The sequence below is a fragment of the Protopterus annectens genome, chromosome 3.part1 (genome assembly GCF_019279795.1).
Source record: "Protopterus annectens isolate FY-2018-M chromosome 3.part1, PAN1.0, whole genome shotgun sequence".
NCBI lineage: Eukaryota > Metazoa > Chordata > Ceratodontiformes > Protopteridae > Protopterus > Protopterus annectens.
The window spans coordinates 1,506,874,843-1,506,946,931 of record NC_056732.1 but is presented as its reverse complement, the minus strand read 5'-3'; positions in this window follow the sequence as shown (position 1 = coordinate 1,506,946,931).

The following is a 72,089-nucleotide window of genomic DNA, read 5'->3' as shown; positions in this document are numbered from 1 at the left end:
TATATATATATATATACACATATGCATACACAAATATACATATATATATATATATATATATATATATATATATGGAATTACTTAGGTTAAGTTTAAGGAGAGACTAATTTTTCAAGCACTGTTGTCAAAGGTGAAATAATACCTGTGTCCAGTAAAGACAGAATACATGGGGGTTACTTTTTTAGATATTATTGTGAATGAGACAAATTGAAAAGATGAAGACAAAGGGTCAGCAAAGTGGCAATAACCTTAAGACATTTAATGAAAATGTCATTAGTAGTTCTAGAACAATAAGAAACACTGTGTGGGGTTTGAGAACAACCGAGAAAGGGACAAGCCCAACGTGAAAGTAAGCTGCTAATAGTGTTACATACCATACACCTCACTGGTTAACAGTTCAAAACAAATGAAAACAAGTTGTGAAAAACCACATTTATTCTTAACCAGCTTTGTAAATAGAGTGACAACACAAATGTTTGTCACTTATAATCCATGCAAGCTTCCAATGAATTTGCTATGCAACTGAGTGAGGTATCCACAGTTACTCATTATCACAGTAACACAACTAGTAGGACAGCGCAGAAGGTTAAACTTATAGGCTGCTAATGACATTTACCTTGTACATCTGTGATGGAGTCCCTAAGCCTTGTTACTCATTATTAATTCACAATGGTACTGTGAGCAAAATCGTTTAACGAGACTAAACCGCCAAGTTGACTTTTAAAAAAGGCACTTACGCCTAAAGGGTCTTTAGCCTATTAAACAAACAGCAACAACAGTACTGCTCAGAGAACTAGGGTGACTACACATGTTGGATTATGTTTTGTATCCAAGAGTGAACCTCTGAGTCCCAAATCAGTATGGCTGTTTGCCCAGGCAACAAGAAGGGACGTTTTTTGCCCAAAAATTTGTTAAACTCAAACATTACACACTTCTCGGTGAAACAGATCATCCTGGTTATTCTCACATACATTCATTACATCTGCATTTCTCTCGAAAGTCACAGCAGATGTTTGAACTTCTTGTCCTGACAGATCTTTATTTTATTTATTTAAATATTTATTAATGGGATCATTTCACTAGGTGTTGTAGATCATTTTAAGAAGTGACCCAAGCACAAGTGCTGATTATCTTAAGCAGTACGTATATTCAGCAGGAAACAAGAGGACCTAGAAGAAATCCACATGGGTACTGAGAACATTCACATATTCCAGAAACATTACCATTGGTGAGTATTGAAATTCAGTTCCTGGAGCTATGAGGCAATAATGCTAACCACTGCACCACCATGTCACCTCATATGGGAATAAAATCAGATGATGGACGTTTCCAAAAGAATTAAAATATCTACAAATACGGCTTTAACATGCTGCTATAAAGCAAAATCAATCACAACTGAAAAGTAATACAGACTATACAGGCTATACGAGGAATAGCTGACTCAAACAGGAGATCAGTCAGTGACCAAGGAGTTTTGTGCACGACAATGAAAATATGATATGGTACAGAAAGAGAAAGTAGAAATAAGATTACTGATAGTAGAAGAAAAAGTTAATTACACTGTTAAGTATGTTGAGGAACCACTTAGAGGGAAAATAAATTATCCCATATATAAAATAATTATAATTTATTTTTGTTGATTGCGATACTACCACTAGGTTTACAAGTTAATTTCAGTGGAAACCTGAGGTGGTACTTATACAGATGGGAAAATTTAACCAAGACACTGTAGTACCTCCTTTCTCTCTATTCCATTTCTTTGTGTCTGTGCCCAGTTAGCAAAACAATTCTTGTAAAATCATTCTTTATATGTTTTCTAGTGTCCATCAGCAAAGACTACAAAAAGTAAGTATGGATGTAATTTGGGTTATTTAGCAGTCAGGCAATGTTTATGGATATCAGGAATATTTTCTAAGCTCTGTGTTTCCAAAGTAAGGCCAAATAATCTACTTATGCTGTACTGGTGAGCTCAGAAAAAGGGTGAAGCATGGCTGGTCTGCATGTAGTGGGGCTTGGCTTTATTGGTCTGAATGCACCAGTAAAGGCAGTAAAAAAGTCACAGGCATTCAGAAGCTATATAGCTGGTATGGCCTTAAAGAGTCATCTGCAAATATCCCATGAGCGCTTCCTAAAGGACGTTTGAGACATTACACAGTGAAGAATTGTTCATTACACAATGAAGCTTGGCTGAGTCTTTCTTGCAATGTGCAGAACAAGTTATCCTATGATATTACAAACAGCAGAGGAACTCTGTCCTGTAATTTAAAAAAAGACAGAAAGAAAACTAAAAGGCAAAGGTTTTATTCCCATTATATTATCAAACATGTACACTCAACAATGGCAATCCTCTCAGAAAAACATACTTTACTTGATAGAACTATTATGCAAAAACTGTTGAAAAAGTGCAAGATGAGCAACTTTACCTATTCTGCCATATAACACATATATGCACGTTTGTTTACTAAAGATTACACGTTTCTGTTGCTATATAACCATAATTTAAGCTTGTGTACTAAGCGATGCAACTTTGTAACACTGCAAGGGGAAACTGGGTTGATGCCTACCCTTTTTTTCTTTACAACTTCCGTGCTACTCAACTGCTGAGAAGCATGGGTAATACAAACTCAGACAGCTAGGCAAGATTTTGACTGGTTCGCAGTCTCTCTTGTATTGTTCACTTCTTTAAACTTTTGTTTATATAAAAATAAAGCATATCTCCTTACCTTAGTCTGTGCTCAACAGGGAAAGCAGATGGCAATCCAGTCCTGAACTTTCTCTTAAATGTTCCACAGCTTTTGCTGTGAGAACAATGTTGAAGAGCTTAACCTATCTACATCAGGCAGCAGGGTTATACTTTGGGTAAAAGAGGTAGTCATAAGTGGAATGCTACGACCCAAGACAAAAACGGCACACAAGTTTTGCATCCTGTATTGGGACACCTACAACATGAATGCTTATTTATTTGCATTGGAAATAATAACAATAAAACTATAGTGAAAAATATTTCTTTTCTCGAGAGAAAAAACGTAGAAGAAATGCACAAGACAAATTTTTCTCTAAGTCTAGACTCTGAGTAATGGGAAATAACTGGAGGATTCATGAGGTTACCTCTCAAATGTCTAGATTTTTGCAAATGTTCTCCAAATGTCCAGACTTTTGCTCGTACTTTTGGTCTTTTCCTCATAAAATTTGCGGTTTTCCTGCAAATCACAGAGTCACTAAATAATAACATACATTCAGTTTCAGATTTCAAATCCTTCAGAAAAATCCAAGCTAACATACATGAGTCTTATTCTGTCAAGTTTATAAGTTTATAAGAGCAATATTTAAAGTATATCTCTATTTTTCGGCCTTTGACCCCCCTCCCCCATTATTTTAGGCTTTGTCCAGATTTCTTGCACTTACAGATTAAGACTGCTGTAAGGAATGCTGTTCTGCATTTTTTGTACTCTAAATACACTGTATCTACTGTTTTCAGTGGTTTTAGGCATCTATTTTTGTCGTTCCTAACACAAGGGTTCCAAACCAGTCATTTTACATCAAAAGGACCAAAGTCTGCACTTTTATGGCAGGACAGGGCTGATTTAACCAATCTGAGCTATGAATTGCTGGGTAAAAGCTTATTGTGTGCTTACTTAACTGGCCCATGGGCATACCTAGTTTACAACTTGTTTTTTTGTTTTTATGCTTCTATATAGGCATGGTGTTTACCTGAGTCTTGGCTCAGTTATTCAGAGCTGCTCATCGGCTGGTGCTGCCACCAGTGAGTTTGAGAGATTTTGCTTGCAAAACAAAATTAAGTATTATTCTTTACTTGTACTGTTTGTTCTCATTGCATTCTCAAATATTTCTGTGCTATTTATTGTTTTTTCTGTACTTACCTAAAGGTTTAAGGTGCAACTTTCCAATACTGTAAGGGCAATTGTAGTACTCTATATACATTGTATCTGTTGTTTTCAGTTCTTTCAGGCATCTGTTTTTGTGATTCCCTAACACTCAGGCTCCAAACCAGTCATTTTGCATTAACAGGGTCAAAATCTTCACTCTTGTGGTAGAAGAGTGCTTATTTCACCCATCTAAGCCGGGAATTGCTGGTGGAAAGCTTACCATTTGCTTACCTGACTGGCCTGTGGGTATACCTAGTTTAAAACTCGTTTTTTTCTGCTTCTGTATACAGCTTGCGTTTCTTTCACACAGTGGCAGTTAGTGGTGCCCTGTACATATGCAATCACTAGGAGTTGTACTTTCCCTATAAAAACTATCCCTGAAATTTTCAACAGTTCCACGCTACTCTAGAATCAACAAGTTTGTGCGCTGAGCAGCATTTCCGCATTTAGTTAGCTCTAAGAGCTATCACTGCTCAAAGAGGAACTGGTTTGCATGCTGTGCAGCATTGCTGGATAGGTTACCTGAAGGTTACATAAGCACCCGACCCATGTCCGGTTGCAAATCCCATCCCATTCTTTTCCCTTGCAAAGCACATATTAAAAACCTGCAACCGTGGATAGGCACTTTACTGCCATCTCTGCTGCTAGCTTGGTGAGCACAGGCATCCTGAAGCAATGTAACAATGGTATAAACAGGTTGTACAACAAAAGAAAGAAAATTTGGTCTAGAAATAAGAGAGAATGCACACAACAAAGCAAATATTCCCTCATTAGTCTAAACAGGCAACTCAGGGGACTGACTAGTCAAGTCTTCAAAAGCAACATTTTTGAGGAAAAAAGACCTCCCAAACTAAGGATAACCATACGGCAGTTTTCAATTATGCTTGCAATCTTACAGCAGCACTCTAACAATGTACAAAATTAGTTGTAGACAGCATCATCTAGAAGATACATCAAATCTGCTGTCTGCTAAATTCAGCTCATATTTCACCTCCCCATCAGCTCCAGTTACTCCCCAAGAAATACCCTCCACCATTGCTCTACCAGTTATCACAAAGAACAGGTCGCCACAGTGCTTTGTAAAGCTAAAAACATTGCTTTGATAGGTCCCAACAATATCCCAGGATACCTCTTACATAGCTTAAAACCGGACCTATTAGGCCCACTAGGATCTCTTCTTAACCACTACTGCCAGATTGGCTTTGTCCCCGTGGAGTGCAAGACAGCAACAGTTATCGCTCTGCATAAAGGGAAACCATCAACTGACCCAGGAAATTATAGACCCATAAGTTTGACTAGTCTTATACATAAGACCCTGGAAAGAATAATCATGGAGATTTACTACTTTATTATGTTGTTACTGTATAAACTATTAATTGTCTTTTTTGCATAACTGTTTTCAGCTAATGAATAATTTGTATAACATGTTGGAGCTTTTCTCCCAGGGCCTCCGCTGAAAAAGGGCTATTTAGCTTAGCCTTACAATCCCGGTCAACAAATGTAAAATAAATAAATAAAATGGACCTGATAAATAACAACATAGGAAACCTCCAAACACTGAACCTAGTCTAATTTGGCTTTGTCAGAGGCATTTTATGCCTGCTCAGTCTGGTTGACTTCTTTGAGAAAGTCACTAGTGCCATGGATCAGGGCACAACAGTGCATACTGCCTACCTTGACCTGGCTACGGCATTTGACACAATTCCCCACTTAGGTTGTTTTTGTTGTTTGTCTTTCAGCTTTTCCCGGTAAGGGGTCGCCACAGCGGAACTCTGGTCCGCTAATGATTGGCAGTAGATTTTTTACTAAACGCCGAGGTGGCAGCTCGACGCCCAACCTTCAACGAAGGCACGCCAATTTATGCACGCATGTCTTTCGAACGCTACCGAACAGCGGGGAGGACATGCAGACTCCACACAGAAGGCACTTCCAAGCCCAGCCAAGAATCGAACGGGAGAACCTCTTGCTGTGAGGTAACAACGCTACCGCCATACCACCATGGCATGTATTACAGATAAACTCATAAAACTGGACATAAATCCCTATGTCACCAAATGGATGACTCACAGGACAGATGTGTTAGAGTGGGTGAATCCAGATTCAACAAGAGGCCAGTTACTAGTGGTTTGTCACAGGACTCAGTGCTGGGACATCTCCTGTTTGGAATATACTTCTCTGAAGTCATGGCTAATGCAGAAGGCCTTTAGCTGACTAAGTTTGCTGACAACTGCAAGTTGGGAGCAATCACTGAATCCCCCATCAATGTAGATATCCTTCAGAAGGGTCTGACTCGTATAAATGATTGGTGCCAAAGCCATGCCATAAAATAAATGCAAAACAATGCATACTCATGCCCTCTGAGAAGTCAAATTCCACTGCAAATTACAGCATTAATAGCACACTCTTACGAGTGGACTCAGAGATCTAGGTACACAAATAAATATTAGCCTGAACTTTGACCATCATGTGTCTACAGTGATGAGGAAGTCCTTCTATGTGGCAAACCTTATTAGTAAAGGCAAGGCACCCAGATCCAAGGAATCTGGACATTATAGTCCCACTGTACTCAGACCTCTTAAGACCAATAATGGAGTACAATGCACCTTTTGGCATGTACTTGACCAAGCACTTGTAAGCACTTGTAACAGCTAGAGCAGCCTCAGAGGTTCCTTACACAAAAAAAAAAATACAGGGTGTAAAAAACACGATAGACTAAAGCCCTATCCCTTTACACTGTCTCCTACTGACTATTAAGGGGTGATCTATGCCTAACCTACAAGGCATTCACAAATCTAGTCCTGATGGAACTGTTACACATTCACAAGATAAACTGAACGAGTGTTATCAGATTTAGGGATCTAAACGTGGTCTGTGACATGAACAAAACATTCTGGGGAAACATATATGTCTCAGGGATTACCCCTTCTCTGAAACAGGATTCCTTTTCATGTAAAGCAGAGTCCTTTCCTGACCCTCTTCAAATGCAGTTTGGATCAATGGATGGGGAATTGCAAATTCATTCCTGGGGTGGAGCCCATTTCCTTATGGAAAGGGCAGTCTGTAAAATATTCAAAGATGATGGCACAAACCTGTCATCCCTTAGCCCTTAGGGATTGAAAATCTGGTAAAATCCAGGTAGTAATGGCTAGGCTCTTAAACTGTTAGCCTAGTAATGTCCTAGGAACCTAGGAACCTATGGAATATCTATGTTTTACTCATATGCAAAGAATAATGACATCAAAGGAAGTGATCCCTGATGCAAGTCTTACTGATAAATCAAAAAGCCACAAAAAGTCATAACACTTGAATATGTGTCATCTTAAAGTAAGATCCTTTCATCACAATATGACTGCAGTCTAACATGCATAAATATGGGAATACCTTGCTAGTTAATATGCCACTGTTAAGTATTTAAGACTATAAAATTTATTAAACAGGTAAAGTGAGACAAGCCATATCAGGCTACTGCATAGTTTCAATTAAACAGGTACAGATTACCTCATTTTCATACATACAAGATTAATAAAATAATTATGCCAGCCCAGCAATAAAAAAAAAGTGTGTGTGTGTGTGTGTGTGTGTGTGTGTGTGTGTGTGTGTGTGTGTGTGTGTGTGACACGCACACACACACACACTTACACACACACACACACACACACACACACACAAGTATCTGAAATGGGTGCCAAAGGCTAAACCAATTATAGAGCTAAAAAATTACATAAATAACAACTGGCTTAGACCAGACAGTCATTAAGGCATAATGCTTTTAATTACAAGAAGAGACACGGTAGAATTAAAATTGTGTTTAAGCAAGGAAGCTGCTGTTAAAGCACCCCCAGGTGTTAAGACTTGAAGGTGATAAAGGAAGCTGACAGAAGGAGCAAATGTTTAAACTTGACTCACACTACAACTGATAAGCAGTATTTTAAATTATAATCAATTGACCCACACATCTGATAATAATTTGTTAGCCAGAAACCAGGCTAAGAAAAAGGAAAACAAAACATACTAGCTAAGAAGGACCAAAGTTTGTGTCTGATGTCATAAATAATGTCAATTCTCTATGATATATGGGAAGTCTGGTTTAATTACCAAGAAAGAGCAGAATTCCACCAAACAATTCAAAATATAAACATTGTTAACCCTTCCTTACCATCTTTAGGGCAATCTTACAAGCCAAGTGTTTACTATATACACAGGTGTGTGTGTGACCTTAAGACAGCATATATGGGCCATGCTTAAAACTTTAACCAAATACAAATACAAATCTAGCCCATGTAAGTGCATTTAAGTGTAAGCATAACTAACACTTTATATATTATTTGCCATTATACCATGACCCCCCCCCCCCAAAACGTGCACGCAGATTGGCCAGCGTGCACATTGTAAATCGAGTTATACTAATGGAAAAAGGTCCGGTCACCCGGACTTTTTTCCATTAGTATAACTCTACTTTTAAAACACTGTCTCGCTATGTTAAATGGGTTTAACATAGCGAGACAGCTTTAAAATAAGCAACGGAGATCTCTGTTGCTTATTTTAAGCTGTCTCGCTATGCTAAACCCATTTAACATAGCAAAAAGCAACGGAGAAAGCAAGATTTCCGTTGCTTTTTAGTTAAATGGGTTTAACATAGCAAGACAGTTTAAAATAAGCAACGGGCATCTCCGTTGCTTATTTTAAACTGTCTCGCTATGTTAAACCCATTTAACATAGCTTAAAATAAAAAAGCAACGGAGATCTTGCTTTCTCCGTTGCTTTTGCTCACAACTCTGATATACTCGCAGTACATCAGAACTGCGGATGCCAGGCATCTGCGGAAGGGCAGTAAACAGGCATTATACTATGCCATTATTTAAGAAAAGTAATAGTTTCTTTCTTAAATAATGTCATAATAGCAATAACCACTTCTGGTGTGGGTAATGCTGGATTTACCCACGGTTGGCGTGGTTTGGTCCCGAGGGCACAACCGTGGGTAAATCCAGCATTACCCACACCCAGGCGTGGGTTATTGCTATATTGTTCAATTTTTTTCCATTTTTTCATAGTTTTATATTTAATTTTGTTTTACTGGAGCTGTAAGATTTAAAATAATTAAAATAGGCTAGGTTATAAGTTTTAATGACATAGACTTCTTAACTGAATGGGATTTTAAAAAGTGTTTACACCTTGCGATAAGGAAGGGTTAACAATGTTGGTGCTTAAATCAACATAGTAGTAATTGGGTCATTATGAGCATGTGACCTTATATTTTTTAAATAAAAAGTTGGCATTTAATCTTATGGTTTTATCTGAAGAAGTCTCACAAATCTGAGAGACAAAAAGCTCTTAATAAAACTGGTTTTGAGTGTACCTCATTGGTTCCAGTGGAGTTTTATATTTTGAAGTCTGGTTTAATTATCCAAAGATACTTGATACTTCCTACACCCAGTGTTGTCTTGGTTGTACTGTGCTGTGTCGTCATGTCTTGGTTGCACTGTGCTATGTCGTCATTCTAAAGTGTTATGACAACTAAAATTTGGTCAGTGCTTCCAGTGGTGTCAGTGTTACTGCCTCAAAAGGTCATGCATTTGCCTTTGTGCTGGCATGACAGAAGGCTGTGGGCTCTATTCCCATCTCCAGTGATTGGATTAATTTTGTGGATAAGCAAAAGCCAGTGCTCTAGTTCTTGTGCCTCTTTCTACAGACATCAACCTGACAACTTCCCCACCTTCTCTACAACCTATTGCTCGTTTTCCTTTATATACCATAACTCCCTTTTATTAACTTTGCCATATGTTCCTTATAACTCAATTCATATTTTCCCTGCATGGACGCTATTGCCTATAATACTATCTGCTACTAGTTTTTCTCCTGTCTCATGAACTCTAACCATCCTTATTTCTTCCTCCACATCTCCTCAAGAATCTCCTGACCTGCCCCCCATAATCAGAAATCTTACTATTTCAGACAGGTAAAACTAAATTTGTTCAATAGGGACAGTTATAACCATTTTTCCTCTGCTTTCCATAACATTTTTCTTCATCTTCCCCTCCTACACTTTCACCATAATGACTTGCGATATAGCACTTATTTATACTGAAATTCATTAAAACTTTGCCTGTCTGATTGATCACTTCTGAAGCGTATTTTCTTTTACTTTGCTGTGTCTTACTTCCATAATCTCTCACTGTGTTCATATCCACCCTTATCCAGGTCCAACTTTAGCCCTAACCTGGGCAGCCTCATCTATATCTGTAATGCTCGTAACTTTTACCCTTCATAGCATATGTAATAAAATAACAGATTTCCATGCTTGGATTTCCCATCCCACTCCAGATTTATTAGCTGCTACTGAAACCTATCTTAAACCCAACATAAAAAACAATGGATTTATTCCTCCCAGGTGTAATGTTATCAGAGCAGTCAGACTACAAAAGAAAGATGGGGGTATAGCCTTACTGTAGCCTAACTCCTATACTGTTACTGTAATAAATATCCTATCTAAATTTGCCAATGTGGAAATTATCAATTTCCTAAAAATAAACAAAACTAAAAATCTCTACATTGTAATTTACATACCCATAGGCAAAAATATTCCTTTACTTAAAGAAACAACTATCTTAGCTGGCTAACACTATTACTTATGAAACTATAATACCAGGTGACATAAATATAAATTGGTAAAACTTAACTTCAGACTTCCATATCCCTAGTATTAACTTATTTGGTTTCACTCAACTTATCTCAACTCCTACAAGATATAATAAATCTAAACCTCAAGGAGACATCCTGGACTGGATTCTGATATCTGACCCAAGCAAGTTCACAGAAGCTAGCACATTCCCAGATACCCTAAGTGACCACCAGCCAGCCTAAATTTATAGAACTACATCCTACGCAACTAAAGAACAAATTTATAAAATAGTCCATAATCTCTCTCACTATGACCAACAGATATTCATTAACACCTTAATGGCCAGCAACTGGTGTTTACTAAAAACCCTTCCCTTAGATGATGCAGTAGTCCACTTCAACAAAACATTCCTAAGTACCCTTAATAATCTAGTTCCACTGTGCAATAAAAAAATAAAAATTAATCATCCCCCATGGCTATCAAAACTAAGTAAACAACTCACAACTAACCATGAAAATGCATGGAGAGAATGGCAAAAGTACAAAACTAAGAATAACATACAACTATACAGACAACTTAGAAATCACGTTACAAAACAAATACTGAATGACAAAAAGAAATTCTACACATGCCTTCAATCCAATCACAAACAGCATCCTGAAAAATTCTGGTCATCTGTTAACTCACTTTTTAAGCCAGGGTCCCAAAAACACATCAGCCCCTCCCAACATCTGACCCCACACCAAGTAGCTAGCACACTCAATACCTACTTTATTGACAGTAATGCCAACTTAACTACTAACCATGCAAAAACACCTTCATATTCCCCTGACCACTCATCAGCCCCTTCTCCTAATACATCCTCTCCTGTGCTCCACAAATAACTCATATCCTTCCTCTACCCCATTATCAAGTCACTCAGTCTCAAGTAACTCTCCGCCCTTTCCCCTCCAACCAGTCCCTACCATCTTTATCAAAAAACTTCTATTCAAACTAAACACTGTTGCACCTCTGCTGATGAATGCCTTAAGCTTGCAGCCGAGGCCATAGCTGACCTCATCAGTAGTCTTATAAACAGAGCCATTCAAGAATCCTATGTTCCAATTTTATGGGAAAAGTCACGTTATCCCACTACACAAAGGAGGGATCTCTATTGACTTAAATAGCTTTTGCCCCATAGCCGTTCTGTTCCCTCTCTCTCTAACCTTCTTGAGAAATGTGTACATAAACAACTCCTTAACCTTTTTCTTCAAAATCAACTTGCTAACCTCCACACAGCACTTTTTCTGACCTGCCTATAGTACTACTACCTTATTATCCATCATGAATATAGTCAACAAAGCTAGTCTCTTCACTTTTCCTTGATCTATCCAAAGCTTTTGACACTGTTTCCCATCTCAAACTCTTGAAGCAACAATCCATCCTCGGCATCTCATCTCCCACATTTGTATGGTTCACCAGTTACCTAGCTAATAGGCAACAACTAGTTAGATGGCAATGCTCACTCTCAGCATATGTAACCAATCAAACTGACATTCCCCAAGGCTCCATTCTTGGTCCCCTTCTCTTCAATATATTCATCAATAATCTACACACCTATTCCTCTCAAAGTTCACTAAATCAATATGTAGATGATTCCACCATCAACTGCTCTTTAAACTCTCTCTCCCACCTTCAAGTTAAAACACAGGGAGTGTTCACTTCTATTGAGACTTGGCTAACTTATACATAACGCTAAGAAAACCAAGCTCTTGCTATTTATTCCCAAAACTCTTAACTCTGAGAAACACAAGTTTAAAATATATTCCCTGAACAGCACAAAAATCAAAGTGGTTCTTCATACAAAACGTCTAAGTATGACAATAGATGATAACCTCAAATTTGATCTCCACATACAGAGCAATGTCATAAAAAAAAAAAACAAGAAACTTGGAATACTCTACAGACACAAAGGATTTCTTAACTCCTCAACTAAAAACACACTGGCCACTACATACCTTTCACCATCACTCCTATATGATTCCCCAACCCTGACTAACCCCCACTCAGAAGTACACTAGAAACCTGTTACAACAAAATAACTAAATTTGCAAATAGTACTAAATACAACTCCCACCGCTGTACTGCTCTCCAGTCTCACAAAATGGCTTGAGCTTCAATATCATCTCACTTATTTACAACTTATTACTACCCATAAACTGATATACAAACCAGCAACCTGTCCTGCACTTCACTCTAACCTTCAAAACTATCTCCCCAACAGATCACTTCGCTCAGAAGACAAATAACTGCTAATGTCTTATAAACCAAACAAATCTCATGGTAAAAGCCTCAACTCATACTCAGTTGCAAAACGCCGGAATTCCTTATCTCACAATATCAGATCCATCCCTAGCCTAGCTTCCTTTAAACACAAACTAAGTGAACATTTACCAAAACTTTGTTCATGTGTTAATCCAGACTAAACCTCTCCCCAAACTCCCAACTATCGTGTTCACACCTGATATCATAATCCCTCTACTTCTTACAGATTTTACTGTTCCTCCTATCACTACTTTCCTCTACTCTTATTAATTTATTCCATCTATATCCACACTCATCATATTCTTTTCCCTTTTCCTTCAACTCTGACTCTCTTTCTCCCTCCTTGTACGTTATATCTTAAAGACTTTGTATAATGTTCATTGTAAACTGTTTTCTTGTAACCTGCTATGTAAATATTCTTATATTTTTTATTTTTTTCATTTTGTATGAACATGTACTTTGTATACTTATGCAATTTACTGTATCTGGAGCTTTTCTTATAGGTTCATAGGTGTGTACTAGGCTAACGACCACAAGGGCCTTTTTAAGCCTAGCCATGCATTCCAAATCTCTGACAAGTTCTGGTTCCCTTGGTAAGTGTAAGCAGAGGCTTGGGAGGTGAAATAGTTACAAGCAGAGGCCTGTAAGATGAACCATTTACAGGTTGTCTGTGTCCATTAGAGACATAGGTACCAAACCATTGATGAATTTCCTGTTCCCTATCCAACTTTCCAAGTTACACCTGAACTGGTTACGGAGTAACTCTGCTTCACATGGATGGGGAGCCTGTTCCAGAGAAGGGGTAATCTGCAGGCTACATACCTGTATCTCCAGCAGGTCCTGTTTATATCACAGGCAAGGTTTAAGTCTTTGGAACAGGTAATTCTGGTGCTGTCTGTTTTGCAGACATACAGGAGGTCCTTAAGAATGGGGTCTGATAACGCCTTGTATACCAGGCATAGATCTCCCCTCTACAGTCTGTAGGAGACAGAATACAGGGATAAGGTCTTAAGGTGGTCTGCATAAGACATGTAAATTACACCCCGTATTCTTTTAGTGAGGAACCTCTGTGGACCTTCCAGTTATTGGATATGCCTGATTAGGTACATACCAAATGGGGTACTGTACTCAATGATAGGTCTGATGAATGCCAAACACAGTGGAAAAATGACTTCTTTCGATGTAGATGCCACACCTTTGTTTATAAGTTGCACAACATTGAATGATTTCCTCACTACTATAGACATGTGATGGTCAAAGGCTACATTACTGTCTGTGTGTGTTCCCAAGTCTATGACAACTGGGTCATTTCCTAGGGGTGTTTTGTCAATATGATAGTTACTAGGGGTGGATGACTTCCCGAAAGATACTATCATGCATTTCTTGGAATTTAGTTTTAGTCCATGGCGCTGACACCAGTTGCCTGTCTGTGTCAGCCCATCCTCGAGAATATGTGTGTCAGTGTGCAATTCAATGACAGCCCCAATTTGCAATCATCTGCAAATTTAGTCAGCCAGAGGCCAATGACTTTGGCCTTGACTTCAGACAACTAAATGACAAAAAGGAGCGGTCCCTGGACAGATCTCTGAGGCATTCTGCTTGTGAATGGCCTCTTTGTATCGGTGGACTCCCCAACTCTAACTTTCTGGGTCCTGTATGTTCTTTCCAGGCCTCCACTGAAAATGAGTACTTTTGACCCAGTCGGACTTTCCCAGTAAACAAATGTGAATAAATAATTACTAAGACTGCTTTACAGCATAAGGTAGGTGCTGCACTCCTGAGTGTGCCATCCTTCAAAAGACATGTTAAACCAAGGCCCCATCTGCCAGAGTTGGTGGTAGCTGGTGAATGCAAATGATCCCATTGCACTTACTGTACAGTGCAGATGAACTTCCTTGATGTCCTGGCCAAATTTCCCCAAGTCAGTAAGAATACCACTTCTGGTGTTCTGAAAAGAGGCCACTGACCTAGTGGGACTAATCTAAACAACAAATCATAAATAAACAATAAATAAACAAATATAAACATCTCTAGTATAGAAAAAGGTTTTGACACAATCAGAAAAGCTAAATAAACTGGGAGTAATACACCCCTATGTCACCTGCTAGATTGACAGCTGGCTTACAGACAGGAAGCAGAAAATCAAAATAGGGGAAGTTACCTCCACAAAGAGAAGAATCACCAGTGGAGTCCCCCGGGCTCTTTAATGAGACCTCTCCTATTTGTCATTTACTTCTCTGAAATAAAAGCAAATACCAAAGGGATCCGTCTGACTTCAGGTTTGCAGATGACTGCAAGCTAGAAGCAATATTTGAATTCCCAAATGACTTAGCCATCCTGCAGTAAGGTTTGTCCCAAATAAATAACTGGTGCCAAAATCACTGGATTAAACTAAATGCCAGAAAATGCATTACTGCATCATTTTGGAAGTCATCTACTCTGGGGAACTACCACATTGAAAGTACACTCCTAGGATTTGACACATTTTTTCAGGATTTGGAAACTTATTTAACAGTGACCTAATGTTCGACCAACTCCTAAAACAACTAGACACTCTTTCATGGCCTTAAACATGTCCAGGGACATTCACCCCAACCCAGGTCCCATTCCTTCTACATAGACAAATAAACTAAAACTTATTGCTCTTAATATCAGGAACATGTGCAATAAACTGACACTCTTTCATGCCGGGTTAAATTACTCTAACCCAGATAATATCAGGAACATGTGCAATAAACAGACACTTGTTCATGCCTGGTTAACACACTCTAACCCAGATATAATATCAGGAACATGTGCATTAAACTGACACTCTTTCATGCCTGGTTAACACACTCTAACCCAGATATAATATCAGGAGCATGTGCAATAAACTGACACTCATTCATGCCTGGTTAACACACTCTAACCCAGATATAATATCAGGAGCATGTGCAATAAACTGACACTCATTCATGCCTGGTTAACACACTCTAACCCAGATATAATATCAGGAACATGTGCAATAAACAGACACTCGTTCATGCCTGGTTAACACACTCTAACCCAGATATAATATCAGGAACATGTGCAATACACAGACACTCTTTCATGCCTGGTTAACACACTCTAACCCAGATATAATATCAGGAACATGTGCAATAAACAGACACTCGTTCATGCGTGGTTAACACACTCTAACCCAGATATAATATCAGGAACATGTGCAATAAACTGACACTTGTTCATGCCTGGTTAACACACTCTAACCCAGATATAATATCAGGAACATGTGCATTAAACTGACACTCTTTCATGCCTGGTTAACACACTCTAACCCAGATATAATATCAGGAGCATGTGCAATAAACTGACACTCATTCATGCCTGGTTAACACACTCTAACCCAGATATAATATCAGGAGCATGTGCAATAAACTGACACTCATTCATGCCTGGTTAACACACTCTAACCCAGATATAATATCAGGAACATGTGCAATAAACAGACACTCGTTCATGCCTGGTTAACACACTCTAATCCAGATATAATATCAGGAACATGTGCAATACACAGACACTCTTTCATGCCTGGTTAACACACTCTAACCCAGATATAATATCAGGAACATGTGCAATAAACAGACACTCGTTCATGCGTGGTTAACACACTCTAACCCAGATATAATATCAGGAACATGTGCAATAAACTGACACTCTTTCATGCCTGGTTAACACACTCTAACCCAGATATAATATCAGGAATATGTGCAATAAACAGACACTCGTTCATGCCTGGTTAACATACTCTAACCCAGATATAGTATCAGGAAAGTACAGTTTTGTACCTACCATAAATGTAGATGTCCGAACTGGATAGCATCTGCAGTCATAACAAGTGGGTTGTCCTGTCGTCAGGCAGCCCTTCAGTCGGCCGGATTCCAAAGTCCGGGTCCGGCTTCGGCTGATGTCGCACTCCACCCGACGTCATCTCTGTTGGTCTTCGGGTATAAAGGCATCAGCCGACGCCATTTTCCTCAGTGTTTCTTGCCCCAGATGCCAGTAGCCCTCTTGCAGGCTAAAATTTGGATAGATGCCAATGTTTCCAAATAGATAGAGGTAAACACAACAATAAGCAAGTATGTACATATACACAAACAAATACACCATAAAAGACTCCCCCCCAACAGCTAGCTATTAGAAGGGTAAACAACCTAGGAGTACCACAGAGGGATGGAGGGAGGGTAATCCTGACTGCAGATGCTATCCAGTTCGGACATCTACATTTATGGTAGGTACAAAACTGTACTATGTCCTTCATGGATGCATCTGCAGTCATAACAAGTGGGTAGAATACCATAGCCAACTAGGGAGGAGGATAAAAGTAGATTATGGTGTGTTTAGGATCCCTTGCAGTACAGCAGTGGCAAACCCTGCTCGGGATCTGGAATATAGAGGCAAATTATAATGCTTGGCAAATGTATGCACGGAGGTCCAAGTAGCCGCCTCAATAATGTCTTTGGTTGCCACTCCTCGTAAGAAGGCTGTGGTAGTGGCTGTTGCCCTTGTAGAATGAGGTCTTATGTTCTGTGGAATTGGTTTTCCATGGAAGGAGTAACAGAATCGTATGCAATTTCCTATCCATTTGGAGATTGTCTGTTTGGAAATAGCTTTTCCTTCCCTTCCTGTTGCATAGGCTACAAATAGTTGGTCAGTCTTTCTGCTATTTTTGTTCTGTCCAAGTAGTAGCGTAGCTGTCTATGTACGTCCAAGGTATGCAGTATTCTTTCCCTCTGTTTTGTGGGTTGGGAAAGAAGGTAGGTAGGTGGATTGCCTGGTTTAAAGACACTCTGGATACCACCTTAGGCATAAATGTAGGATTAGTCCTCATGGACACTCTATCTTGGTGGAAGATTAGGAAGGGTTGCACTGCCATTAAGGCCTGTAGTTCTGAAACCCTCCTTGCTGAAGTAATTGCCAGTAGGAAAGCAGTTTTCCATGACAGGTGTTGTAGGTCTGCTGTTGCTGCTGGTTCAAAGGGTGCTAGTGTCAACTTTTCTAGCACAAAGTTTAAATCCCAAGCTGGTAATGGTGGTTTCCTTGGAGGTTTTACATTCTTGATTCCTCTGAGGAATTGCCTGAGCAAAGGGTGCGAAAAACAGGTGTATCAAAGCTGTATTCTGCTGAAATAGCTGATGCATGTATCTTGATGGAGGAGTAGGACAGGCCTGAATGAAGAAGTTCGCCAGATACTCCAGAATGTTAGGCATATCTATGTTTGACACATCTTTTCCTCTTTCCGTACTCCAGATGACAAACCTTTTCCATTTTCCAGCATAGTTCCTTCTTGTTGAAGGTCTGCGTGCTTCAAGAATAATGTCTTTAACTCTTTGGGAAAATTCTGGAATAGCTGCTGTTATGTGATGTTCCATGCAGTCAGTTGCAAGGTTTTTAGGTTTGGATGTATGATGCTGTAGTTGTTCTGCGTTAACATCAAAGGCATCAGGGGAATTGTCCACATATTGTTCCGAGACAAGCTCCTCAGTAGTGGGTACCAGTGTTGTCTTGGCCAGTTTGGAGCTATCAGGATTATCCTTGGACGTTCTTCCTTGATTTTCAGTAGTACCTTGTGTATCAAAGGAAGAGGCGGGAATGCATATGCTGTTAAGCCTTTCCAGTTGAAAGAGAGTGAATCCACTTTCCATGCTAATGGGTGGAATGTCCTTGTGCAGAATTTTTTGAGCTGGTGATTGAGAGGTGGTGCGAATAGGTCTATCTGTGGCATTCCCCATTTCTTTGAGATGGTCTTGAAGATGTCCGGTGAAGCTTCCATTCGTGGGCATCCAGTGGTTCTGCTTAATATGTCTGCTAGGGTATTGTCTTTCCCTGGTACAAATATTGCCTGTAACTGGATGTTGTAGCTGAGTGCCAGGGTCCACAGCTCCAAGGTCATTCTGCATAGGGGTATGAATGAGTGCCTCCCTGTTTGTTGATGTACCACATGACTGTGGTGTTGTCTGTCCTTATCATCAACTGGCCCTCTTTGAGAAATGGTTTGAACTTTTGGATTGCCAGTTTTACTGCCAGCATTTCCTTTAGGTTGATGTGCAGTTGAAGTTGATCCTGTGTCCACAATCCTTGCACGCATTTGTCCAGCATGTGGGCCCCCCATCCTAGGTCTGAAGCGTCTGTTGTGATGGTCTGGCTTGCTTGACATCTGCGAAAGGGTAGGCCTGGGTTTGACTGGCATGCCTGAGCCCACCATAGGAACTCCTGTTTTAAGCATGGAATTAGTGGGATTTCTGTTGCTAGACTGTGTCTGTGTTGGGACCACAAATTCTTTAGGTACCACTGTAGTTTTCTCATATGTAGTCTGGCAAATGGAACCAAGATTATGCATGATGCCATGAAGCCCAAGGCCTGCAGTACTTTTCTTGCTGTTAACTTGTTCAGTTTTGTTAGTGCCAAGAAGTATAGAGGGAGTTCTTTTGTTTTCTGTAGTCAGGAATGCCATTTGTTTTACTGTGTCCAATTCGCCCAAGAATGTCCTTGTTTGGGATGGTATCAGCCTTGACTTTTGTAAATTGACTGTGTATCCCAGTGCTTGTAGCAAGTAAATGACCCTTTGTAAATCTGTTGTCAGCTTGCTTTTGTTGTCCCCTTGTAGCAGGCAGTCGTCCAGGTATGGGTAAATTTGAATTCCCTGAAGTCTGCAATGGGCGATTACTGATGCCAGGCATTTTGTGAATACTCTGGGCAGTAGATAAGCCAAAAGGCAATGCTGAGAATTGATAGTGCTCTGATCCTGCAAGAAATCTGAGGTATCTTCTGCAGATTGGTCGAATGGGGACGTGCAGGTATGCCTCCTTGAGATCTAGAGTTACCAGCCAAGACTCCTTGCCCAGCATGGGAAGAAGTTGCTGTAAGGTCAGCATTTTGAATTTTGGGACAATGATGTATGTATTTAAGGTGGACAGGTCGAGAATTGGTCTCCAACTTTTTCCTTTCTTGGAACTAGGAATAGTCTGGAGTAGAACCCCTTTCCTTGCTCTGCTGTTTGCACTCTTTCCACAGCTCTCATGTTTGCTAACTCCATTATCTGGCGTAGAGCCTCTGTTTTTGATTTGGAGGTAGATTTGGCATTCCTCTTTTGACTGGTAAAGTGTGGAAGTGAAACCGGTAACCTTGATCTATGGTTTGTAAAATCCACTTGTCCTTTGTTATGTAGTGCCAGTTCTTTGAAAATAAGGTTAACTTTCCGCCTAGAGGAGCTGCTATTTGTTCCCTGGTAGGCGGATTTAGGTTAAGTCACTGTGGTTGTGTTGATGTAGTGGCAGTGGCTGTGTCTGTGCCTCTGTTGTTACCTTGCCACTGTCTTCCTCTGTAGGCACCTCCTCTGGATTGGTTTCTGCCTCTGGAACGTCTATTCCTGCCCCTTTGAAATTTTGTGGAGTCAGGAAAGGACCAACTTTTGGCAGGCCAGTTCCTGCTAAACCTTGGGGGTTGAACCTGCAAGAAATCTTTAACAGTTTGAACTGATTTTGCCTTTTCTTCCATTTTCTTCATAACCTGCTGGGCAGATGTACCAAACAAACTTGTCTTGTCCATAGGAGCATCTAGCAACTTAGCTTTAACATGATCCGGTAAAGCTTGTTCCTTTAGCCATGCATGCCTTCTTATCACTGTGCCTGTCATGGCTGATCTAAATGAAGCCTCCAGTGCATCATAGCCACATTTTAAGGAATGGTTGCTAACCTGTTGTATGTTATTTACCATCTCTAATACATATTTCTTATCAAGAGATTCATCAGTGGTTAGTTTTTAGTTAACTGATCCAGCATAAACTCTTGGTATTGTATCATGTGAAACTGACAGTTTAAAGCTCTAGCTGAGAGAGTAGCTGAAGTGTAGACCTTTTTACCCCATCTGTCTAATGACCTTGCTTCCCTTTCAGAAGGAATAGGATTTTTAGCTATGGTCGCGGCTACTGCCTTGGGGCCCTGGGATATAGTTTCTGGGTCTGCAAGTGGAGCCTTGTAAAGGTGGTGATGAGTATCTGGCACCCTGTAAAATCTGTCCGGTTTGGCAGGGGCTGGGGGTAAAGAATCTGGAGCGGAGCAAACATCATTGAAAGCATCATCCACCACAGAGAGAACAGGGGGTATAGCTAAGGGCCTGTGCTGTGGGAGATGCAGAAAAGTCCTAAGTCTTTTTCTGGAGTCTGAAAAATCCTGTTGCTGCCATTGGAACTGTTCTGGCATGGCATGCAAGGTTTCCCCAAAGGAGAATTCTTCTGGTGGGGAAGCAGCTGGGATGGATTCTTCAGCATCAGAATCTTCAAAATTGGAGAAGGGAACCTCTGGCTGGTCAGTTATGTCTGATTCATCAGCAGAATCATCAGAGGACACTGGCTCGGGGGGCTCTGCCCTAGGTCTCTTCTCTGAGCGCTGAGAGGCCCTGTCTGGGTGAGATTGAGATCCTCTAATTAAAGAAATTAAATCTTCTGCCAAAGTAAGCATTTGAGAACTAGAAGAGGGCCTGGATGTGGGTGGTTTAACAGGCACTGTTTTAGTAGTCTTGGCTGCTTTAGCCCTGGTGAAGGCCTTAATGGACATGGCTGCTGGAGGCCTAGCAGCACCACGTGCTGGGGTAGAAACATCCAAGGGGATGGTGTCTGATAAGTCAACCACCGTAGTGGGTAAAATTTCTGAGGTCGTTGCAAGAGTTGTAGCAGGGGCCTCAGTTGTAGGAATAGGTTCAGCTGTACTTTGTTCAGTTTTCTCGGTTTCGCTGAAACCGAGACACTCGCGTTTGCTTGACCATGGTTTCGGCGAAACCGCGGACCGCGGTGTCGGTCTTTATCTTTGCGTTTTTTGCTAGATTGGGTAGTCGGAGGATCCGACGGCATAATGTACGCAAAATCAGAACCGAAAAACTGTTCTGCAAACTCCGACCGACGCCTAAGCGTTCGTCGGTTGAAAGAAGCACAGGCGAACAGGCTGCTACGTCGTGGGCTGGGCCTAAACAAGGCAGACAGTAAGAGTGGAAATCTTTATGAGGTATTTGTTTCCCACAGTTTAAACAATTGTTAACTTTTTCTGACATCGGCTGAGGCAAGAAAGAGTCCCCAACGGGGTACTTAGCTTTAGAAGTCTTCGAAGTAGTATTCGGTAGAAGTAATCTCTGGATCCGACCGACCGGCACTTGCGAACAGCTTCTGCTTCGGGCGCCACGTGGCAAGAAAGACTGAGGAAAATGGCGTCGGCTGATGCCTTTATACCCGAAGACCAACAGAGATGACGTCGGGTGGAGTGCGACATCAGCCGAAGCCGGACCCGGACTTTGGAATCCGGCCGACTGAAGGGCTGCCTGACGACAGGACAACCCACTTGTTATGACTGCAGATGCATCCATGAAGGACATCATGTGCAATAAACATATACTCGTTCATGCCTGGTTAACATACTCTAACCCAGATATAATATCAGGAACATGTGCAATAAACAGACACTCGTTCATGCCTGGTTAACACACTCTAACCCAGAAATAATATCAGGAACATGTGCAATAAACTGACACTCTTTCATGCCGGGTTAACATACTCTAACCCAGATATAACATCAGGAACATGTGCAATAAACTGACACTCTTTCATGCCTGGTTAACACACTCTAACCCAGATATAATATCAGGAACATGCAATAAACAGACACTCATTCATGCCTGGTTAACACACTCTAACCCAGATATAATATCAGGAACATGTGCAATAAACAGACACTCGTTTATGCCTGGTTAACACACTCTAACCCAGATATAATATCCGGAACATGTGCAATAAACAGACACTAGTTCATGCCTGGTTAACGCTAATGATTGGGAGTAGATTTTTACATTCCTAGTTGCCAGCCCTGACGCACAACCTTCAACGAAGGTACGCCCATTCACGCATGTCTCCACACAGAAGATGCTCTAGCTGAGAATCGAACAGGACAACAATGAAAGGCAGGGAATAAAAATGACATAAATCTTCAGGTATACAGACAACTCCGCAATCAAACAAAAAGACAAATATTGCATGACAAAAAATCATATTATTCCTACATTCAAGATACCACAAAAACAGCCCTAAGAAATTCTGGTACTCTGTAATGTCACTACTCAACCCAGGAAACAAAAATAATCCCAATTCATACCCTAATATACCACCTCTTCAACCAGCCACCAAATTCAACACATAGCTTAGAGAGTCCATATCCAACATAAAAGTAAACCCAACTCGTCCACCCCAACTCACTACTTCTACTAATACCCCAATACTAAACTCTGCACACCCCACACATTACACACACACAACCAACCCCTCACTCATAACCAAAAAACAAAGTGTCCCCAGCTTACTTTTCAGCCCATCCCTTTATCTCAAATAAAAAATACTACTACAAAAACTGAAACCTTGCTCAACCTCAGCAGACAACCTCCCACCAGAATACCCAAGGCTTGCCACAGAGTCATTTCCTGTCAGCATCTTAACTAACAGATCCATAGCTGAATCACATGCCCCTAACCTATGAAAAAAAATCACAGATGGGGAGGCAACTCCAGTGACATCACAAACTTTCATCCTATTGCAATCTTGTCCCCCCTCTGTAAGATTCTAGAAAAATGTGTCCACCTACAACTTCTCCACCATCTTACACACAGCCTACTTTCCCACACTCAACATGGCTTTAGACCTGCACACGGTATGTCAAAAAGCCTTATTATCTTTCATGGATTCTGTCAACAAAGCCAGTGACACTGGCAAACTAGTATCTGCGGTATTTCTAGACTTGTCAAAAGCATTTGACATGGTATCTCACCCCATACTTCTTAAAGAACTTTTTAGTATTGCTCTATCCTATTCCTCACTTCAGTGGTTTTCAAGCTACCTAGCTGACAGGAAGCAAGCAGCAAGCAGTAAAATGGCAGAGCTTTATCTCCCCATCTCACATCACCCCCAGGTGTACCTCAAGGATCCATCCTTGGCCCAATTACTATTTAATCTCTTCATCAATAACTTATATACATCCTCCTGTGAAGGTACTCTAATCCAATATGCAGATGACTCCACTATCATCTACGTATCAGGCACTAACTCACCTACAACACATAACATAACAAGATTTCTCTTCCACAGACACGACTCTCAAATGCTGAACTCCTACTGAACCCTCCCCCCCAAAAAAAAAAATAAAGCTCATTGTCTTCACCCACAAACTCCATAGCACCAACAAAACAAACTTCAAGATCTTTTCAGCCAACAATACTGAAACTGAATTGGATCGGCATACCAAACTATGTGTCACAACTGACAACAATCTGAAGTTTGACCTACACATACTACACAGTATAAAAATCACCAAAAACTAGGCATGCTATACAGGAATAAAAACTTCCTCACAGCATCTACCAAAATTACCCTGGCCAAAATTTACCTCTTGTCCTCACTGTTATATGGGGCCCCAATTCTAACTAACTTACAGATCTCCCTAAGGAAAAAAACAGAAAGCTGCTATAACAAATTTCCAAATTTGCCATAAACGCAACCCCTCTAACTCATCACTGTAAAGCCCTGCATTCCCTAAGATGGCGTGAATTCCCCCTCCATCTCTAATACGTACAACTTACTAAATCATCTATAGCCCACTAGCTTGTCCTGCACTTAGCCCATCAACTTTTATACCCCAAATTAACATCTCAGATCTGAATACAAACATCTCCTCACAACGTATAAACTTAACAAAACCCCAGGCCTAAGCCTTTACTCTTGCTCTTGCTCTGTGGCAAAACTATGGAACTCCTTCCATTAACTATCAAAACTGCTACTAACCTGCACTCCTTCAAAACCTCTACAAAAGAATACTTCAACAAAGCTTGGATTTGCTCCTGTATGGGCCCAGGTTGAGGTACTCTTATACCTTTTTCTATCTCTACTCTCTCTATCCCCACTACTAACTTAACCTCCCCTCCATTCCTCTACACATACCCCCCTGAAGTTATACTCATACCTTTTCCACATCTATTCCTACTATCCCCTCTATCACACCCTAGCCTTCTCTACTTGTACTATCCTATACCTTATCCAGTGTAATCTGTTACCATATTTCAAGACCTCTGCAATATTAATAATCATTATAACAGTCATCTATTATGTAAATAATGATGCATCTTCCTGTTATTAGGCTTTCATATAATTTATGCTTGAAAACTATGGCTTTATTATGTTGATCAAGTTTTTATTCTGACAAACTAATGTGTAGTTTTTCAAATTTTGTGCTTGAATATTATGACTTTACTATGTCTATTAAGTTCTCATTCTGACAAACTAATGTGTTGTTTTTATATCTGTGTTTAAATGTTATGACTTTATTTTGTCTGTCTAGTTTTTTATTCTGTTAACCATATGTATCTGGAGCTTTCCTCCCCGGGCCTCCGCTGAAAATGGGTACCTCATGAGCCAGTCGGACTTTCCCAGTACACAAAAGCCAAATAAATAAATAAATAAACATGTGCCCATTGTTGCAAGAAACTCTCTCAATATCACAGAGCTTATAAACAATGGGATTGTGTCTAGATCCAGGGATGTAATTGTTCCTCTTTACTTAGTCCTCATTAAGATAATCATTGAGTATGATGCCCCCTTTGGCATGTAACTGTCTAACATATGCAACAACTAGAACGCCTACAGAGATAACATACTAAAAGGATATAAGGCCTAAACAATACGTCCTACACAGACTGCCCCAAAGCACTGTTACTATACTCAGTATCTTACAGACTGATAAAAAGGTGACCCGTGTCCAGCATCCTCCGACCCAATACTGATGGACTTTCTGCACATCAGCAAGTCAAATGTCATGAGAAATACTCTTGTCTAGGGATCTAATCTTCTTTTGCAACATCCACTGAATGGTTTAAAGGGGCAAATATATTTCACAGAGGATACTGATGTTCTGGAGCACACTCCCCATCCACATGAAACAAAGTTCATTCCTGTCCATATTCATCAACGGATGGGAAATCAAAATTTAGCCTAGAACTGCCTCCTGTACTACTAACAGACAGAGGTATCTCTTAAATGCTTTATTCCATGCATGGGTCCCCTCAAATTATCTATGGTATGATCCCAGTTATTCTCATTATGGGTAATATATAATTATCGACAATGGGATGGGTAAGACCAATCTAACACCAAATGGGCTAGGTTAACTTGAGCACTAAAAGGGAAACTGGCTAGGCTTAAAATAGCTTGCAAGAGCAGCTAGCCTAGTACTTACCTGTGAACCTATGAACAGTTACCTATCCAAAGGTAAAGAAGGAATGGAACTTCCCAACCCAGCAGTTTGCTCCATGGTGATATAAATGAACACAGCTCTACTAGCAGCTATGTCAGAACACACTGCACACTGAAAAGCCACAGATTTAGCAGGAAACCTCCTCAGTATCTTGCTCCAGAACATGTTTTGTTCATACAGACTATGTGCATGCAGTTGTCACACTTTCAAAGGCAAGCATGCCTACATCTGTTGTATGGAAATGGAACATTACCTGGAAAGGGTTAAGAAAGGATAGTTTTCCACTGTACGGGCAGCTCTTGTGAAATTTAGCTACGGTCACATTTAGACAGTACAAGACATAGGATCTAATGTTGCCAAAAAAGTGTTCTCAGAACTTTCTGCATATATAAATATAAATGAAGAGTAAATAAATAACTTAAGACAGACATTGCTGTCTCCATACACACTGAAGGAACAAAACACAATACTCATATACAATTACTGGGCAAGGCATGGTGAAGAAAATGGACAAATATAGACCTTAAGAAAGGAAATTAAATTAAATACAAAGTCTCTGAAAAATGATAAAAAGGGACACTGTCCTAAGTATGGAGTAAGAACAATGAGAAAACAATGTCTGGTACTACCGGCCATCCCAATGACTGAGAGACAGGGTATTCATTCATTCATACTGCCAATTAATATAATTAAACAAGGAATCCGAGTGCCACAAGACAACTGGAGAGGAAGAATAAGCAGCTGATGGCTACAGCTCCTTTCTCAGAAATGTTTGCGAGCAAAGCTCCACAGATATTGCCTTCTGGTTAAGACCAAGGTTGCACCTGTGGGCCTGCCCTGCATCTATGTGGTGAAGACGTCAAGTGTTTGCACAGACAAGATAATGATGTAAATGCAGTATTATCTTTGCATGACTGCCCTCATCCCAAAAGTTATGACATATTAAAACAGCAACGATGCTATGTAATGGCCCCACCTAATCCTTGACTCTTGCATTTGCATAAGTATCCAAAGCCTAGCAGCCTAAAGGCTTTCATTCTTGAAGGAAGAAAACTGCATCAGAATGCCTACTGAAACAGTAAGGCAAGGGGGAAAAATGTGTGTGTGTGTGTGTGTGTGTGTGTGTGTGTGTGTGTGTGTGTGTGTGTGTGTCGTTTGAAATGGTATTAAGACACAGCAATGCAGATCAGAATGCTACACACCACACAAATGTGGTGAAAAAGAGGTGAGGAGAATAACACCCAAGCACTTTTGCTGTACCAGTGGTCAGAACAGTGTGCAGGTATGCATTTTCCAAGCAGCATGCACTCTTTTATAAGAGGCCTGGTAGCTGAAAACATCACATAGCACACCCTGATACAGAAAGCAGTTAAACTATTTTTGGCATGACTTGAAAGTAAGTCTAGAAGTTGAAGCAGTCTTGCACAACACAAGTAAAGCATGGCTGCAAAACAGTTAAAAACATAAATGAGACTGAAAAGAAAGCAATAAATCACAATACAAACATCAACATCATCTAACATATGGTTACAGTTGCTGTTGTGCAATGAAGGAGAGATAAGACAGGGAGGAGAAGCAAACTAATGCCTGTAGACAAGCAGAAAACATAAAGGCAGGTAAGATAGAAGGCTTAGGTTAAATGTGCTCATTTAATTAAACATTTACTCTAAAGCTAACATACAGTTAGTGAAATTATGTTGTCTGTGCAGCAGTCTGTTCAGTAAAGTATGATAAGAATGAAAACTGAACACTACAAGTAAAAGAACACATTTTAGAACTTAAGTTTTGGTACCGATTTTTAAGAATAAGGGTGATGTGCAGAGCTGTAGTAACTACAGAGGGATTAAATTGATCAGTCACAGCATGAAGTTATGGTAAAGAGTAGTGGAAGCTAGGTTAAGAAGGGACGTGATGATTAGTGATCAGCAGTATGGTTTCATGCCGGGAAAGTGCACTACAGATGCAATGTTTGCTCTGAGAGTGTTGATGGAGAAGTACAGAGAATGTCAGAAGGAGTTGCATTGTGTCTTTGTGGATTTAGAGAAATGACAGGGTGCCTAGAGAGGAGTTGTGGTATTGTATGAGGAAGTCGGGAGTGTCAGACAAGTATGTAAGAGTGGTACAGGATGTGTATGAGGGTAGTGTGACAGCGGTGAGGTCTGTGGTGGGAGTGACGGATGCATTTAAGGTGGAGGTGGGATTACATCAAGGATCAGCTCTGAGCCCTTTCTTATTTGCTATGATGATGGACAGGTTGACAGACAAGATCAGACAGGAGTCCCCTTGGACTATGATGTTTGCAGATGACATTGTGATCTGTAGTGAGAGTAGGGAACAGGTGGAGGAGACCCTGGAGAGATGGAGATATGCTCTAGAGAGAAGAGAAATGAAGGTCAGCAGGACTAAGACAGAATATATGTGTGTGAATGAGAGGGATAATAGAGGAATGGTGAGGATGCAAGGGGTAGAGGTGGCGAAGGTAGATGAGTTTAAATACTTGGGGTCAATAGTTCAGAGTAACGGTGAGTGTGGAAGAGAGATGAAAAAGAAAGTACAGGCAGGATGGAGTGGGTGGAGAAGAGTGTCAGGAGTGATTTGTGACAGATGAGTACCTGTAAGAGTGAAAGGGAAGGTCTACAAGAGGGTAGTAAGACCAGCTATGTTATATGGGTTGGAGACAGTGGCATTGACAAAAAGGCAGGAGTTTGAGCTGGATGTGGCAGAGTTAAAGATGTTAAGATTTGCACTAGGTGTGACGAGGTTGAACAAGATTAGGAATAAGTATATTGGAGGGTCAGCCCAGGTTGGAAGGTTTGGAGACAAAGCCAGAGAGGCAAGATTACGTTGGTTTGGACATGTGCTGAGGAGGGATGCTGAGTATATTGGGAAAAAGATGCTAAGGATGAATCTACCAGGTAACAGGAAAAAAGGAAGGCCTAAGATAAGATTTATGGATGTGGTGAGAGAGGACATGCAGGTGGTTGGTGTGATAGAGCAAGATACAGAGGACAGGAAGAAATGGAAACAGGTGATCCACTGTGGCGACCCCTAACGGGAACAGCCGAAAGAAGATGATGATGTGTGAGGTGACTGAACATGTGACTATGAATCTGGCTTTAAATATGGCTACCATTCTTTTAACTAGTGTCTGATGAAGTTGAGTATAAGAATACTTGACGAAAGCGCTAACCATAAAATTTTAAGAATTACAGTTGCCTGCCTATTTTTTGTTGTTTTTCAGTAGTTTGTTTGCAGTTTGACTCTACACACATTCACTGCGGTGGTGATGCTGCGGTAGCGTTGTCGCCTCACAGTTAGACGTTGCCCATTCAATTCTCAGTTAGAGCATCTTCTGTGTGTCGACATGCGTGAATGGGCATTCCTTCATTGAAGGTTGTGTGTTAGGCCCGGCAAGCCAGCACGTAAAAATCTACTGCCAATCATTAGCGGACCGGAGTTCCGCTGTGGCGACCCCTAACCGGGAAAAGCCGAAAGACACAACAATTAAGTAAGGAAATGAAAATACATTATTTGAATCCCAGCATAGCAACCAGTAATGAAGTCAAGGAAACTGCATTAGCAATATTAAAACTTTATAAAACTGTGTTTCCAGAACTTGGTATATGTTTAGAAATTTGCCATAAAGCATTCCTTTTACCAGCTATATTTGAAAATAATCAAGTATTCATGCCGCGGTGGTACGGAGGTAGCGTTGTTACCTCACAGCAAAAGGTTCTCCTGTTCGATTCTCGGCTGGGCCTGGGAGTGCCTTCTGTGTGGAGTCTGCATGTCCTCCCCGCAGTTGGGTAGCGTTCGAAAGACATGCATGCGTAAATGGGAGTGCCTTTGTTGAAGGTTGGGCGTTGAGCTGGCACCTTGGAATTTCGTAAAAATCTACTGCCAATCATTAGCGGACCGGAGCTCCGCTGTGGTGACACCTTACCAGGAAAAGCCAAAAGACAAACAACAACATTTCAAAATAATCAAATACAACTTACAGCAAAAATTACAGTAAAATATATACTATACTGATGAGTGAACAGTCAGACTGTTTTTATTTTTTAGGTGTCATACCAAATAAGCGGAAAAGGAACAAAGCTAAAACCAATGCAATGTGAACAAGCATTGGCAGACGTAGCAGTGAGTATCTAGCTTGTAAATAAAAGATCAAAGGCATTATCAATGAGAAAAAAACGTTCAAAGAATATATTAAGATACTAAAGTTCAAAGCACGATTTCAGATATTCTGCACTTGACTATGAGAGAAAATTTTTAAAAAACTTAAGCACTAAAATCTAAGCTGAATGTGACATTCAGAGTGTACAAAGAAAATAACAACAGATCCATCTTCTGTAACTAAGAGGGCTGATACTGTAGGCGTAACAGGCACTTGGCAAATCAAACTTTACCTGGCTATCAGGAACCCTCCCCTTCCCATCATGCACCATGCAAGACAAACTCCCCAGATTTTCTTCAAATTGATCACTGCTGCAGTAGCCTAAGCCATATGGGTTATATCCTGCATAGGACACAGCCAGCCAGCTTCCAAAACGTAAGGGCAGCTTCATTCACCCAAACCATTAGTCAGCTCGACAAATGGGTTCTGACCCTAATTCAGCAGGGTTATAGATGGCAGTGTGAAGAAATCCTTCCTTTCCAGGGAATTATTCCACATCCACTAAACCAAACCTCACTGTTCCCTCCTGTCCCACAGCACATACTTTCTCATGGGGTTCCTCCTTCCCAGTTAGTAAACAGGAGTTTACTCAGGAAAGTTTCTTGTGCCAAAGAAAGAAAAAGCCTGGAGACCAGTTCTGAGCCTTTCTTTCCTAAGCCTGTTTGTGATAGTGCCCAGTTTCAAAATGCTTTCACTTCACAACCTGTTATCCCTTCTTCCTCATTTGAATTTTTTTGTAACCTTAGATTTGAAAGATGCTTACCATCACATTCCTATCCATCCAGACTCCAGATGTTTCTTAAAGTTTTATGTGTCTGAATCACATTATCAGATCTCTGCCTTATCCTTGGTCTAGCCACTGCTCCAAGAGTGTTCAAAAAGTGTCTAGCTCCAGTTATAGCACATTGATGGCTACAGGTTATCCCAATTTTTCCATATTTAGAAGACTTACTTGTCTTTGCTGTGTCTTTTTCAAAGTGTCAGGAATCTCTCACTTAGATGAGAGATCGCTTATACAAGCTGAAATTCCAAGGGGACATTCAAAAGTCTTTGCTGACTCCATTACACAGCACTGTGTTCCTGGGGTATCTATTAGACACCTAAGTACAAAAAGATTTTCTTCCACAGGAAAATAAAAACCTATACTTAGATCTATTCCAAGCGTTTTCCACTCAGACATCGGTCAATGTGAGGTAATGCCTCAGGATTCTAGATGTCATATCATCTAGGATTCTCATGAAACTCTGTCAGGACTCCACATGCATAGCGGGCTTTAGACACCAGAGAACCCTGCAGTCGCTGGGGCCCCCTGTTCCTGAGGAGCCCCCAACCACAGCACGTTATCTTATCTTGACATTTTGTAACATGTCTGTCAAACCAACAAAAGATGGTATAGTAATCTTATATGCTTAATGAACCAGATGGGTAATAATAACTCTTATTTATATTTCCTTTAAAATTCAAATATATTTCTGGTTATTTTAACAGTATTTTATCAGGTAACAGTCTTAAAAATTCCATTAAATATTTACCACTGACACAGTGCCCTGGCTTAGTTAAACCCTGCTGGTAGACATTCTCTCCACTAAAACTAACAACATAGCCAGCTTTAGGTCCTTACAGTACCCATGGCTGTAGGGGCCCCTTAATCATCCTTGACTGTGGGAGGGCCCCACAAAAGCTGCTGTTGCTGGTTGTGGAAAAATGAGGAGAACAAAATGTACTAATTTTCTCATTGTGCCCATTAACTTTAACAGGGCTGTGATATGACCCTGTTAGGATGAAGCTGATAATTTACATGAGCAAAGTAAGCACTAGAGAGATCAGCAGCCCAGCGTGACCGATCTCAGGGCTTACTCTGGATTTTTAAGAAAAGCTGATGCTCCTGATCTTCACGTATGATTTTCTCTTTCAGGTAGTTTTATAAATACTGGCAGGACACCAAACACTCTCAACTTCATTGCTGAAGAATTCTACTCAATGCCAAAAATAAAAGCAAAATAAAGGCTGAAAATCAGGAAGACATTTTAAATATTTCTCTAATTCACTTAAAAGTTAATAGTATAACATTTTTTGCATCAACATGCATTTTTGGACAATAAGAAGTATAAAACTGATGTCTGGATTTAATGATTGTCTGTAATCCTGAATGATTTACCAGCAAATCAAACTTTTTCTGAAATAAAGAGCAAAATTAAGAGGCAAAATCAGGAAAGGTCTCTGAAAGCAGGGACAGTGACAGGTACGCATTACTCCTCAATGAGGTAAATAATGGCAGGTATGCATTACTCCTCAATAAGGTAAACAGAAGTGACTTACCCCTGCTGCTGTTTGACGACAGCTAAATAACAGTCACTGATCTGCTGTGGCAGTACCAATATTGCAGAATGTACTGCTGCTTGCTAAAATAAGTACAAAACTAGTTTTGGTATGGATTATACGTGTGTGTGTGTGTGTGTGTGTGTGTGTGTGTGTGTGTGTGTGTGTGTGTGTGTGTGTGTATGTAAAAATATCACAGATTTTTATCCATGCATACACCCCCATAAAGCCTGGACAGACAGACTATTCTTCTGGGGAGCAGTAAAAAATGCAGGTAACAATTTATTACATTTCAAAAGTAAGGCATAAAATATATCACAGAATATTCAGACTCTTACGTCCTCTATGTGGCTGGTGGCCCCCAATGTCCAGACCATATAAATGGATACAGCAATGCCCGCCCCCTTAACCATCCTTGATTTTCTGTGGCCCCACAAAAGCTGTTGCTGGTTGTGGACAAATTAGAAGAAAAATGTATTTATTTTCTGATCACACTTTTTAACCTGAACAGGGCCGTGATACAACCCTGTTGGGACAGAGCTGAAAATGGTCACTGCTCTCAACTGTACCTATTCTAAAACCACCCCTGCTGAGATGTGTGTGTACAAAAACTTGCAGTAGGTTATGTGGTGGTGGTGGTGGTGGTGGGGGTGGGGGGGGGGGGGTTATGGAATTATTACTTTAATTTTCATAACAGCCAAACTTTAAACGTGTGCACAAGAGGTCATTACAGCTTGTTTTTGGGCTGGGAACAATGCAATCATTGTTTCTTTTACTTTTCTCACAGACCTCAAAAGTGTACAAAGAAGTTTACTACAGCTTGTTTAGGGGCAGAGTAGTGTCTACAAGCAACAAAGTAGAATACATTACTGTAATCATTATTTTTTTACTTTCCTAACCATCGTGCATCAGGTACGTATACAGGTGGCTGCCTTTGGAGTTTAGGGTGAGGAATGAGGACGCATGCTATGTATATTTATGTTAGCAGTCACTTGAAATACATGACTGTGGTAATTTGAACCTCTGCTTTCATCCCAGTCTAACACCAGAGGGATGCATAGGCAGTGACTGTCTTTTTTTGAAGGGTTAGGGAGGCTGGCAGTATTCCCAGATAGGACTTGTGTATCCTCACAACAACTCTCTTGTAAGTTTATTGTGAACTACTATTTTGGCAGCTTTGAACATTAAGCTTTGGGCACAACTTAGGTCTTCCTTGAAAGGAAAAAAAAATAAGAATAACATGCTTTTCTTAGTCATAATTTTTGTTTGTCCCACCATTGGATTAAAAGGTTGGGAAAATGCTCTAAAATGCATCCCAAAGAATCTATAACCCCTACAATTTCTGGGGGCATTGGCCTAATTGAATTATTTCCTAAATGGTTATTACTGTGCTGTTTTGGTCAGGAAAGGTGTGTTGAAAGGATGCAAGGAACACTAAAGCTGAACAGCAACACTGAATTTCTGTCCTTACTTGTAATTTCTGTTCAAGCCATCATTGGATGAAAAGGTTGTGTAAAAAGAAAGAAAAAAAAACTTTAAAATGCACATCAAAGCATATAGAAAGTTATGTCTTCTCAAAGCGAAAGGCAAAATATGAGAAAAGGAAGAAAAAAGTAATGTGCATGGTATGGGTAGCACTGGAGGATATATATATATATATATATATATATATATATATATATATACATATATATATATATATGTGTGTGTGTGTGTGTGTGTGTGGGGGGGGTGTAATGTGTATGGTATGGGTGGCACTGGAGGATATATATATATATATATATATATATATATATATATATATATATATGTGTGTGTGTGTGTGTGTGTGTGTGCGTGTGTGTGTGTGGGGGGGTGTAATGTGCATGGTATGGGTAGCACTGAAGGATATATGTGTGTGTGTGTGTGTGTGTGTGTGTGTGTGTGTGTGTGTGTGTGTGTGTGTGTGTGTGTGTGTGTGTGTGTGTGTGTGTGTGTGTGTGTGAGGGGAGTGTAATGTGCATGGTACGGGTAGCACAAGAGGATATATATGTGTGTGTGTGTGGGGGGTTCTAATGTGATGGGATGGGTAGCACTGGAGGATATATATATATATATATATATATATATATATATATATGTGGGTGATATTTAGAAAGTGCCTGGGGGCCCCAACTTGACATTTGCTGGGGGCCCCCAAAATGCTAACACCAGACCTGTCCACTTTAGAAAGATACAAGGGTATCTGAAATATCTTTGGTCCTGACACCAAAATCCATTATGTTTTCAGATTCCAGTTCTGGGATCTGTGAGAAGAGAAACCTCTTGATGTAGAAATCAAATATCCCTGAAACCAGGTCTTCCTTCTCCCTTTCTGCTCCAAAGCAGTCAGTCACGACAGACAACTTGCACTTTGCTTGGGAGCAGAGTCAAAGGGGATAAAAGTGCAAGGTATATGTGACAGGTACATAAATATAAAAGAGATGCTTTCCTTTATCGCAGCATCATCCATTACAGAATTCAGATTTAATTTTTTTCAAGGATGGATTCCGTGTTCGAAGAGTGGATGATGAATTCGTATCAGCCTTTGCCGTTTGTACACAAGACAGAATTTTATTACTTAGACAGTTATGTGGAAATGTGTCTGCTCAAGTAGCTAAACTTGTAGCTATTACTGAAGCCTGTAAGACTGACAAGAATCAATCAGTAACAATTTTTACAGATTCCCATTATGCTTATGGAGAAGTTCATGATTTTGGGACACTTTGGAAAGAGTGAGGTTATTTGATCTCAGCAGGAACTGTTATTAAAATGCAATTTTTATTAATGACTTATTATATGCCTTATTTTTGCCAAGAAAGGTAGCTGTAGTTAAGTGTGCCTCACATACAAATGGTGATTCCTTTATAACTCATGGAAACAGTTTTACAGATATGGTGGCAAGAGAGGCTGCACTGCCTTATTCTTTTCAGGCTTTATGTTTGCAGCACATGACTGAAACTAACAACAATTTTTCTGTACAGGAGTTATTATCCTTTCAGGCTCAGACAGAGGACTCAGAGAATGAGGTGAATAAATGATGGTTGTAGCTAGTCTTAACTCCTTTTGTGGTACCACCCAGATGGATGGTTAGTGGCCCCAAAAATGTTTTAGTAAAACAGATTTCCAATGACTGCTAAGTCCCACTTCTTTCAGAAGTCACTCAACATTTTATAAATAATTATGTGGTTTGCTTAGAACACAATGCGGCTACATCTGTATAAGTACCTACTGAAATACTGAAAAAGCCTTTGGGACCCTTCTGTTCCATACAGTGGGATTTCACGGAACTTTCCCAAGTGCAGAAACATAGCTGTACATTGACTATTGTTGGCATTTTTTCTTGGATGGGTAGAGACATATCCCTGTGTAAAGAATGACACAAACACAGCAGCCAAAAAGTTGCCAACAGAATTGATATCATGACCTGGAGTCCCGTGTTGCATTCAATCAGATCAGGACACTCACTATACTAGTAATACAGCAGATGTGCAAAACTTTGAATGTGAAATTGAAGTTCCACTGTCCCTACAGACCACAAGCCTTGGGGATAGTGGAAGGAGATAACCAAACCATTAAGACCCAATTAAACTTTGTGAGGAAACTGGCCAGAAAAGGGCAGAACCTTTGCCTTTAGTTTTATTCAGTATGAGAAGTGAAGTTAGTACCACTAGATGACTGTCCACTCATGAAATTTTTATGGGTAGACCTGTGAGAAAGCCTTCTACACCACTCCCCAATAATTTGGAACTGCCTGGTACACTCCTCCCCAACAATTTGGAACTGCAAGACACTGATGAATCTTGTGTTGTACATATCCTTTTTTCTGTTTTACAGAAGTATCTTCAGCTTGTTCTGTATGCAAAACAATGACTAAAAGAACAACAAAATGATGAATTACAGCCAAAAGATTTTGTCTACATTAAAGTACATCCCTGAAAACACTCAGTCAGCCCCAGATAGAAGGGATCCTACTTGCTTTTGCTCACAACTGCTAGTGCCATCCGTTGTGAAGGCCTCCCTACCTGGATCCAGGAGGGGAAGACCCCCCCCAAGACAAGTACAACCAAGGCTCCACTGACATCATTCCACATGAATCAACAGGACTTATCGCAGCAGAACCAGACCAAAAAAAAAGGCACACCGTTACATCCGAAAGTGACAGCCAATGATGTTTTCCATCTAGGCCAAATATGGCAGTGTTGCCAATTGTTTGCCATCCAGATTAAACCCAGAAGTGAATGCGGCTGAGTTACCCTTTGTACCAGACTAGGAAGTGAAATCATGTGACTCTTGTTACTTCATCCTCATCTGAAGTAAATTTTACTGACTCTTCTTCAAAACAGTGTTTTTTTTCTTGCTTTTGAGTCCAAAATCAGCGATTCATTGTGCCTTTTGGACACTGACATAAATACTGTGCCATCCAAACAGAATTCATTTGCAAGATCATCTGCAGTCAATGTTTTTGATTGGAGATTACTTGGTGATGGAGTTTGCGTGGAGTATAACTAAACAATCTAAATCCGTGTTTTGCAGTTTCTTCAAAACCCTCTCCAACACCAACACATTCGTTTTCCTTATGGACCTGTCATTGGGACAGTTACTGTGATGTTCATAGTTATTTTATTTTGTTTGCTTTTGCCACCTGGAACTGTAAGGACATCATCATCTGCAACCATTGGAAATGTAAGTACTGAACCATTTCTTAGTAGATATACATGTGTTGCTAAGAATAATACAAAGGAGTGCGATTAAAATCAAATTATGAACACCTGAACAGTATCCTAGATTTAATACCTTTTCTGCTGTCTTGTATACTTATGCACACAATCTCAACATTAGTGACTGTTGGGTTTGTACCCATATACCTACTGCACATGCTGGGGGTACTCCATTGATTCCTCCACCATTGTCTAATAAAAATCTCCATACTGCATTTCTTACCATTTTTCTCACTAAAAATCGAAAGGCTAAACAAGCTCCTACCCTATTTACAGTAATGGTGTTTCAACTAATAATGACATCTAAAGGACATGTTTGCTAACATAAAAATGGAACACTTTTTGTTGGAAATAGTGTCTGCAATTTCACTGACCCCATGTTCCCCACAAAATGATCTCATTATATAGGCCGTGTTATACCAGCTGTACAAAATACAGTAGTTTTACCTGAAGTAAAAATATGTAATGGTTGTTGCAAAATAAGAAGTTATGTACCTACCATAAAGTTCCATGTTAGTTGTCTTCTTCTTGCCTTCTTTCTTGCTGGATGGCTTCGGAGCCGATCCTCGGCTCCGACACGGCCAATACTAAAGCTCGAGAGCTAATTCCACCGGCTCGAGGCTCCCCTATATCCCACAATGCTTGGCGGTAACTACTCAGATCTCGTTTGATAGCTAGACCAAGCAATTCTAGTCTCCATAGCATGGAGAAGGGTAACCCACCTCTATACAAACCAGAGTGTAAGGAATCACAGACCTAACAAAAGGGGAAATAGAGGTTGTAGAACGTGTGGGAATGAAGCTCCTCCAGAGGAAGATCACAAAAAATGAATTCCTATCGGTCTGTCCAGGCTTGGGGGAAGGAGGGTGGGACGCAAGAAAGAAGGCGAGAAGAAGACAACTAACATGGAACGTTATGGAAGGTACATAACTTCTTAATGTTAAGTTGTCTATCTCGCCTTCATTCTTGCTGGATGGGACCGCGTCCCTAGCACCTTATCCCGGGTGGCCTATCGGAACAGACTCTTGAGAACAGTGGAACCAAAGTTGTCACGGTTTCTGGAGACCATGTCCAATTTGTAATGTGAAATGAAGGTATGAGGAGAAGCCCAAGTGGCTGCTGCACAAATGGAATCTATTGGCAGCCTGTCCTGAAAAGCTACGGATGTAGCTAATGCCCTAGTTGAATGAGCTCTAGGTCTTGAAGGTAGTTTTTGTTGTCTGATCTCATAGATGAAGGTAATAGTAGAGGTGAGCCATCTAGAAAGGGAAACTTTAGTAACTGGAAGGCCCAATTTCCCTTCCGCATATGATAGAAATAGCTGATCAGATTTCCTGAATTGTTTAGTCCTGTCTAAATAATATCTAAGTTGGCGGTGAACATCCAAAAAATGTAGCTTTTGTTCCGACCTGTTGGAATAGTTAGGGAAAAAGACGGGGAGATCAATCGTTTGGTTTAGGTTTGTTTGAGAGGAAACCTTAGGTAAAAAGGATGGATTAGTACGGAGGGATACCCTATCTTTGTGAAACACTAAGTAAGGAGGGCGAGTGCACAGTGCATGGAGTTCAGATACCCTTCTCGCTGAAGTTATGGCTACTAGAAAAAGTGTCTTCCATGAAAGCAACTTCAGAGAACATGAAGCTGCTGGTTCGAAAGGGGGAAGGATTAAGGATGCCAGAACCAAGTTCAAGTCCCATTGAGGCGGGGGATCTTTGATCGGAGGTTTGAGAAGAAAAACGCCCCTTAAAAAGGCTTTGCAGAGCTTGTGAGCCATAATGCTAGACTGCGAGACACCTACATGATAATTAGATATAGCAGCCAACTGAACTCTAATGGTAGATGAAGAAGAGCCTAAATGAAAGAGTTCTGCTAGAAAGTCTAGAATAGAATGGATAATTGCAGTGAAGGGATCTATATTTTTTGATGTTGCCCAAAAGGAGAAACGTTTCCATTTGCTATTGTAAATCTTCCGGGTAGAAGATTTATGAGAAGCTATCAAGATATCTCGGACCGAGCGAGATATTAAGGGAAGCCTGGCTAAGGTCGGAATCGGAGAAACCACGCTGTGAGGTTGAGAGAATGAAGAGATTGGTGCAGCTGGCCCGATTGGTGGGTCAACAGATCTGGCACTGGGTCCAGATGCCAAGGCTGCTCCAAAAGGTAACGATGAAGGAATGGAAACCATATCTGTCGAGGCCAGTAAGGGGCAATGAGGATCATTGTCACTCTCAAGGCGATGGCTTTCTGAATTAGTTGAGTTATCAGTGGAAAAGGGGGAAAGGCATACAGAAGTCCCCGGGGCCAATCGTGGACTAGAGCATCTCTGGTGGGATGGCCTGGTAACGGGAAGAAAGTGAAGAAGTCGTGACACTTGCTGTTTTGGGGAGTAGCAAAAAGATCGCAGCAAGGCTGGCCCCATCGTTAGAACACTTTTTCCAGTACTGATTTCTTCAGAGACCACTCGTGGGGCATGAGAATTGCCCTACTCAACTTGTCTGAAATCACAATGGACTTCCTGGGAATGTGCGTTGCTACCAGAAAATGCTGAGAAGAGATCGCCCATTGCCAAAGTCTGAGTGCCTCTCGACATAAGGGGTATGCTCTGGTTCCACCTTGTTTGTTGATGTACCACACTACGGACATGTTGTCCGTCTGAATTGCAATAGTCCCTGTGGGAAGAGAGTCGTGAAGGGCTTGCAACGCTAAAAGCACTGCTCTCATCTCTAAGACATTTATGTGCAAGTGGCACTCGAAAGGTTGCCACGTGCCCTGGACTGTCCTGCCCTGATAATGCCCCCCCCCCCACCCGATCAGGGAGGCGTCTGTTGTCAACGTGGCGACTTGGGGGGGTGAGTGAAGGGTCTTCCTTGGAGAACCTGAGGTGATGTGATCCACCAAGACAGTTGACTCTTGCATGATTGAGTTATCAATATGGTGTGGGACATCGGGAGCTGTTGGAAGGACCATTGAGTGAACAGCATCCATTGGAGGATCCTCATGTGGAAGCGAGCTAAGGGGAGAAGGGGGATAGCTGCTGCCATGAGTCCTAACACCTTCAAAACTAGTCTGGCTTTGACTTTGTTGCACTGTAAGAGAAGGTAAACTTGTTTGCGGATGTCTGACACTCTCTGCTCTGTAAGTCTGGCTGAAAGATTGAGTGTGTCTAATGTGGCGCCTATAAAAGTAATAGATTGACAAGGCGACAAGGCAGATTTTTCGAAATTTATTGAAATGCCTAGAGCTTGGCAAGTTTGGATAGTGAAGTCTCTGGATAGAAGTAGTTGATGTCTGGTGGTGGCAGTAAGGAGCCAGTCGTCTAAATATGGAAACACCTGGAATCCTTGACGTCTCAAGTGAGCCACGACCACTGCCATGCATTTGGTAAACACTCGGGGGGCTGTAGTGAGACCAAAGGGCAGGGCTCTGAACTGGTAGTGACTGGCTCCCAGCCTGAAGCGGAGAAATCTCCTGGAGCGTCTGTTCATCTTGATATGGTAGTACGCGTCCTGAAGATCTATCGAGCACATCCAATTGTCCTGACCCAAGAAGGGTAGAATGGACTGTAGCGTGACCATCCGGAATTTTGTTTTTCTGACATACTTGTTTAAGTTGCTGAGATCCATTATGGGTCTCCAGTCCCCTGTTTTTTTTGGTACCAAAAAGAATTTGGAGTAGATTCCAGATCCTTGTTGGTCTGCTGGGACTGATTGGATAGCTCTTTCTGATAGCAGCTTTGAAATTTCCAGTGCTGCTTGTTCCCTTAGACTGGGTGGAACGTCTGGAAGGGATCCTTTGGGTTGGGATGGAATGTAAATAAAGGGAATTTTGTAACCCTCGGATATGATCGACTGTACCCATTTGTCTTGTGTAAGGGAAAGCCAGGCTTTTGGGTACAGGGATAATCTTCCCCCGACTGCCTCCGAAGGTGGACAGCCGGGCAGCTCCTCAGGGATGCTGAAAGGGTTTATCAAAGAAAGTTTCTCTGTTACCCTGGTTTTGCGGTCCTCCTCTGCCTCTAGGGCAGCGTCTATTGTTATTCCCCCCTCTGCCTCTAGAGGGGAATCAACCTTGTGCGTCAGATAAGACTCCCTGGGTTTGTTTACAGAACCACATTTTTTCTCCCCTCTGATCTTTGGGATAAGACCTAGAAGGGATAGAAAAACGGACTCCCACGGCAGAGAGAGTCTTACCTTCCACCTCGCACCTAGTCAATGTATCCTTCACCTGTGGACCAAACAAGGATGATCCATCAAAGGGGGAATTGGTGAAGGACGCCTTGAAAGGGTCCGCAAAGTTGCACAGCCGCATCCAGGCGTGACGTCGTAAGGCAACGCCTGTGCCTGCGGCTCTACTCGCCCCATCCGCAGCATATGAGATAAGCCGCATGGAGGAGTTAACGATGGAGTTCAGGGTTGCCAACTGGGAGTTCATCCTGTCTTGGAACCCCTCAGCTGTTGGATCCTTTACCTCTTCACTCATATCCTTGAGTAAATCTCTCTGGAGACGAGTGAAGTGACATAAGTATTTCAGCGACTGCATTGAAAAGGTCGCTGATGAGAACATCCGCTTACCGTACCTGTTCATGGTCCTAGATTCCTTATTAGGAGGATGGACAGGTACCGAAGGATCGGCTAACTCCTTCTTAGTGGCCGCGGCCACCACCATGGCATCGTCGGGGACACCTTTAGATAAAAAATCTTTATCTCTAGGGGCAGTAATAAACTTAGACGGTCTCCTCGGGGTGGGTTCCACTGAATCAGGAGCCGTCCAGGCCTTCCTTGCCACCACTTCCATAAGGGGGTCAAAGGGAGGGGACACCCAGGAGGTAGAAGGGCGAGAGCCGAACGCCTCAAGGTACACTGACTCATCCACTGAAGGGTTAAGGGCTGGCCAGTTCCCCCTCTGTTTCAGGATCTCAAGGATGTCAGCAAAGGAGACATCCTCAGAGGGGGATCGAGGGGAACCTTCAGATTCCTCTAAGTCAGTGTCAGAGGTGATAGACTCAGGGGAGTCAATGTGCTTCCTCTTTCACTGCCTCTTCCTAGGGGGTTCTCCTACCTGGTCAGGAGAGGCATCGGAAGAGGAGAAAATTCCCAATGGGGAAACTTGAGGAGTTGGCTCTCTGCGGTCTGAAGCAAGGGGGTGGGTAGAAATCACCACAGGCACTGATGATGGAGGGGCTGACGGAGCCGACTGTGGGGCAGACACTGGTTCTAGCACGCTCTGCATGACCTCGAAGGCACCCCTATCGGGCAAGGCCGGAGGTCCCCGCTCCAAAGAGACCAGGACCCCCCCGGCACCGACAGGGACAGCTCCGAGGCCGATGTCGGAGCCGAACTCACCAGCGCCGAAGCACCGAGAGGGAGAGCGGGGTCGGACAAGGGTCCGATGCCACTCGCCCCCTCGGAGCCGATGAGGGAAGCTCGGTGCCGAGATCCCTCCAAAGAGGAGATCGGAGCAGACGACGGAGCCGAAAGGGAAGGTATCGGATCCGACACGCCGACAGTCATGGCTCCAATGAGCCCCGGCTCCGAGCTCAAAGGAGTCAGAGGAGGAATACATTGAGGGACAGAAATAGCCGCTGACTGATGAGTCGGGCTATGAAGCATTTGGGCCAGCGCCTCGGACTTGAGAAGTCTACTCACTACCCTTTGCAAATCGTGGTCAGATAGCCTGGAAGACTGTGAGGAATGCGATCTATGGCTCCGCTCCGAAAGAAGAGGGGATCCTGGTGCCGAGTGAACGGAGCCGATGGAGGGAGACCTAGATCTCTTTCTCAAAGGTTGCTCCGATAAGAGTATCGTAGCCAACTGAGTCTTATCAGCCTTGGCTCCGGCCGGAGCCGAGGTAATAGTATGAGGCTTGGAAACATCGGCTCCAGCCGGAGCCAATGTCGAAGCAGTTTTGATGCTTCCAAGAGGACGGCTCTGAACCCGGAGCCGACTGTCTGGAAGTCTTAGAAGGCTTCCCCGACACAGACTGGGTCGGGGGGCCTTCAGGCTTTAATAAGCCATGCAAAATCAATTTATTTTTGCGTTCCTGCAGGACTCTAGGGCTGAAACCATGGCACACAGCACATGAACACTGCAGGTGCAAAGGTCCCAGGCAATACACACAAGAAGTGTGACCGTCTGTCAGAGACATTTTCTGACAGCACGAGTCACACTTCTTGAAGCCTGAGACCTTGGAGTCCTTAGACATAGTAAAGGCCTAAGTAATAAAAACACTCACACACACACACACACACACACACACACACACACACACACACACACACACACACACACACACACACAGGCCTTTAAAAAAGAATATTAAATTCCAGTCACACTGAAGGACTAGGAGAAGGCCGGGAAGGGGCCTAAGGCCTAAAGTTAAAGGGGAATAAAAATATGGGCAAAAGAGGTGATCAATTCAAGGAAAAAGATAATTAAAACTAAATGTTATACTTAAGAAAGTAATAGGGGTCTAAAGATTGTAAAAATAGAATAATTTTTCACTAACCTGCCAGAGCCAGTAGAAAAGCACCTCGTCAGCTAAGCAGCAAACGAGATCTGAGTAGTTACCGCCTAACATTGTGGGATATAGGGGAGCCTCGAGCCGGTGGAATTAGCTCTCGAGCTTTAGTATTGGCCGAGTCGGAGCCGAGGATCGGCTCCGAACCCATCCAGCAAGAATGAAGGCGAGATAGACAACTTAACATGAGACATTAAAGCCATTATGAACCCAGCTGATAAAAATAGATGCCTTGCAGCTCTATCATAATACTTTTAAAAAGACTGCTTTTAAAGGACTTGCTCACATGGATCTTTGTGATAAGATCATTTCTGGAGCAGGAATTACACATACATATGGGGCGGTCAAGACCATATGACAGATGAGGAAGCTGCCTAAGTGTTTAGACATTTTAAGCAACTCCCCCTTTGAGTCCATTAATTTAATTACTCACGAAATTACTGCCATGCTCAGTGTGGGGCTACAGAACTGAATGGCGCTTCTAAAGGAAGTACTTGGGTGCTCATCAAAACCAAGTGTTGCTCATTGACTCCTGATAATTCTGGTGCCATGCATCGTCATCTAGAAATAATTCAAAATGAGGCTGAGCCTTCACATGCCAAATAAGCTAATAGTTCCCAGCAGGCATGGCTAATTAATTTTTTTCCCAAATGGGGAGGACACATTTTAAAGTTCTTTTTGCTCATAGCTACCATACTTTTATCATTAGGACTTATTTTACTCCTGATAAAAGCATGCATTTTAAAGCTATTAGAATCCAGAAAGAGTGTCTGTCTACACATGCACCAGGTTAAATCAATGCCACTGTCCCCATTACATAAAAATCATAGTATGTTAGAAGCCAAATATAAAGTACTGCAAGATTTTAGTAGCTTGTATGAGAATATATATAAAGAAAGAATATGAAAACAAATGTGAAAATGGAAAATGTACAACTAAAAATTATTTACAGTAGTTCAAGACATAGGTATGTTTTTATTGCCAACAAGACTACACAATTTAAACAACTACAATAAAAACTGTTTGTGTCAGGGAAAGAAGGAAATCGCATCTGAAGCATGTCTGATAGCAAGTGAAAAAATGTCCGCTCATCTGAGAACCTGCAATTACTGTCCAGTCGTAAAAGAAATACCATGATTTGAGTAATGCTTTACAGCATCAGATGGGGGAATATGATGGCTGAGGTGTATACATAAGAAAAAATGTTACAGTGCATATTTCATTTCTAATATGCTTTCATTACAAGATGGATTCCTGAGTATTCTTTGGTATGTATTTGATGACTTATTTCCTGACAAATATGAAAGAATGCTAACATGGCAAAAGTACAGAAAGTTATGTTCTTTATAGAAAGTTTTTTTTTATGGAATTTGAACTTCTTGCCAGATATGGCAAGTCATACAGTTAGTCAGGAGATGTTAGCAGAATTAAGACTGTTGAGTTTACTTTTAATTGGTCATTGGTTGTTGTAACACTGGTACAACAATGTTGGTTTTAATCAGGAAAGGTATAAAGAATGTATGATTCTGCTGTTCATGGAGACAGGACCTTGATTTCCTAGTCTCCCATGTGTGTGCCTTTCTTTGCAATAAAGAAGATAAGTCATTTTTCCAGCATGAAACAACTGCCCCCATACACAAAAACAAGATACAACATAAACTGTTTCCTGTAAAAAACCCTTACAGACCTTAAGAAAGGCAACAGAAAGTACAGTTTTGTACCTACCATAAATGTAGATGTCCGAACAGGATAGCATCTGCAGTCATAACAAATGGGTTGTCCTGTCGTCAGGCAGCCCTTCGGTCGGCCGGATTCCAAAGTCTGGGTCTGGCCTCGGCTGGTGTCGCACTTCACCCGACGTCATCTCTCCTGGTCTTCAGGTATAAAGGCATCAGCCGACGCCATTTTCCTCAGTGTTTCTTGCCCCAGATGCCAGTTGCCCTCTTGGAAAGCTAAATTTTGGATAAATGCCAATGTTTCAAAAAAAAATAGAAGGCAAACACAAAAAGTAAGCATGTATGTACATATATACAAACAAATACACCATAAGAGATCCCCCCCTAGCTAGCTATTAGGAGGGTAAATACCCTAGGAGTACCACAGAGGGGAAGGAGGGTGGGTAATCCTGACTGCAGATGCTATCCTGTTCGGACATCTACATTTATGGTAGGTACAAAACTGTACTATGTCCTTCAAGGATGCATCTGCAGTCATAACAAATGGGTAGAATACCATAGCCAAACTAGGGGAGGAGGAAGAAGAATTATGGTGTAGTTAGGATCCCTTGCAAGACAGCAGTGGCAAACCCTGCTCGGGATCTAGAATATAGAGGTAAGTTGTAATGCTTGGCAAATGTATGCACGGAGGTCCAAGTAGCCGCCTCAATAATGTCCTTGGTAGCCACTCCTCGTAAGAAAGCTGTGGTAGTGGCTGTAGCCCTTGTAGAGTGAGGTCTTATGTTCTGTGGAATTTGCTTTCCATGGTAGGAGTAACAGAATCTTATGCAATTTCCTATCCATTTTGAGATTGTCTGTTTGGAAATTGCTTTTCCTTCCCTTCCTGTTGCATAGGCTACTAAAAGCTGGTCAGTTTTTCTGTCACCTTTGGTTCTGTCCAGGTAGTAGCGTAACTATCTATGTACATCCAAGGTATACAGCAGTCTTTCCCCCCTCTTCTGTGGATTGGGAAGGAAGGTAGGTAGGTGGATTGCCTGGTTTAGAGACACTCTGGATACCACCTTAGGCATAAATGTAGGATTAGTTCTCATGGACACTCTATCTTGATGGAAGATTAGGAAGGGTTGTACTGCCATTAAGGCCTGTAGTTCCGAAACCCTTCTTGCTGAAGTAATCGCCAGTAGGAAAGCAGTTTTCCATGATAGGTGTTGAAGATCTGCTGTTGCTGCTGGTTCAAATGGAGGGAGTGTCAATTTTTCTAGCACAAAGTTCAAGTCCCATGCTGGTAATGGTGGTTTCCTAAGAGGTTTTACATTCTTGATTCCTCTGAGGAACTGCCTGAGTAGAGGATGTGAGAAGACAGGGGGATCGAAGCTGTATTCTGCAGAAATAGCTGATGCATGTATCTTGATGGAGGAATAGGACAGGCCTGTATGTAGAAGCTCTGCCAAGTACTCCAGGATGCTAGCAATGTCTATCTTTGACACATCTTTTCCTCTTTCAGTACTCCAAATGACAAACCTTTTCCATTTTCCTGCATAGTTCCTTCTTGTTGAAGGTCTGCGGGCTTCAAGGATAATGTCTTTCACCCTTTGGGATAAATCTGGGTTAGTTTCTGTTATGTGATGTTCCAGGCAGTCAGTTGCAGAGTTTTTAGGTTTGGATGCATGATGTTGTAGTTGTTCTGAGTTAACATCAAAGGCATCAGGGGTAGTGTCCACGTCCTCCCCCGAGACATGTTCCTCAGCAATGGATACCAGTGTTGTCTTGGCCAATTTGGAGCTATCAAAATTATCCTTGGACGTTCCTCTTTGATTTTCAGTAGTACCTTGTGCATCAAAGGAAGAGGTGGAAATGCATATGCTGTCAGGCCTTTCCAACTGAAGGATAGGGAGTCCACCTTCCATGCTAGTGGGTGGTATGTCCTTGTGCAGAATTTTTTGAGCTGGTGATTGAGTGGGGATGCGACTAGGTCTATTTGTGGCATTCCCCATTTCTTTGTGATGGCCTTGAAGATGTCCGGGTGCAGCATCCATTCGTGAGCATCCGAGGTAGTTCTGCTCAACCTGTCTGCTAGGATGTTTTCTTTTCCCGGTACAAATATTGCCTGTAACTGGATGTTGTAGCTCAGAGCCATATTCCAAAGGTCCAGAGTCATTCTGCATAGGGGGTATGAATGAGTGCCTCCCTGTTTGTTGATGTACCACATGACTGTGGTGTTGTCTGTCCTTATCATTAAATGGCCTACTTTGAGGAATGGTCTGAAATTCTGGATTGCTAGTTTTACTGCCAGCATTTCTTTTTGATTTATGTGCAGGTGCAGCTGGTCTGGACTCCATAATCCTTGTATGCATTTGTCCAGCATGTGTGCCCCCCAGCCTAGGTCGGAGGCGTCCGTTGTAATGGTTTGGCTTTCTTTAAAGTTGTGGAAGGGCAAGCCTGGGTTTGACTGGCATGCTTGAGCCCACCATAGGAACTCTTGTTTCAGGCATGGGATTAGTGGGATTTCGGTTTCTAAGCTGTGCCTGTGTTGAGACCATAAATTCTTTAGGTACCACTGTAGCTTTCTCATATGCAGTCTGGCATGGGGGACCAGGATTATGCATGATGCCATGAAGCCCAAGGCCTGCAGTACTTTTCTTGCTGTTAGTTTGTTCTGCTTTGTTAATGCCAAGAAGTAAAGAGGGAGTTGTTCTTGTTTTTCTGCAGTTAGGAATGCCATCTGTTTTACTGTGTCCAATTCCGCACCCAAGAATGTTCTTGTTTGGGATGGTATCAGTCTTGACTTTTTTAAATTGACTGTGTATCCCAGGGCTTGTAGTAAGCAAATGACTCTTTGTAAGTCTTTTGTTAGCTTGCTTTTGTTGTCCGCTTATATCAGGCAGTTGTCCAGGTATGGATAAATTTGGATTCCCTGTAGCCTGCAATGAGCGATTACTGATGCCAGGCATTTTGTGAATACTCTGGGTGCAGTAGATAAGCCAAAGGGCAATGCTGAGAATTGATAATGCTCTGATCCTGCAAGAAATCTGAGGTATCTTCTGCAATTTGGTCGTATGGGGACGTGCAGGTATGCCTCCTTGAGATCTAGAGTTACCAGCCAACAATCCTTGCCCAGCATGGGAAGAAGTTGCTGTAGGGTCAGCATTTTGAATTTTGGGACAATGATGAATGTGTTTAAGACGGACAGGTCGAGAATAGGTCTCCAACTTTTCTCTTTTCTTGGTACTAGGAAGAGTCTGGAGTAGAATCCTTTGCCCTGTTCTGTTAGTGGCACTCTTTCCACAGCTCTCATCTTTGTTAATTGAGCTATCTGCTTTTGAGCTTCTGTTTTTTGATTTGGAGGTAGGTTTGGCATTCCTCTTTGTACTGGTACGGTGTGGAAGTGAAACCTGTAGCCTTGGTCTATGGTCTGCAAAATCCACTTGTCTTTTGTGATATAGTGCCAATTTTTTGAAAATAAGGCTAACTTTCCGCCTAAAGGTGCTGCTATTTGTTCCCTGGTAGGCGGTGTCAGAGCCAAGTCACTGTGATTGTCCTGTTGCAGTGGCAGTGGTTGTGTCTGTGCCTCGCTGGTTATTGCCTTGCCACTGGCGTCCTCTGTAGGCACCTCCTCTGGATTGATTTCTGCCTCTGGCACGCCTATTCCTGCCTCTCTGAGATTTTGAGGAGTCTGGAAAGGACCAATTTTTGGAAGGCCAGTTCCTGCTAAACCTTGGGGGCTGAACCTGTAAGAAATCCTTAACTGTTTGTACAGATTTTGCCTTCTCTTCCATTTTCTTCATTACTTGCTGAGCAGGAGTACCAAATAGACTGGCCTTATCCATAGGAGCATCTAACAGCTTTGCTTTAACATGATCCGGCAAGACCTGTTCTTTCAACCATGCATGCCTTCTTATAACTGTGCCAGTCATGGCTGATCTAAATGAAGCCTCCAGTGCATCATAGCCACATTTTAAAGAATGGTTACTAACCTGCTGAATGTTATTCACCATTTCTAAGACATATTTCTTATCTAAGGAGTCATCAGAGGACAGTTTCTTAGTTAACTGATCAAGCATAAACTCTTGGTATTGGATCATATGAAACTGACAGTTCAAAGCTCTAGCTGAGAGAGTAGCAGAGGTGTAAACTTTTTTCCCCCATCTCTCTAAGGACCTGGATTCCCTTTCAGGAGGGAGAGGGTTTTTCGCTGAGGTCGAAGCTACTGCCTTAGGCCCCTGGGAGATAGTCTCAGGATCTGCAAGTGGGGCCTTGTACAGGTGGTGATGAGTGTCTGGTACCCTGTAAAACCTATCTGGTTTGGCAGGGGCTGGAGGTAAAGTATCAGGAGCAGTGCAAACATCATTAAATGCATCATCCACAACAGGCAGAACTGGAGGTATAGCTAAGGGCCTATGTTGTGGTAAGTGTAGAAAGGTCCTAAGCCTTTTTCTTGAATCTGAGAAATCTTGTCCCTGCCATTGGAATTGTTCTCTCATGGCATGTAAGGTTTCCCCAAAGGAAAATTCCTCTGGTGGAGAGGCAGATGGGATAGATTCTTCAGCATCGGAATCTTCATAAGTAGAAAAAGGAGCCTCTGGATGGTCTGTAATGTCTGAGCCATCCGAAGAATCATCTGAGGACACGGGCTCTGGGGGCTCTGCTCTAGGTCTCTTTTCTGGAGGCTGAGAGGCCCTGTCTGGGTGAGATTGGGATCCCCTAATTAAAGAGATGAGATCCTCTGCCAAAGTAAGCATTTGTGAACTGGAACTGGGCCTGTGTGAGGGGGGCTTAACGGGCACTGATTTAGCAGTTTTGGCTGCTTTAGCCCTGGCAAAGGCCTTAATAGACATGGCTGCAGGAGGCCTAGCAGCACCACGTGCTGGGGTAGAGACATCCAAAGGGATGGTGTCTGATAATTCAATAGGAACCACATTAGTAGGCAAAACTTCAGAGGCCGATTCAACTAGGGTAGCAGGAGCCTCGGTAGTAGTCATGGATTCGGCTGAAGATTGACCCGTTTGCTCGGTTTCGGCCGAAACCGAGACACTCGCGGTTTGCTTAACCGTGGTTTCGGCCGAAACCGCAGACCGCGAGTGTCGGTCTTTTTCTTTGTGTTTTTTAACAATTTGAGTAGTCGGAGGATCCGACGGCATAATGTACGCAAAATCTGAGCCGAAAAACTGTTCAGCAAACTCCGACCGACGCCTAAGCGTTCGTCGGTTGAAGGAAGCACAGGCTAAACAGGCTGCTACGTCGTGGTCTGGGCCTAAACAAGGTAAGCAGTAAGAGTGGAAATCCTTATGAGGTATTTGTTTCCCACAAGTTAAACAATTATTTACTTTTTCTGACATCGGCTGAGGCAAGAAAGAGTCCCCAACGGGGTACTTAGCTTTTAGAAGTCTTCGAAGTAGTATTCGGTAGTAGTAATCTCTGGATCTGACCGACCGGCACTTGCGAACAGCTTCTGCTTCGGGCGCCACGCGGCAAGAAAGACTGAGGAAAATGGCGTCGGCTGATGACTTTATACCCGAAGACCAGGAGAGATGACGTCAGGTGAAGTGCGACACCAGCCGAGGCCAGACCCAGACTTTGGAATCCGGCCGACCGAAGGGCTGCCTGACGACAGGACAACCCATTTGTTATGACTGCAGATGCATCCTTGAAGGACATCAGCCAATTTCTGAATGAAATCAAAAACAGCATCCACTTTAACTTAAATCTAAGAGCATCAAAGCAACAGGCAACAAATTAATACAAGTTGAAAAGGCATCTATACTTTGTTTAATGTCTGGATGGAAAAATGGGTGCACTTGTCACTGTGGAAGTTGTATTATGTTTATATCATTTTTATCCCCATGCCTGCTGACCCATGTCTGCAAGCTTTCCCTCAATCAGACATTATAATGTTCAAGGGGTAAGATGTAATCCAGGCAACCATGAGGCTACTGTCTGCTCTCCCCAGTGGCCTGGCAATGGCCGGTTTCTCATTTCATGGCCCAACTCTGACTCTGGTGGTGGCACAAGCACTTGTGTCACTGAAAGGCCTACTTATGCCCACTTGTCCACACAGGAGTTCCCCCCACATGTCTCAGCAGGGGCTAACGCACTAGAAGTGTACACCATCCTTCTTTCTTTTGCCATCAAGAGCCTGAGCCATGAGTCAAACTCTGGTCATCTGGGATGTGGTCAGGATTATATCCCTCTATGTCACCAGCACAGGTACTACATGTTTTTCTGAGTATAAAGCCACTGAGATGTGGAAACGGTAGTAACCACCATTTCAAAAAACACTGGATTGCTGGCAGTTAATAGAACTAGAGATGCCATGCCATCAACACTGGGGAAAGAAAAGTTTGGTGAAGTTTACCTAATGGGTGAGAAAGCAGAATCCTGAAAGGTCAAAGGCAAAGGGAGTTCTTCATAAGATAAGTTCACAGAAAACCAAACACAACCAAATCCATCTGATCTATAAGGATAACTCTGTCCTTGAAAAGTTTAGCTTTCTGGAGGAACCTCATCATTAGAAGAAGTGGGATAAACATGTAAAACCACTGATTTTATTTTACACTTGCATACTGGGGTGGTACACTGATAACAACTGACCATTTGTAGGTACTGCCCGGGTGAAATAATTCACAAAGATGATAAATCAATGAAAGGAATTTGGAACAATGTCTGTTTACTAGAGGCAAAAAGTTTACACACTGGGTCAGATGTAAAATTCTCCAGGTTACTGAAGGCCTCAGGGACCATTCAAGAGACATCAGGAGGCAGCAACTGAGTCCGTCTGCTAGGGATATGGCCTCTCCAAGATATGGATGACAATTAAAAAGCAGTGTGACTTGATGGTCCAATGTTAATCTCAAAGATCCTTGTTAAACTGTAAAGAATAATGTTCTGTTGATCAACCATGCAATAACCATGTAATCTGACAGGACAATTATGCCTCCCCCGCCACCCTGGGTAAGCAGTCTTGAAAGCAGATGACAGAAGAGCAGCTCACATTTCTAAACCATTTCTGCAGATATGAGATACCAGAAGTGACCAGACACGCTGCCCTCTTTGCTCCAAGTAATGCTAAACCCATTTCCCAGATCAGATACACCCATAACTCACACCTAATGGAACCGCAACTGCAACGTACTTCTAATTCACATATGACTGGGATCCAACCACCACTGAAGATATGAAAGGAATGACTGGGAATATTTTGACAGAGGAGGATATTTTGAAACCACTGGACCCAAACAGTCCAATGAGGTAATCTCATGTGAAGCCTAGAATGGAGTACCTTGAAAACTGAAACCGCCCTAGGATCTAAGGCTTTGAGACAAGTCTCTGCTGGAAAAGCTCATACATATGAATGGGATGCCATGACCCTTTGTACTAAAGGTAATCTGTCCTGTGGCAAGACGGCCAAAATGTGTTTAGGAGGCAACCTATAAAGGTTAGAGTCTGAATCAGAAGTAAAGAAAATTTGCAAGGCTGACCATGAGCATTATGGAAACAGTTTGAGCAGAAACTCCCTACTGACTGCCTATCCGTCAGCAAAGATGCAGCAAAGAGCTAGTCACACAGGTAGGAAAAGATCTTAGTTTCTAGCAGTCTCTGCTGAGCTGCTGCTAGGGACATGCACTTAATGAACATCCTGAAGTAGAACCGAGTCCAAATGGTAGAGTCCAAAAATAACAGTGTCTATTTCCAGCCCTGATGTACAGATATCCCCAGGATTCCTTGGCAATCTTGATTACGAAGAAGGGATCTCCAGGTACAAACAGCAACACCCAGTCTGCTTATGCCTGACAAGGAAAGTCACACTGCACCATGACCATCTGAAATGTTTCTTCAGAAATTAAGGTACTTACTCCATTCCCTACAAGTTGTTCTTAACCTACAGAATGTTGAAATATGTGCAGTCACTGAGACATGGTTTTACGCTGGGGAGATCACACCAGCAGTGCAAAGCTATAATGCCTTCCACACATTTAGATCAGCTACTACACATACAGGGACTAAAGGTGGAGGTGTCTTAATATACACCAAAAATAAATACACCTCAAGGCTGTTCAAACAGGAAGCACACTGTATCTGGCATTCATGAGACTTATCATTGAGCACAATGCCCCTTTTGGTATGTACCTAACCAGGCATATCCAACAACTGGAACATCCACAGAGGTTCCTCAATAAGAGAATACAGGCCATAAGTAACATGTCCTATGCAGACAGCACCAAGGTCCTATCCCTGTATTCAGCCTTCTACAGGCTATTGAAGGGAGATCTATGCCTGGCATACAGGGCATTGTCAAACCCCACTCTGATGGAACTTCTGTATATCTGCAAACAAACAGCACCAGAATTACCCATTCTAAAGACTTAAACCTTGACTGTGATATAAATAGGACATGCTAGAGAGACAGATATGTATCCTAGGGACTACCCCCTTCACTGGAACAGTTCCCCATCCATGTGAAGCAGAGTTCCTCCCTAACCCAATTCAATTGTAATTTGGACAATTAGACTAGAAACAGGAAATTCATCCCTGGTTTGGCACCTATGTTAATGGACACAGGCATCATGTAATTGATTCATCTCCCAGGCCCCTGCTTGCAAATATTTAATCTCCCAAGCCCCTGTTTACACTTATCAAGGGTATCAGAACTTGTCAGAGATTTGGTATGCATGGCTAGACTTAAAAGGGCTCTTATGCTTGTTACCCTAGAAAACACCTATGAACAATGTTGAGAACAAGTATGAAATTGGTGTCTTTTGTCTTCTTGGGCACCAAAGGAATCTGAAATAATATCCCAAGCCTTTCTCAACTGGTTTGTCTGCCTGGATGTCTTGTTTTTGCACCAAGCTTAACTCCTTCCTTGTCATTTGTTTCTGATGGAGTGGGACATCTGTCAAGTGGTAATGATGGAAATGGGGGGGGGGGGGGGGTAAAGGTAAGCAACCAAGGAAATAAAATACTTCTAGAAATGTTTTCCTGACCCACTCGTCTTTTGGTTATGTATTTCCAAGCTCTCAAGCAGAGGGAAAAGTGATCCTTGGTATATCCTGGGTGAGGTAATCAGGAAGGGTTTCAGGCATGTTGCTGTATGGATGTATGACCCTTCTGGAAATTAGAATGAAAGGGGGATGTCTTTTTGAGGTCTGCTGCAGAGATAAAAGCATCTGTTTTAGGGGTTTCTGCCCAAATCAAATGGGATTGGAAGCCAGAAGAAATGGTCTTCTTTCTATGATCTCTGGGTTCTTCCAAACAACTATGGTGATATGCTTCAGGAGTTCAGCCAGGAATGTACCACCCAAAAGCACTGATGGATGAATGTGCAGTCCTTCTACAATCTTCTATGAAGATAGGGTATGGGTTTGCTAGCCAACTAACCTTCTGCTACAAAAACTAAAGATATTAATCAAAATATTATGTTTTTAGGCAGGGAAGAAGGGATGCTGCCCCCTCCTGCCTGTCAAAATCTTCTACTGGGGATTCTAAATGCAACACCCAAGCAACCGCTACCCCAAAACAAAACACGTGCAACACATAGCTCACAAAGCCAGTGTGCCGAACAGTCACAGCCCTTAAGGCTAAACAACACACCTGATACACTTGTAATAGGTGACTCTATCGTCAGGCACACTGACGTCCCGCTCACCAGGCTGAACAAGGAGAAGGTCACGGTGAGCTGCCTGTCAGGCGCTAGGATCCGCCACATAACACAAGCACTCAGGTCACTCCAAAGCAAGTACAAATATGACTCAGTCATTGTCCATGCTGGTGTGAATGACCTGAGACGTACCTCCCTGGACTACATGAAAAGAGACATAGAGGAGCTCTCTGAGCATGTAGCCCAGGCTGGTATGACCCTGACCTTGAGTGGCATCTTACCCTCACCAAGAATGATGCCACAATATGAAGACAAGATGATCAATTTCAACAACTGGCTTAAGTATTGGTGTCATTCAAAGGGGATCCAATGCCTGTCAGCCTGGGATGATATGCTCGACAAGCCACGATGCTTCGCTAGGGACGGCTTGCACCTGTCACCCCTGGGCTTTCGGATATTGGCAAAGCCTCTTGCTACCCCCATAGTGCCTTTTTCAGGCAAGGCTCAAAAGACAAACCCACCTCCATAGGCATCACAAGGGATAAGAAACTAAGAGTAATGCTACTCAACGCCAGAAGTCTAAACCTCAAGATGCATGCACTCGAAACTCTCCTTGGCATGGAGAACATCGATATCTGTGCAGTAACAGAAACCTGGTTCAAGGCTCCCGAGAGCACCCCAGCACTACCAGGTTATACCTCATACCATGCTTTTCGGCCCCAAACCTTGGACCGAACCACAAAAGGAGGGGAGTATCAATATTCGTCAAAGATACCCACACCTCCAGGTTGGTGGCACAGCACGAAGCATCAGAGACTATCCATGTGCAACTAACAGTGGGTAAAACTGCCTTCCAGTTTATAGCCTGCTACAGACCACCCTCCCAAACCCAGGAACCCCACTCGGCCTTCCTGAGAACACTGGAAAATATGAAGGTCTCTCCAAACACCATTATATTGGGCAACTTCAACTACCCAAACATAGACTGGGAGCATTACTCTAGCTCCAACACCCTAGCCCAAAGGTTCCTAGAATTTATAAACTCAAATGCTATGGAACAACTTGTTACCACTCCCACAAGAGGGGAATACATACTGGACCTGATCATCACCAACATGGGGACTCTATGCTCCAGACCAGAAGTGTATCCCTCACTGGTAAGATCAGACCATAAACTAATCTCACTGGATATTCACATCCCGACCCCACCCCCTGCCCAGAAAACCACAGTGAAAAACTTATCTAAAGCAAATTTCACACTCCTCAAAACCGAGGTGGAATCCTTCAAAGCCCCCGGGCCTGTGGAAAATACGGCCCAGACCGCAGAATCCTTTATAAACGCATTCTATGAACACCTTCAGGAATGCATGGATCATGCAATTCCAAATAAAACCAAGACCCAATCCTCCAGATGCAGACGTCCTGTCTGGTGGACCCCAGCCATAAACAAACTATACAATAGAAGGAGGAAGCTACTACATGATAGAGCAAAATCCCAAAAAGGGAAGGCATCTCTGATCAGTATTAGCAAAAAACTACGGGCACTCATAAAATCGTCTAAGGCCAGCTTCGAGAGAAAAATTGTACAGGACACTAAGGATAATCACAAGGCTTTCTTTAGTTATGTTAGGAACCTGGTTGGGAATTCCCAGATATGCTCAGAATTAGTCCAAAATGACAAAAAATACACCGAACCCACAGACATTGCCAACATCCTAGCTGACAGGTTCAGCGCAAACTCCCCTCCCCCCCTCCCCATCAAAAGGACAAATATCTATCCCAGCAGAGTGATGCCCCCCTGACATCTCAGATGCTCAGGTAAGAGCCGCCCTCTCCAAAGCAAAAAACACAGCATCAATGGGACCAGACGGTGTCCCGGGCTGCGTCCTACATGAACTCCAAGAAGAGCTAAATCCAAACATAAAACTACTGTTCAATCTCAGCCTTACTACAGGATATGTACCCAAAGAGTGGCGTACAGCAACAGTGGTCCCTCTCCACAAAGGTGGTGCCTCAACGGATCCTGGAAACTATCGCCCCATAAGCCTGACTAGCTTGGTCTGCAAAGCTATGGAAAGGATCATCATGGACCTCATAAATAAAGATATTGGGGACCTACAGACACTGGATCCTACCCAGTTCGGCTTTGTTAAGGGCAAATCCTGCCTCTTAAACCTGGTCGATTTCTTTGAAACAGTCACCAAGGCCATTGACGAGCGGAAGGTGGTCCACACAGCCTACCTGGACCTCGCAAAAGCCTTTGATACAATACCCCACTTGGGCATTATAGATAAGCTCACCAGCTTAAATATAAACCCCTATGTCACTAGATAGGTTGCAAACTGGCTCAAGGACAGAACCCACATGGTTAGAATTGCTGGAGCCATGTCAGACTCCAAACCAATTACAAGTGGCGTCCCACAAGGCTCAGTCCTGGGACCTCTCTTGTTCGGTATATATTTCTCGGAGGTACAGGCCAACACGGAAGGACTGTGGCTGACCAAGTTCGCAGATGACTGCAAACTGGGCACCATAATCGACTCTCCAGCCGACACAAGCATCCTACAAAAGGGCCTCATAGAAACAGACAACTGGTGCCAGAGCCATGGCCTCAAGCTAAATGCCAAAAAGTGTATAGTCATCCTCTTTGGCAAAAACAAAGTGCCCACAAATTACCACATAGGTGGTAATCCATTAAGTACAGAAGAAGTAATTAGGGACCTGGGGACCCAAGTTGATAGCAATCTCTCATTTGACAACCACGTGGCCAAAGTGGTTAGAAAATCATTTTATATAGCCCACCTAATCATGAAGGGATTCACATCTAGATCAGGGGAGGTCATCGTGCCTCTTTACTCATCCCTCAGTAGGCCCATAATTGAGTACAATGCCCCCTTTTGGGATGTACCTTACCAGACACCTGCAGCAACTGGAAAGACCCCAAAAGTACCTCACCAAGAGGATCAAAGGGCTCAAACAGATGCCATATGCTGCCCGGTTAAAGAAACTCCAGCTCTACTCAGTGGCATACTGCCTGCTCAGAGGCAATCTGTGCCTGACGTATAAAGCCATGTCCAACCCGGTATTAATGGACATGCTGCAGCTCAGAAAATCCAAATCCCATCGAGCTACATGCTCGAGAGACTTGAACCTCAGCACTGAAATAAATAGGACATGCTGGAGGGACAGATTCATAATCCAGAGGCTCCCTTCACTCTGAAATAAAATCCCAGTCCAGGTTAGGCAGAGTCCCTCATTGACTCTCTTCAAGAGGAATCTTGATGAGTGGATGGGAGATTGTAGGTTTACCCCGGGTATCACTTCTGTGTCACTGTTAGACAGAGGCACAGTACACTAACCTCGAAAAAGGGCATAGCAAAATTAATTTAAAATGGGTGGCGAAAGCCAAACACACTCTGGCTAGTCTTATAAATGCCCTAGGGCAGATAGCCTAGTATGAACCTATGAACATGATTATTTCACTTTGGCAACAGCATTAATTGGTCTCTTAGCAGTGGGCTCAGAGTGAAAGAGAGTACAGTTGTGCAAAAACTTACCATAATAGTAAATGTCCTACTGACCACTGTTGCAGTATTCTAAACTGTTGGGTTATCTCACCAAATAACCTGGATGACCAGCATAGGTACCAAAGCCAAAACCTTCCATAGAGTCATACGTCCAACATATGACCTAAGCCAGTGGGCGTAAGGATATATGAGCAGACATATTAGCATAAATTCTCAGACTTATCTCCAAGCCAGTAAGCCTGTAGAGGCCTGAGAGTCAAAATAAACTGGTCAGGGAACAAGCAAAAAACACCAATCCCCCACAGTCCATGAGGAAAAAGGAAATAAGAATTAAAGAAAGGGAAGGTAGTGACGGAAGGAACACTGCAACAGTGATCAGTAGGAGAAAGGAAAGCCTGCATATGAGTTTTTTGTCTTGTCTGCACTCAAAGAAAAAAAATATAGGTCTTGGGTTGGTTTCATTGCTGACTTTTTCAGGTTGCTTGAGAAATGCAGGTCCTGAATTAGGGACGGGGTACAACTGAGATGAGTTAAGAGTATCTGCTGAGAAGATGCCTGTATTAACAGGGCATCAAAATAAGCAAAAAACAAAAGAAAAACCCAGCCAAGCCAGACTTTCCACTGTGTGATTCTAGATTCCCTGTGTCCTGTGGAAAGTTATGACTAGGGCAAGGCACTTTTGAAGACTCAGGGGGCTGTAGATGGAATTGGGGTTTGGCATAATGGTTAAGGTGTTTACCTCACAGATGCAAGACATAAGGTTTGATTTTTACCTGTGAAAGGGAAATTGGTTAAGTTTAAATTGGCCCACAAGGGCAACTAGCCTAGTACTAACCTTTGAACCAAAATGCGAAACAGAGAACTCAAAGTGTGATGAACCAGTAAAAACTTCAGAAAATTCCTGTAACTAGGGCAAGTAGAAACGCAGAAAGGCATCCTTTAGGTCCAGAGACACCAGGAAGGCTTCAAGAAGAATGAATGGAAGCAGAAGGGCAACATCTTGAAAGATGGGGCAAAGAGAACTGTGTTGAAGGTAGAGAAATTCAGTATCGGTCTCCATTCTTTTTTTTTTTTGGAACAAGGAACTGTCTGGAATAGAACCCTTTTCCCACATATTGTGAAGGTGCCAGTTCTATTGGCCTAGCTCAAGCACGGTTAGAATCATGGGATAGAGCAAATGTGTCTGAATTTGTGGAGGAGGGATGCCAATGAATGGCTGAAAGAACCCATTTGTTTGAAGTGATGAATAGCCAGTTTTTAGGGATGAGACGAGCCTTTTGGCTAGGGGTAGGGATGGACTGAGGTATGGGGAGGTGGACAGAGGGTAGTCAAGTCAGGCAGAATTGTCTTGATAAGGAGGCCTCCCACATCTAGAGTCCCTTTCTGGTTTGTCCTGGGATCTTTTCGTAAGCATTTTCTTGGCATGAGAAGACCTGAGTTCTCTGCAAGTGAAGGACATGAATCATACAGGATACCTCCTTTGGTATCTTGGCAAAGAAGTAATAAAGATCTTTATACAGTCCTTCATAATTTTATCTTGTTCCTGTAACTGTCTGAAAAGACTGGCAGCATCTGGACCAAACAAAAGGTCCTTGTTTAAAACAGTCTAAGAGTTTTGGCTTGATACCCTTTGGGAAGGGCTGAGAATGTAACCATGCATACTTCCTGATCACAGAACCTGTAGCAGCTGCCCTGGAGGAAGCTTCTCCTGCATAACAGCTACATTTAATGCTGTGACTAGCCACATGGGTATTTTGAGCCACCATAGATAAAGCCCTGCTGTTTAATGGTAGTTTTTTCAGAGGAGAACAATGTTTTATTTAAATTGCCTAGAATAGATTATAAGTATTTAGTCATCTGAGTCTGATAAATCAGAGCTCTAAAGGTCAGAGTGGTGGGCACAAACGTTTTCCACCAACTTGGCCACTATTCTGCTGTCTTTATCAGAAGGAAGAGTACTGACAGCTGGCAGTAACTTAAAGGGTTTGTCTGTTGACATGGAAAATGCAGAAGGGTCTGCCACAGGGTTTTTGTACAGAAATGTCAAGTCCTCAGGTACCCTGTACAATCTGTCAGGCCTTTTAGGTGCTGATGGCTTAAAGTCTGATACAGTGGAAGTGGATGCAAACACATCAAGGAAAGCCTCCAGAGCAGGGGCAGGGATGCCTAATTACAAGAGATTGTAGTATCTCTTTTGAACTTCAGAAATCTGCTTTGATTCTCATTCAAAATGCTTCATTACATTAACAAGTTTTTTCCAAATGAAACTTCTTTAACAGGGGATTCAGGAGAAAAGAAATAAATGGATGTGGGATAAATAAGCCAAAAAGTGCCTAACCAAGTCTGATTCATCCTCTTCATTCTCAGGGGAAGTGTACAAGTGTCTCTTTTAGTGTGAGGTAGGACAGAAACAGTTGCAGTGGTAGCAGTAGTAGTAGTAGTAGTAGTAGGAGGAGGAGGAGGTGGCGCTGCAAAGGATAGTGGCCTAAGTGCCATTATGGCCTTAAATACGCAATGTGAAAAATCCATCTACTCCTTTTCGTTGGATGTCTGAGAAACATTTTTAGTTTTTTGTTTCTTTTTTCTAGGTACTGTATGCAGAAGCTCTGACCCCTGACAAATCTCAATGATCAACTCTGGAATTCCTTTTCTAGTAAGTATCAGCAGTATGCATCTGAGTCGGTTAGAAATTATTAAGCAGGTTCCCCCTTCTCACCATCATCAGTAACTTGTGTCATTTTGGATGTGAGAAGCTCAGAAGCCATATTAGCCTCCTGCTGGGTCACGGTAGTGGGAGTCTGAGTAGATGTTTGGCGCACCCCGGGTTCTGAAACATCTACAGGTATGTCCAAGTTCGACTGGGCAGTCATGATATCAGGCCTAGGCATCTTATATTTTTTTCTTTTGAATGGCAGGACTTCAAGGGTCCACTATTTTTGCTTGGGTGAACCGTTTAAGGTACTGAGTTTCCCAGTAGAAACTGAGAGACAAAAGACGTTTTTTTAAGGTCTATGGAATAAAGGACTGACAGATCACACAATTTTTATAGTCATGCTATGCACCTAAGTAGAAACAACACTAGGAGTAGAGATGCTTACAGGGAATCTACCTACCAGAATTACACCTTCCCCTCCAACCTGACATCTAATAGAGCAACAAACAGCAATGCAAATGAGAAAAAATAAAGACGTTTCCCCAATGAGGAACTTCTCTGAACCAATGAAGGCCAATGGTGCCAACGACTATGAATAGAGCAGACTGACAGGTGCTAGACCTGCATTCGGACTGGCGGTGAGATAGTCTGGGAATTTACACTCATATGTCCCCTCATGTAACCTTACTCCCATGGGCTTAGGTCATACATTGGACGTATGGCTCTGTGGAAGATTTTGGTTTTGGTACCCCAGCCAGACATCCAGGTTATCTGGTAAGATAACCCAACAGTTTGGAATAGTGCAACAGTGATCTAAGACAGGACATGTAAATGACCTTTTTGGTGGAGAGTTTAGAATAAGGTTTCAGAAGACTTCTATTTTTTTTGGCTCCCCAGGGCTGACCATTACCTGCCCCCCCCCCCCCCCAACCCCCAGGACCTCTCCTTCTTCACTGGGTCCACCAAGCCCAACTAGCTTCCCCCAGACTAAACCAAACTCGTGTTCAGGGCCTGCGCCTGTGAGATGACTGTGACATTCCTCGCACAGACCTAGATTCTGTGATGGTGTCCCACACGACCCATCCAGCCTAGAGGTATGTGGCAGTTCAAACCCCTTAAAACCTTCAGAGGAACATAAAACAATGCAAGAGAAGAAATTCAAATTCATAAGACCACATCAGATTTAATGTACTCATTCTGGTCACAAGGAAAGAAATGCAACAGGCCTGCTATTGTATCATCCCATCTCTGCAGCTACTCAGCCACAAATTTAACAAAAGAGTAACTGAGCAACCAATGTCCAAAGAGTTAATACTGACAGAACAGGAACCTTTATTAATTACACCATGGTAATGACTCAACCCCAACACTCACCAAGCTTTATAGGTTCATACGTGTTTACTAAGCTAACGACCACAAGGGCCTTTTTAAGCCTAGCCATGGATCCCAAATCTCTGATAAGGTCTGATACCCTTGATAAGTGTAAGCATGGGCCTGGGATATGAACCATTTGCAGGTTATCTATGTCCATTACAGACATAGGTGCCAAACCAGCGATGAATTTCCGGTTTCCCATCCAATTGTCTAAGTTGCTCTTGAATTGGGTTAGGGAGGAACTCTGCTTCACATGGATGGGGAGCCTGTTCCATAGACGGGGTAGTCTCTGGGGTGCATAACTATCACTCTAGCAGGTCCTATTTATATCACTGACAAGGTTTAAGTCTTTATAATGGGTAATTCTGGTGCTGTTGTTTTGTGGATATGCAGGAGGTCCATCAGAGTGGGGCCTGTCAATGCCCTGTATGCCAGGCATAGATCTCCCCTCAAAAGCCTGTAGGAGACAGAATACAGGGATATTACCTATCCTCCAAATGCCATAAATATCCACCACATAAAATAATTCTTATTGATATCTTTTTATCTACCATTTTCTGGCTACCCGCTCTTTACCTACAAACCCTCAGTAGCCACCCCTCCCATACCTTTTCATTTACCCTCTCTGTACAACCTTTTCTCTCACACACCTCATCCAGCTTACTTCACTAAGCTCTTCTATCTCTCAGTTCAATATCCCTGCTTATATTTCCCATCACTCTACTTTGTCTTTCGGCTTTTCCCGGTTAGGGGGTCGTCACAGCAGAACACCGGTCCGCTTATGATTGGCAGTAGATTTTTATGGTGCCAAGGTGCCAGCCTGATGCCCAACCTTCAACGAAGGCACACCTGTTCATGCACACACCTACCTGCATGTCTCTAAACGTCACTTGACCGTGGGGAGGACATGCAGACTCCACAAAGAAGGCGCTCCAGCCGAGAATCGAACCGGAGAACCTCTTGCTGTGAGGTGACAACGCTAACCTCTGCACCACTGCGGCATATATTTCCCATCACTCTACTGTACTTTACAAACTACTCTTCTATCTTATACCTCAGTAGCCAGCACCTACATACCACCATTCTCCTATACCATACAAGCTACTCTTTGTGTCTCTCTTACATCACCTGTAGCAGCTAACTCACTCATCTCTGTGCAATACATCTAAGCGTAAACCCAGAAGCCAATGTAAATAATGTCTCCACTCCTGTAGCAGCTCTACTTATTTGCTACTGATTGCTCATACATATCTTACTCTCTTCTATTTTGCTGCTGAATATGTTTAAGACCTTTAGCCATGTCTGTAACCTGTACAATGCAAATAAGGTACTTCTATACTGTCATAGCTCTACTAAAGTGTTAATATTCACCATATCTTATTTCTTTTCTCTTTTGGCTTAATATTTAAAACTACCTAATCATTTTTGTAATATATATTTTATGTCCTCCAACCATTAAATAATAATTATTAATAATGTTTTTGTTACACTTGCACTACTGTCTATTATTATATCCTTTTTTAAAGTTAATGTATGTATTTTGTGCAGAGCTGTTTTGCCCAGGGTCTCTGCTGAAAAGGGGTCTCATGCCCAGTTGGACTATCCTGGTGAACGATTGCTAGTAAACAAATACTTTTTATCAATCTATACATCTATGTATTTTTATACTTAATTTGTTCACCAGGGTAGAGCACTAAGCCATTTGCGCCAATTTCAGATTCACAGCTAAAAATTTTTGCAATAGAATTACAAACGTAGTACACTCTAATAGAACAGTACAACTTACGGGAAATATAACATTGGTATATTAAGTTTATCATATTGTCAAAACTCAAACAAAACGTACAATTTATAATTGAAGCTTCGCTGGCATGAAAGAATAAAGCCTTGACTATAACTCAAATAACCCAAATTTATAATCACCACCTCACGCACTCATTAGAGTTGGAAGCAAGAACGAGGAATGATGAACTGGTACCTGCATACCTCTTCCAGGGAGGAGGGTGTGGAGATGTGCTGGGAACAATGGGGGAAGGCACACGTAACCACTGTGAGACCACTACTGTACCCATAAACCTATGCTGCAGTACAAGGGAACATTTGAGGGACACATCACCACAAAGGTAGGGATACATCCCTGAAAAAAACACTGCATGCTCTCTCTGGTGACATAAGCTCAGCATCATGGGCTTAAAACTGAAAAAGATCATTGCAGAGCTGCAGTGTGATGGTGTCCCCACATGGCATATCCAGCCTAGAGGTATGTGGTAGCTCACACCCCTTAGAACCTTCAGAAGGACATACAACAACGCAACAGAAGAAATTCAAATTCACATGACCACATTAGGCTTATCCTGTTGTAAAACAAGCCAAAAGACGACATTCAAATTCATAAGAGAACAATGGATACATTTTATAAAACATGAAGAGACAGATTAAAGTACGCATTTCAATTTTCAAAGAAAAAAACACAAGGATGGGAGTTTGTGAATTATTTACAGATATATGAAATGTAGATATTTACATAAATGTGTTAAATTTAGATAGAATTATTCCCCCAAGTATGCAATATCAGCTTGTCCCAGTGCCCCTATCCTACGTCAGTTTTACCTACCTCTTCTAATATTTCCTAGACTTGATCCATGAATATTGGGATCAAAGTGGATCATTACAGCATCCTGGGATAACACGACATCTTTGCTGCTGTGTGGGGTTAAAATGACTTAGCCTCGTCTTCCCTCTCTGCCCTGCATTCATCTATTATACCTGAGGACTGATCCCCATTATGGACCACACCTCACCACAGGGAGTACCTAGAAGAATACCCTCCCATTCAGTTTGGACATACCCATCCATTACTGCTAGTGTCATAGGCACCAGAGCTATTAATTGGACCCTGACTGCCTGAGCTATAGTCAGGGCTTTATCCCTCTATGCCATGGCGCTGGCAATGTTTGGCGGAATGGTTTAACTGGGATTTGGTATTAATACCTGTGCAAGGGGATTTTAAATCAGTTAGCACTATTACATGTAAAGCACCTACAATGTGTTTCTTTACAGAGAAGCACTTTAAAGTTGTGAAAATGTGCACATGAGCTCAGGTTTTTTTTTTTACATAGTTCAGCTACACTCTGAGTGCTAATAGGGAGAAACTCTGGTCACTGAGCAAAATTTACTATAGTTTATACATAAAACTGTGACATTACTGAAAAGGGACACGAGATTGTAACTGGATTTCTAAAGTTATAGTCTTCCTGTAAAAAAGGAGGACTGCAAGTGCAACAATTTAAAAGAAAAGAAACCAAAAGTAAAGCCTGTTCCCTACTGTACTATGATCCAGTATGCCTATACAAGTTCTGAACAGTGATGCTCAGGTCTGGGCACCAGGGTTATAAATCTGCAGATTTTGCTTGATGTGGAAAGAAGCAATTTTGAGTTTGTTCTTAGAGGTTACAGCAGTTACAAGCAAGCTGCACTTGAGCTGAGCCAAGTATGGCCTTTCAACTGCTATCCTAACCTGAGGTTTGTTAATTATACCTTTGGTTTGATCAATGTGGAATTAGAAGTTAAAATTTTGGTCAAGTCAGGACCTTAAATATTTGAAAATATTAGTGGTCTCAAGTGGCTGGCAACTGTTATTCCTAAGGTGCCAGTTTCAGGAAACTAAAGTGAATTTTCGCTTAATAAGCCGCGGTGGTGCAGCGGTAGCGTTTCTGCCTCACAGCAAGAGGTTCTCCCATTCGATTCTCGGCTGGAGCGCTTTCTTTGTGGAGTCTGCATGTCCTCCCCGGTCGAGTGGCGTTAGAAAGACATGCGTAGAATGGGCGTCAAGCTGGCACCTCAGCACCCATAAAAATCTACTGCCAATCATTAGTGGACCGGAGTTCCGCTGTGGCGACCCCTAACCAGGAAAAGCCGAAAGAAGAACATCAAATATAGCCTTAATTTTAACTGTATCTTGTGCATGAGTATTGTCACACTTTGTAATCAGTTAATCACCACATGCAGACCATTTTGTTATTGTTGTTGTTCTTTTGTTTTTTTTAATGGCGTGAAAGAGACTAGACATGTAGTTAACCATATCAACTGCACAACGAGTCATGGGAAAGTGGGGAAAGTCTGTGGATAGTTCGTTAATAAGAATGGAGAACAAAATTGACTTGAGAACTGACCCTGTCGAACTCTTCAGGCAAAGGGGAGGAATTAGAGGAAGAGGTTCTCATTTTGTCCTCAAAGATCTGTTTGAAACATAATCATTAAACCAGAGGAAGGAATTCAAAGTATTCTCTCAGACTACGGCCTCTAGCTAAGAGAGTGTCTTGAAGCAAAGTATGGTGTACTAAGTCAGATGCTTTTCTTATGTCTATAAAAATAGATCACGTTAAGTTCCTTTTGTCCGTGTTTAGCAGAATATCATCTATAATTATACAAGGGCAGTGACAGGACTATGGTCACAGGTCCAACAGCTGTGTTGTCTGAACAATAAAGAGTAACTTAGCAGGAATTCAGCCAGTTGAGTACAAACAAATTTTTCTAGCAGACTGCCTAATGTTGGTAGGATAGAAGCTGGTCAGGAGTCAGCAGTTCACTTGATTTCAGGTATCTAAAGAAGCATGTCTTATGCTATTTTTTTCTGACACAGTAATAACTTAAAGATGCAGTGTGAAGGATAACATAAAATACTCCCTGTAGGTTTTAATGAAGCACAGTTGCAGACTGTTGGAATCTGCAGTGGTACTACAAGGTATTACAGTAAATTTGTTCTAGTAGGGATTTTGACTGCCATGGTGGTGCAGTGGTTAGCACTGTTGCCTTACAGCAAGTGGTTCTCTGGTTCGATTCTAAGCTGGAGCACCTTCTATGTGGAGTCAGCATGTCCTCCCTGCAGTCAAATGAGTTTTAAAGACATGCAGGTAGGTGCGTGTGTATGTGTGTGCCTTCTGTGAAGGTTGGGTGCCAGGCTGGCAACATGACACCATAAAAACACCACTACCAATCAATATGCAGACCGGTGATCTGCTGTGGTGACCCCTAACCAGGAAAAGCCAAAAGACATTGCTTTCTTTGTTCTAGCAGGGATTTTATTTCTTCTTGTTTGATTTGCCTGAAGCTGAAAGAGGCATGCAAGTTGTGGGAGGGTGCTTGGTGAGCACTGTTTACTGGAAGCTATGGAAACCAGGTAAACTTAAGATCAGTGTGGAAGTCATTAATGGCAGTGGAATATAAAAATAAGTTATGTACTCACCATAACTTTCCACCTGAGTAGTTGTACTTCATTTGTCTTCAACCTATGGGTCTCGGATCCGAATCGGATCCGACACGACTGCATTTTCCAGCTGCTGATCAAAGCTCCCAGCTCCTCCCCTTACCCATAATGCCCCCTGTCTCCTTCTTCCCTTCAGATCGAGTTTGCTGCTAATTACATAACACATACCCAACCCAACAAGACCCCATCCTTATGGCAACCCGAAAAGAAAAACTTAAACTCCCAGATTGACCATGGGCAATTCTGGGGTGATCATACTTGTAAGTTGGCAGTACCAAAGTGACAAGGTCGGGGGAAGGAGTGGGGGGAAGGTTGAAGACAAATGAAGTACAACTACTCAGATGGAACGTTATGGTGAGTACATAACTTTTTTATCTGAAGTAGTTGACTTAATTTAATCTTCAACCTGTGAGACAGAGTCCCCAGCTACCAAACACTTGGGAGGCCCTCATGGAAGGATATTCCGGAGCACCGCGGAACCAAAGGATGCCCTGTTCCTTGACACAATATCCAACTTGTAATGCGAAATGAAGGTATGAGATGAGGACCATGTAGCTGCAGAACAAATATCATCCAGTGACACTCTAGACCAAAAGGCAGCTGAAGTAGCCATAGACCTGGTAGAATGTGCTTTACCTGACCTGGAAGGGAAATTCCTGTAGAAGAATATGCTCGAATAATGCATTGGGAAATCCAACGAGCAATTTTCACTTTAGAAATTGGTTTCCCTAGGAAAGGTCTTAAGTAAGAAACAAACAATTGATATGCTTTATGAAATGCTTTAGTCCTGTGCAAGTAAAATCTCAATTGCCTATGAACATCCAACAAGTGCGATTATATTCCCCTTTATATTGAAAATTTAGGAAAAACACTGGTAGATTAATAGTCTGGTTAATATTTGCCTCTGATGCTACTTTGGGAAGGAAGGAAGGGTTAGTGTGCAAGGAAACTCTATCTTTATGAAAATCATATATGGAGATTTGATGGAAAGGGCTTGAAGTTCCGACACTCTCTTGGCAGAAGTAATGGCCACCAAAAAGGCAGTCTTCCAAGACAGATACTGTAAATCTACCGAAGCTGCCGGTTTAAAAGGTGGAGAGACTAACGCCTAGAGCACAAGGGTAAGGTCCCGGGGGGAAGTGGGTTCCTTAATTGGAGGTCTAAGTAGAAAGGTACCTTTAAGTAAGGACTTGCAAAGTTTTGAAGAAGCTAAAGAAGACCTGTTTTCCCCCCACATGAAATTTAGAAATGGCAGCCAATTGAACTTTTACTGTGGAGAAACTGGCCCCTAGATGAAAAATTCCCACCAGAAAGTCTAGCACTGCAAACACTGGAGCTGTGAAAGGCTCCAAGTTAGTTATGCCGTAAGGCCCATATAGAGAAACGTTTCCATTTGCTACGATACACCTTTCTGGTAGAAGACTTGTGAGCCACCACCAAAATATCCTTAACCACTGAAGATAAACCAGGAGTCCTAACAATCATATGAACTGGAGCAGCCAAGCAGTGAGCTTCAGACTGTCCAGGTCTTGATGAGGAATCCCTGAAGGATTAGAGATAAGATCCAGAACTGGATCCAACGTCCATGGTGGAACTAGCAGATGAGACCATAGTGAGGGGAACCAGACTTGGCGAGGCCAAAATGGGGCGATGAGGATCACAGTGCCCCCCAGCCTGCGAGCTTTCTGAAGGAACTTCGACATGAGGGGTAATGGAGGATAGGCATAAAGAAGTCAGGGAGACCAAGCATGAGTTAGTGCGTCTCTGGGGGCTTTCCCCGAGGGGGTTCAGAGCGAAGAACTTGCTGTATTTCGCACTGGAAGGAGATGCGAAGAGATTTCTGCAAAAATGACCCCACCTTTGAAAGATCTGTTCTGCTACTGAAGGATTCAGAGACCACTCATAAGGCATCAGGATAGATGTGCTGAGTCTGTCCACTAAAATGATGGACCATCCCAGAATGTGCGTTGCCACCAGAAAACGGCCGGTAGAGATCTGCCATTCCCACACTCTCATGGCTTCGTGACAGGAGGGGTAAGATCTGGTTCCCCCTTGTTTGTTGATATACCAGACCACTGACATATTGTCTGTCTGAATTGCGATCGTTCCTAGAGGAAGATATGTATGAAGGTCCTGCAACGCAAAAAGAACTGCCCTCATCTCCTGAACGTTGATATGCAAATTGGTCTGAGATGGGGACCACATGCCTTGGACTGTCCTTCCCGGGCAATGCCACCCCTCAGCAGGCAGGCGACCGTGGTCACCGTGGCTTTGGGAAAAGCCAGACGAAAAGGATGTCCCTTTAGTAGCTCCAGGGACTGAATCCACCACCGAAGAGAGTCCCTGCACACTCAGGAAATTCGAATGGAATGAGATAAAGGAAGATCTAATACAGACCACTGAACTGAGAGGGTCCACTGGAGAATTCGCATTTAAAGGTGTGCTAAAGGTAGCAGGTTGATCGTGCCTGCTACTGACAACAATGCTCTTAGAACAGCTTCTGCCGTCGGAACTTGGACCTGAAGAACATAAGGACGTGCCTCTTCAAACTGCGTATCCTGTCCGGGGTGAGGAAAACTTTAATTTGAACGGTGTTCAACCGAGCCCCAATGAAATCTAGAACCTGAACTGGGGCCAGTGAAGATTTGTTTTGGTTTATGTTAATGCCCAGTTAGTTTGCTAGATGAAAAAAGCAGTACCTGGCCTGGCAAAATAGAAGCTTGGAAGGGGCAGCAAAGAGCCAATCGTTCAGGTAAGGGAAGACCTGAATACCCTGAAGCCTCAGGTGAGCCGCTACTACCACCATTACCTTGGTAAACACCCTGGGAGCTGAGGTGAAACGAAAGGGCTCTGAACTGATAATGATTGGCTCCTAGCCGGAAGTGGAGGAATCTCCGAGAGTGCCTGTCCATCTTGATATGGTAGCACGCATCCTGGAGGTCTATCGAGCACATCCAATCGTTCGCCTGCAGACAGGGCAGGATAGATAGAAGACTGACCACCCAGAATTTCATTTTGGTTACCGACAGGTTCAAGGTAGACAGATCCAGGATAGGTCTGAGGTGCTCCATTTTCTTCGGCACTAAAAAGAACCTGGCATAAATGCCTGATCTGGATTGGTCTGGGGGGACAGGTTGGATGACCCGTTTGATTAGCAGCTTTTTTTATTTCTAGTGCTGCTTCCTCTCTTTGTGTGGGTGGGACGTCTGGGAGGTGTTTCTTCTGTTGTGGTGGTTCTCTGAACAGGATGAAATATCATCTGGATATAATTCGCAACACGCAGCGATCTCTTGTAAAGGACTCCCATGCCGTTGGGTGTAGCAACAGGTGACCCCCAACTGCCTCCAGAGACGAGCAGTCAGGCAACCCTTCAGGGTTGCCGCCCAGGTTTCTCTGAGAAGGGTTCTCGGGACCCGAAGTCTCTAGCACCCCCTCTCCTTCTAGGGTGGCGTCTGTCATAACCCCCTCTGCCTCTGGGGGAAGGTGAGTTCTGACTGTCCTGGGAAAATGCCTGAGACTTCTGGAACCACATCTTCTTCGTCCCTTACTGATTCCTGGAAAAGGATCATTGAGGGGAGGAGAAGTGGATTCCGATGGCAGACAGTGTCTTACCGTTCTTCTCACTCTGGACCAGAGTCTCTTTAACAAATTTCCTAAAAAGGGAAGAAACATAGTAAGGAGCATTTGTAAATGACCCCTTAAAGGTTCCGAGAACTGACAAATCTGGCACCAGGCATGGCGCCTGATGGCAACGCCCATCCTGGCAGCCCTTTCGGCTCCATACGTGGAGTGGAAGAGCAGGCGCATGGACATATTCGAAACTGCTTTAAGAATGTACATTCACATGGAGAACTTCTTTTTGTCCTCCGCCGACATGGACTCCGGGGTCGACTCAGTGACTTCTTTAGTCAAGTCTCGCTGTAATCGAATGACGTATGCCATGTAGTTCAGCACCCTTACCACGAAGGTCGCTGAAGCATACACCCATTTCCCAAAATGGTCCAATGCCCTTGATTCACGATCAGGAGGGTAAACCGTGGAGCTCTCCTGTGCGAGCTCCTTCTTGGTAGCGGCTGCCATAACCATAGCATCCACTGGGGACCCCTTATTCCAGCAGGTCCTGT